Source organism: Podarcis filfolensis (assembly GCF_964270895.1).
Source record: "Podarcis filfolensis genome assembly, contig: HAP1_SCAFFOLD_81, whole genome shotgun sequence".
Lineage (NCBI taxonomy): Eukaryota > Metazoa > Chordata > Lepidosauria > Squamata > Lacertidae > Podarcis > Podarcis filfolensis.
The window spans coordinates 112540-181603 of NW_028149485.1; the positions used below are offsets into that span (position 1 = coordinate 112540).

The window sequence follows — 69064 nt, forward strand, 5'->3', positions numbered from 1 at the left end:
GGGTGCCCTGGCTCAAGATGTCTTGCCTCAAGAAAGGGGGTTGGATTTAGACGGCTTACGAAGCCCCCACCCCAACACCCCAAATTCTACGATTATATTTGCAAAATGTGCTCTGCCATAGAATTCTGACCTCTTAATTCTCCTCTCTCCTCATGTAAAGTAGAGCAGTATTTGTGGTGGCTGTAATTTGTCTTGGATATGTCACAAATATTTTGTTAGCAATGTTGTGTTTGCTTTGCTCGCTGTAATTTAACTTTGTCCCGCCCCGCCCCCCAAAGACGTTGCTGAAGTACATCTCCCCTCCCCACCCCAGTCACAGCATGCCCAGTGGCCAGGAGTATTGGCAGTGCAGCAGCAGGGATCATACAGTTTGCCACGTAAGGGTTAATTCTGCTAATGTTAGTACATTAGCTAAGAGGGGTGCTGCTGCTTAGAGACCAGATAGTATTGCATGATCTTCACTGAGGTAACACATTTTCTGATTGGTTGTGTAGTTAATTAATTTTTTGTATGAGTCAAATGCATTTATTAATTATGAACACCTTGGGAAACAGATATCAAGAATTACATTCATTTTCTGACCCTAGCTACAATTCTGCTGTATCTTATATCAAGTCAGATATAAAGACCTAAAAAAGACAAAACTTCCTTTGTTCCTTTCTCCTCAAATTATATGCTGTTTTTGTTCAGTTTGACTCAGTACAGTGTTAATCAGAATTCCTCTATGGGCTCTGTCTGCATTTTTAAAGTGACTGTGATAACAAAGGCTGAAGGCTGAAGGGAGTTGGGTGTGTCAATAACATCTTTATAGTCTTTGCCCGATGCACTCAGTTATTCCTCACCGTGGGCTAGATCACCTTCATACTTCTTTAAACAACAAAGAGTCCTGTGGCAATTCAAAGACTAACATGTTTATTACTGGTCGGCATCCGCCTGTCTTGGGAGACAATGGAGGAGTGTGCCGTTAGGAATGAAGTCGAGCTATTCAAAGGTCACAGCGCTTGTTGTGGCTGTAGAGACCGATAAGGGAGAGACATGTTTGGACTACTGCAATGCACTCTACCTTTGAAAGTGACTTGGAAACTACAACGAATCCAGAATGCGGCAGCTAGACTGGTGACTGGGATTGGACACCAAGACCATAAAACATCGGTCCTGAAAGACCTACATTGGCTCCCAGTAGCTTTCCGATCACAATTCAAAGTGTTGGTGCTGACCTTTAAAGCCCTAAATGGCCTTGGCCCAGTATAACTGAAGGAGCATCTCCACCCCCGTCGCTCAGCCCGGATACTAAGGTCCAGCTCCGAGGGCCTTCTGGCAGTTCCCTCACTGCAAGAAGCGAAGTTACAGGGAACCAGGCAGAGGGCCTTCTTGGAAGTGGTGCCTGCCCTATGGAAAACCCTCCCATCAGATGTCAAGGAGATAAACAACTATCTGACTTTTGAAAGACATCTGAAGGCAGTCCTGTTTAGGGAAGTTTTTAAGGATTGATGTTTTATTGTGTTTTTAGTATTCTGTGGAAGCTGCCCAGAGTGGCTGGGGGAATCCAGCCAGATGGGTGGGGTATAAATAGTAAATTCTTTTTATCGTGTTTTTAATATTCTGTTGGGAGCCACTAAACCACTGAGCCTAGGGCTTGCCAATCGGAAGGTCAGCAGTTCGAATCCCCGCAACGGGGTGAGCTTGTCAGGAGCTTCTCCTACACTCGAGTAGGACCCTGGTAGAGACACATGCTCGACTGGCATGTTCTCTCCTTCCTGGTTGTTCGGGAGCTTCAAAAGCTTTCTTCAGCCCAAACATCACAGCGACCAATGCCAACCAACACCGGCACACTTAGGGATCTGCAGAGAGTTCGCAGTTTGCGTAACAGACCTCAGCAACTCAGCATTTTGGCTAATCTACTTTATTTACATACACAGCACTGCAACATGGCTCCCTCTCTCTCCAGTATCAGACAGCAAAGAGAGAGAACAAAGGACAATAGTCCCACTTCACGGAACACAGTAACACAAACATCCTGTCTCCATCACTTCCCACTTTGTGGAGTCAAAACATACACCGTCATGTGAAAGACAACAATCCCATGACTGCAATCATGGAGCAAGAATTCTAACAGAGCTCCAGTTGCTTGGTCCCAGCTCCTGCCAACTAGCAGTTTGAAAGCATGTCAGAGTGCAAGTAGATAAATAGGTACCGCTCTGGCGGGAAGGTAATCAGCGTTTCTGGTGGGAAGGTAATCAGCCAGATGGGTGCGGTATAAATTATTATTACTGTATTGTTATTGGGTGTGGGTGGATGAGACATGAAACTAGTTGATCTTGCCTTCCATGGAGCAGAGGAGAGTCAGAAAACGTTCACAAAAGGGCAACCAAAATATCATGATGATAAAATTTGTACCCACCCCAACAGCCTGGGTTGCCCCAGCCACTCTGGGTGGCTTCCAACAAAAGCATAATAAAGGATCACACATTAAAAACTTCCCTCCACAGGGCTGCCTTCAGATGTCTTCTAAAAGTCAGATCCTTGTTTATTTCCTTGACATCTGATGGGCGAGGGGCACATCATGCCCCTTCTGGTCCCCCTCAGCTCTCACCAGGGATGTCAACTTGAATAAAAAATGGGGGGGGAACCCACGTGATTTCCCCCCCACACATAATTGATCACATGACACGGTGCGCACCATTTGAATGGCAAAGCCCATCAGCTTGGGAGGAGGGCTGGCCCCCTCAAATATTTCACTGAGGGGCTTCGGGAGTTGGCTCCTATGGCTCTCACTTTGTCTCCTACCGAAGGTCAGAAGCAGCCACATCTTGGGAAATGGGCTGGCTAAACCAGGTGAGGGTAGCCGATGGGTCTTAAACCCTCAGTGAGTTAGGGGCTTCCCCTGCATGAGAAGGCGGGCTCTGGCAACCCAGAAATCTTGCTTGTTTTTCTATGACCCCCTTCTGGATTTTGGGGGGTGGGAGTCCATGTTCCCAAATGGAACAGCACTCCAAGCACAGGAGCATTGAAGGCCATTTGCCATTTGCACCCACATTCCCCCTCTACGCGGCTCCCAGGAACATGTTGTTGTTTAGTCATGTTTGACCCTTCGTGACCCCCTGGACCAGAGCACTGCCTCCCGCAGTTTGGTCAAACTCATGCTGGTAGCTTCGAGAACACTATCCAACCATCTCGTCCTCTGTCGTCCCCTTCTCCTTGTGCCCTCAATCTTTCCCAACATCAGGGTCTTTTCCAGGGAGTCTTCTCTTCTCATGAGGTGGCCAAAGTATTGGAGCCTCAGCTTCAGGATCTGTCCTTCCAGTGAGCACCCAGGACTGATTTCCTTCAGAATGGATGTGTTTGATCTTCTTGCAGTCCTTGGGACTCTCAAGAGTCTCCTCCAGCACCAGAATTCAAAAACCCGGGAACATAACGGTGCGTAAAGGCGAAAACAACAACCCTGTGGAGCAGGCAGCCTGTCTTGAAGAGGGAGGGTTGCAATGCAATGCAAAGCCGCACCTTCCCCGAAACCTCGCCAATCCCCACGACGACTCCTGGTGGCCTTTAAAAAAAATGCAGAGAGACAGAGAGAGACTGGCTAGTTTTGCATTCCTAGAGAGGCCCCTGTCTGCGGGTCGGGGAGCCACTTCCTCCTGCAATTTTGGAATGGTGGAGAGAGGGGGTTTTTGCAGAGAGGTAAGGAGATGTGATGTGGGAGGGGGGGTCCATGCATGGGTGGGTGCACGCATGCAATTGCATGCATGCAATTGGGGTGGAGGCGAGCCACGGCTGCACAGAACGCAATAAGCTTCCCAGGATTCCCCTCCTGCTAAAAGTTTGGGGAGGGGGGCAAAACTCTAAGCAAAGGCCCAGCTATGTGCGGGGCAGGGGGAGAGCCGCTGCCAGTCGGGGGGGGGGAGGCGGGAGGACTGTCGTGGTCAGGAGCTAGCAGTTTGTCCTCCCCTCCCCGTGTAACTGGTATTTAAATATTTTTTATTTTATGGTTCTGGGGTTTTGCATGCAGCTGGTCCACAGAAGCCCCTGAAAGGCTCTTGATGCTCCCAGAGAACGGGGGGGGGGGGGGAGTGTGGAGAGGGCAGAGGGCAGGAGGATCCCACCACCATCCAAACTCCACTCCCCAGGTGTTGGTTTCCTAGGGAACGCAATTCCCCATCATTCTGTGGCTCCTCTGTGAATGCACAGAGTTCCTGAACCCTGCGTGCGTTTTGACATGGTCTGGTCTGACCTCAGGGACCAGGCTTTAAAACTGTTCTCAATATTGTGCTTTAATGTTGTAACCTGCCCCGAGACCTTAGAATGAAGAGATGATGATGATGATGATGATGATGATGATGATGATGATTTATTCATACCCTGCCCAACTGGCCAGGTTTCCCCAGCCACTCTGGGCAGCTCCCAACAGAATATTAAAAACACGATAAAGCATCAAACATTGAAAACTTCCCTAAACAGGGCTGCCTTCAGATGTCTTCTAAAAGACAGATAGTTGTTTATTTCCTTGACATCTGACGGGAGGGTGTTCCACAGGGCGGGCGCCACCACCGAGAAGGCCTCACTTCTTGCAGTGAGGGAACCGTCAGAAGGCCCTCGGTGCTGGACCTCAGTGTCTGGGCAGAACGATGGGTGTGGAGACGCTCCTTCAAGTATACTGGGCTGAGGCCGTTTAGGGCTTTAAAGGTCAGCACCAACATTTGTGCTCGGAAACGTTCAAGCATCCATCTGTCTCGAGTGCGCCTCTGGGGGTGACATTAGTGGCACCGAAGTGACCTCTCTGGGCACACAGATCAGAGTTCTGTGGCCAGAGTTCTCCGGCATCTGTGGCCAAAAAGGGTTGATGGGAAGCCCTCCTGTGTCAAGTTGCAGCTCAGTGCCTACAGCATCTGCTTTGCATGCAGGAGAAGGTTCCAGTCCAGGTTCAGTCCCCAGGCAAGGCTGGGAATATCCCTTGGAACCCTGAAGAGCTGTTGCTGCCAGCCAGTGTAGGCATTACTAAGCCGGATGTTGCAATGGTCTGACTCAGTAGAAGGCAGCTTCTTCTGTCCCTAAGTCAGTGGCAGGGGGGAAAATACAGTTATTGCACTCACTGAGGGTTCTTAGCGCACTGTGTCAGCTTCCGAGTTATTAAGGGTTCCTCATATGGATGAATATTTTTAAAATACCGTATTTTTTGCTCTATAAGACTCACTTTTTCCCTCCTAAAAAGTAAGGGAAAATATGTGTGCGTCTTATGGAGCGAATGCAGGCTGCGCAGCTATCCCAGAAGCCAGAACAGGAGGAGGGATTGCTGCTTTCGCTGTGCAGCAATCCCTCTTGCTGTTCTGGCTTCTGAGATTCAGAATATTTTTTTTCTTGTTTTGCTCCTCCAAAAACTAGGTCTGTCTTATGGTCTGGTGCATCTTACAGAGCGAAAAATATGGTATATGTATACACTGAAGAAAACACACCTGGTGAGAAGAGGTAAAGGTAAAGGGACCCCTGACCGTTAGGTCCAGTCGTGGATGACTCTGGGGTTGCGGCGCTCATCTCGCTCTATAGGCCAAGGGAGCCGGCATTTGTCTGCAGACAGCTTCCGGGTCATGTGGCCAGCATGACTAAGCCGCTTCTGGCAAACCATAGCAGCGCACGGAAACGCCGTTTACCTTCCTGCCGTAGCGGTACCTATTTATCTACTTGCACTTTGACGTGCTGTCAAACTGCTAGGTTGGCAGGAGCAGGGACCGAGCAACGGGAGCTCACTCTGTCACGGGGATTCGAACCACCGACCTTCTGATCGGCAAGTCCTAGGCTCAGTGGTTTACACCAGAGCGCCACCCGTGTCCCTGTGGTGAGAAGAGAGCGATAGGTAAATGCTTCTGGGGGAAGAGAACAGTGCAAAATCACCTGGCCAGTGGCCTTCCCTGATTCTTTGGGGGGTTTGCTTTCTTTCCTGCAGGAGAAGCACAGATTGGCAGCAGAAAATGCCCTTGTGGGACTGAGACATTGCCTCTTCCTTCAGTTCCACAATGGAAGTGCCAAGCCGGGCAGGAGAGCAAGCAGAAAAAGACCCTCACCCCATGCAGTCTGGATGCAGTGGGACATGCTGGGAAGGGACTGTGCAGAAGATCCCGGATAAGGCAGATACCAGCTCAGACCTTTGGCGCCAGCGGTTCAGGGAATTCTGCTACCAGGAGGCCAAGGGGCCCCGAGAGGTTTGCAGCCGACTCTACAGTCTTTGCCGCCAGTGGCTGAAGCCGGAAAGGCTCACCAAGGCCCAGATGCTGGACCTGGTGATCCTGGAGCAGTTCCTGGCTGTCCTCCCCCCGGAGATGGAGAACTGGGTCAGGGAGTGCGGAGCGGAGACCAGCTCCCAGGCGGTGGCCCTGGCAGAAGGCTTCCTCCTGAGCCAGGTGGAGGGGAAGAAGCAGGGAGAGGAGAAACAGGTGAGAGTATTTTCATCCAAATAGTTTAGAGAGTTAGAAAATGCATGCAAGAAGATTATATTCCAACATGCCCAGCTGAATGATGGGGATGGAGAGACTCCTTCATAGTTTAGCTTCATACTGTGTGACAAAGTCCTTCATTTCATCTGTCCTGAATCTTCCAACATTCAGTTTCCTGGGGTGTCCACGACTTCTAGTGTAATGAGAGAGGGAGAAATAAATGTTCCCTTCCCATTTTAAAGCCCTATACGGCCAAGGACCCTCGTACCTACGGGACCGCCTCTCCTGCTATGTCCCACGGAGGACCTTACAGTCTTCAAACAAAAACATCTTGGAGATCCTGGGCCACAGGGAGGTTAGGCTGGCCTCAACCAGAGCCAGGGCTTTTTCAGCCGTGGCCCCAATCTGGTGGAACGCTCAGTCCCAAGAGACTAGGGCCCTGCAGGACTTGACATCTTTCCGCAGGGCCTGCAAGACAGATGGAGATCAGCCTCCTTTCACAAGTGGGCTGATATTTATTTACTTTGGATGTGTAATAATATCTCCTAGGCATTAATGTATGTTTTGTGTCTTGCTAAGTCCTGACCACTTGCGAAAGGTCACTAGTCAACTTACTTGTTCCCTTGTGCCTTAATTCTCTGCTTAGTTTCTATTTTTCTTATCAAAACACAACAAATTTGGTGAAAACTACTGCTTTCTCTTCTCCCTCTCCAGGCGATGTGCCATTAAACATGTTTAGCTTATAGCAGGGGTAGGTGGCACTAATTCAGGACTGCATTGGCGGGTCTTTGGCTAGTCTCACATTGCAGATGGATTTTGCTCCAGTAGCCTTTAGAGCCGTGGCTCAAGAGTCAGTTTATCTGATGCTGCTTAGAACTTAAAGGTTATCCGTGTCTTACGTAACGAGACACCAGTGCAATCTTGAAATACCCAGCACTTGTAAAAGTTTCTTTCTCGTCCCTTTGCAAACCTCACATTCTTTGCCTAACTCCTCTTTCCCTTTTTCTGCCTGCTGTTTTAGGAGGTGGGAGAGTCCAAACTGGTCCCCAAGACCAAGAAGGCTCCCCTGGATCCCACACAGAGGCCGTGGCTCAGGTGGGTTGTGGAAGAGGGTGATGGAGACGCCTCCCCCCCAGGTAAGGATTAATAGGGATCAATTTCAGCCTGATCTGTCCCTTGATGGTGTTAGCCACTGCCGGGTCCTCCCTTTTTTCCAGCTTGTGATAGACATTCGGGATGGATAAATGAGAGCACCTCTTCATGTAGCACACATTTGTTGTTTTTTTGATAATAATTTTTACTAGTTCTCATTTACAACAATCCAATCCAATAACAGCCTCATTATAACAATGCCAAATTATAATACAATTAAAAATACCAATCATTGAGATGCCAAATTATACAATTTAGGTGGCCCTCTGCGTGCTAGAATTAATGGTTTGATGTTTCCCTTTCTGTCTGTGTTCCAAAGTCTTATAAATTTCATTCACGCTCCATTCCAGGTAAAGGTAAAGGGACCCCTGACCATTAGGTCCTGTCATGACTGACTCTGGGGTGGCGGCACTCATCTCGCTTTATTGGCCGAGGGAGCCGGCGTACAGCTTCCGGGTCATGTGGCCAGCATGACTAAGCTGCTTCTGGAGAACCAGAGCAGCGCACGGAAATGCCGTTTACCTTCCCGCCGGAGCGGTACCTGTTTATCTACTTGCACTTTGACGTGCTTTCGAACTGCTAGGTTGGCAGGAGCAGGGACCGAGCAAGGGGAGCTCACCCTGTCATTGCGGGGATTCGAACCGCCGACCTTATGATTGGCAAGTCCTAGGCTCTGTGGTTTAGACCACTGCGTACCAACCCCTTATATCGCACCTGCAGTTTTAACGACTTCCATTCGTACTGACGCATTGAATAATTTCTGCACCTACAGATGAAGCATTCAAACTCCCTCCTTCCTGTGTGCCTGTAATATTTCTTCCCATCCTTGTAATTTATTATGTGTATCTTTTGTCAATTGTTGTTGTTCTCCTGCATGCCTTGGGTAGTGCTGGTGTCCCATTGCTGTTTCAGAAAATCTCCATTGTTTTACAGCTACAAAAGTCACACTGTCCCAATAAGTTTCCACTTTTCCCCATCTTTCTCTCAGCCTGGGAGGGGGAGCAAGCTGTCGAACTTCAAATAACTCAGTAATGAGCCTTATCAACTTCTTGGCAACTTCTTGAATGAGCCCAGGCAGCTAACGGGATCAGATGTCTGCAGAACCTGTCTGCTTTTTTTTCTCCCTCTCAGGTGGTGAAATGATCTTGGAGCCTCATTCCGGTTCTTCCCCTCTTTGGGATAGAGCTGAAGCAGTTGATGTGCAGTCCATGGATCAGGTACGAGAAGAATTGCTTTCAGGGACAGAATCATAGAAAGTCCAAACCCATGGAATGCAGGAATCACAGCCAAATAATCCCTGACCGATGGCAGAGATTGGCCGAGCAAAGACTGGGCATCCTTTGTGATGCTTTCAGAGACTGTCTACTTGGAAGTTTTTTGAATGCACCTTAGATCTTACAGGGGAAATTTTAGGTACCTCCACCTTTTTTAACTTCATTGCTGGATTCTTAACATTGCCCATGGGAAGAAAATATTTTCCTTCTCTCCTTTCAGGGTGTGGTGACATTTGAAGAGGTGGCCGTGCATTTCACAGAGGAGGAGTGGGCTCTGCTGGATCCAGACCAAAAATGTCTGCATAGGGAGGTCATGGAGGAGAATTATTGGAATCTGGTCTCCTTGAGTAAGCAACCCTCTTTGCCTTCTGCACATCTTATGGCCTAGACTATAAGCTTAGTTGCTAATACAGTGGTACCTTGGTTCTCAAACTTAATCCGTTCTGGAAGTCTGTTCCAAAACCAAAGTGTTCCAAAACCAAGGCACGCTTTCCCATAGAAAGTAATGCAAAATGGATTAATCTGTTCCAGACTTTTTAAAACAACCCCTAAAACAGCAATTTAACATGGATTTTACTATCTAACGAGACCATTGTTCCATAAAATAAAAGCAATAAACAATGTATTGCAGTCACACAATCAGTCAATCAGTAGCTGAACTGGGTTCCACACAGTCAGAAAAACAAAAGAGCCACAAAAACGCAAAATAAATAGCAAAAACAGACAGACCTTAGCGTAACACTCAAAAAGGAGCACGTTCGGCTTCCGAAAAAAGTTTGCAAACAGGAACACTTATTTCTGGGTTTGCAGTGTTTGGGTTCCAAGTTGTTTGAGTACCAAGGTACCACTGTACGGAGTGAGGGCCCGTCTGCACTTTACACTACAAGCACTGGCGGAGGAAGAGGAGTGCGGGGGGAGCGCAGTGCCCCCGGCAGCGTGATCCTGGTGGGGTGCCATCACGGCTGCCTCCCCGCCCATGCTGGGTGCCACGCCCCGCAGGCGGCGCACCACGCCCCCAGGACATGCGCCACGCCCCGTGGGTGGCATGCCACATCCCCGGGACACGCATCAGCCCTGCTCCCACCTGCTTTCCGCCCCCCAGTGCTGGAGCATGAAGTATTGTACCACTTTAAACAGTAAATCTTCTTGAAAACCAACACCTTACTGTTTAATGAATAGCACAGTTAGTAGGGTTTCTTTCCTGATTTGAAAGATCCATTTCTTACCAGTTTTCTCTTTCTGTTCCTCCAGGGGGTGGGAGAGGAAACAGAGAAGCGTGTGAGCAGCAGAGCAGGAAAACTGAAACAAAGAGGAAGCTTGTTGATTTCCAGAGCTGTGACTGCTCAGAAATCCGAGTGCATGAAGAGCGTTGCCAAGCAAGCAAAGGGAATAATATTCCGCTACGTGAAGATGGCGCAACTGGCAAAGCGGGCATTAGAGCACATCAGAGAATCCACACAGGGGAGAAACTGTATAGATGTGCCGAGTGTGGAAAGAGTTTCACCGAGAGCACAAGCCTAGTGAGACACCACAGGATCCACACGGCGGAGAAACCATATGTGTGTGCGGAGTGTGGCAAGAGCTTCACTCTGAGCACAACCCTGAGAAGGCACTACAGGATCCACACCGGGGAGAAGCCGTACACGTGCTCGGAGTGCGGAAAGCACTTCAGCCAACGAACGAACCTGATCTCCCATCAGAGGACCCACACCGGCGAGAAGCCCTACCGATGCTCCGAGTGCGGCAAGAGCTTCAGTACGAACATAAGCTTGACGTCGCACCAGAGAATCCACACTGGGGAGAAGCCGTACACGTGCTTGGAGTGCGGAAGGAGCTTCACCGAGAGCACAACCCGCACAAGACACCAGAGAATCCACACGGGCGAGAAGCCGTATCGGTGCACCGAGTGCGGAAAGAGCTTCAGCGTTACTGCGAGCCTCGTGAGGCACTACCGGATCCATACCGGAGAAAAGCCGTACAAATGCTTGGTGTGCGGAACAAGATTCAGCCACATGAACACCCTTACCTCACACCAGCGAACTCACATCGGGAAATAAAAATCGTATTGGAATCATGGAATCTTATATTTGTGTGTTCTACTGATGGAAGGTACTCTAAGATAAAATTTAATTGGGCCACAAATCTCTTGCTGGAAGGAAAAGAATATGGCGGCTGTGATAAGAACGCTGCAGAGATTCTGTGATTTGGAATGGAGTACAGTCATACCTCGGGTTGAAGTAGCTTCGGGTTGAGCATTTTCAGGTTGTGCTCTGCGGCGTCCTGTTAGTAACAGAGCGCGTTACTTCTGGGTTTCGCCACTCGCGCATGCGCAGATGCTCAAAATGATGTCACTTGCACGCGCAGACACAGGTTGCATTCGCTTCAGGATGCGAACAGGGCTCTGGAACGGATCCCGTTCGCATCCAGAGGTACCACTGTATTAAATCTTCAGCACGTTTGAAAACTGTCCACCTTTTCCAAGGCTGAGGGGGCAATGGCGAAGATCTGCGACATGTTTTACCAGTGAGACAGAATGGTTTCTAGCAGACTGTCACCTGTTCTGAGACATCGAAGCAAGGGATGGAGAGATAAGACCTCTGAGAAACTTCGAGATTCAGTTCTGCCCAAAGCCACGATGGGAGAAAACAACATCTGGGAAGTGAAAGAGACAATATCATATATGGAGAGAAGGAATCTCCATGGACATAAGTTTTCACACGCATGGCAGAATAAAGATAATAGTTTGAGTTCCTCACTTGAAGCTTTATAAATTTATATAACATCATGAACGGAAATAATTAATTATGTAGCTGTTGACGGAGGGATTGTTATTATAACTGAAATGTAACTGACATTAACGAAGGTCATGGAACGCAGTGATATAAGATCGGAAATGCACCCAAACCACCATGCAGGGAGCCACTTTAATTAAAATGTATTAACTGGAAGTTGATTGGCACTTTGATAATTGGAAAACTAATTTTTAAAATATATATATATATATTTTAAAATGGATTGAGGTCCATTTGAAGACCAGCACATTTGGGTGGTTGGCAGAGTTCAGTGGGAAAGGATTTCCGAAGCTGTGGGGACCTCCGTAAAATGGCCCTATCCCTCAATTCCACTAATGTGATATTTCTTAACCCAAGCTAGTAGGGTAACAGCTTCAAGCAAATCCCAGTCCACCTCTTCAGGCCTTCGTCTTTCTCCTTGGCGAACACTCCCTAGCCCAGGGGTCAGCAAACTTACCGCGCCTTGGGCCGGTGTCTCCAGCGCTGATCGTGCAGCGGGCCAGAGGGTGGGGGAGCGTGTGCTCATATGCGTGCGCGCACCCTATCTCCGGTGCACTTCCGGGTTGGAGGAGCACCAGAAATAGCTTGTGCACACATGTACGGGCCTCCTCCAACCCGAATGTGCACTGGAAATAACACTTGTGCATGTGCAAATAACACTTGCGCATGTGCACAAGCTATTTTCGGTGCTCCTCCGACCCGGAAGTGGGCAGTGGCGCGACGCAGTGCTGGTAAGAGTGGGCGGTGGCAGCGGGTAGTGGTGGTCGCCGCGGGCCGGATAAACGGGTCCTTCGGGCCTTATCCGGCCCATGGACCTTATGCGAAAAGCACAAATCAACAGCATTTCAAAAACCATTGCCAAAACTTTCAGGAAGGATCCCAGCAGAAAGTAAGTAAACAGTCGCCAAAAGCGCAACCCCCAACACCGTGCAGTTGCCTGCATGACTCTAAGGGGGAAGAAAAGGCTAAGGCGTAAACCTTACACAAATCCAGACTGGAGCCCCTAAGACGGTCAGATGGTGCCTTGCATGTCTCCTTCCAGGCAACTCCTGACGCCAAGCTAGTGCCAAACGTCTTGCTCGGCTTTCCTTTGTTTGGGCAAAAATACAGGACAGGGTGGGATGGTTGGAGGGCATTTTATTTTATTACAATTTATTTCAGCCTAACAGAACAGGTGGCGCTGTGGGTTAAGCCACGGAGCCTAGGGCTTGCCAATCGGAAGGTCAGTGGTTCGAATCCTCACGATGGGGTGAGCTCCCGTTGCTCGGTCCCTGCTCCTGCCAGCCTAGCAGTTCGAAAGCACGTCCAAGTACAAGTAGATAAATAGGTACCACTCTGGTGGGAAGGTAAACGGTGTTTCCATGCATTGCTCTGGTTCGCCAGAAGCGGCTTAGTCATGCTGGCCACAGGAAGCTGTACGCCAGCTCCCTCGGCCAATAAAGCGAGATGAGTGCCACAACCCCAGAGTCGGCTGTGACTGGACCTAATGGTCAGGGGTCCCTTTAGCCTAATTCCACCATGCAGTTGGTGCTGTTGTTTAAGCTTGCTCTGCAACTGGACCTAACGGTCAGGGGTCCCTTTACTTTGCCTTTAGCCTAATTCCAGACATATGGCAACCCTAAGTCCTATGTTGGGCGAAAGATTCCTTTCCAAATCTACAATTCTCTGATTCTCTGATTATTGAATTGTAGAGTTGGAAGGGACCCCAAGAGCCATCTACTCTAAACCCCTTCAGTGCAGCAATAAGAGAGATTAACTGATCGATTGCAGTTTGCAATGTATTAAGCGAGCTAAGCGCAAGGAAGAGCTCATCTGTCACTCAGCTTCCAGCTGTGCAAAGAACTGGACTCTGTTTCCTAGAGAGGCAGGATGTTGTAACAAAAGTGGGGGGGGGGGGGTTGGAAGGGGTGGGCAGACAGACAGACAGACAGGCAGACAATGGTGAAAGGCAGGGAGGGGCAAATAGGCTTGATCAAACTCCCTCGGAGAGGAGGAGGGAGGCTGAAATGCGGAGCAGACAGCGGATTAAGAAAGAGGTGCGGGACGGTGCAAGAGGGAAGGGGCAAGGATTTGCTTTGGGTGCAGGGAGGGGAGAAGGGGTAGTCCCCCCTCTCCATATGCCCCTCCCGAAACCTATAGAAGGGAGGGGTGCTCTGATGCATTGCATGCAACCCGGGTTCAGAATCGCTCCCCCAACAGCTGCGTGGATTTTGCATCCCAGGAGCCTCGTCCCGCCCATCGCCAAGTAAAATTCATGGGGGGGGGGAGAGAAAGATGCATAGGTCTGTGTGCAAAGGAGACCCCCCCCAAGGTTTAGGGAGAAACACCCCCTGCATGATTTCTATTGCACGATCCTATTAGAAGCCCCACCCCCAAATACGGAGCTGGGAGTGGGTGGGGGGCTTGGTGCAGAGAAAGCAGCCTTGCTGGGACGGGGAGGGCAGAAGAGGAGGGGGCAAGGTGCTCTTTCACCCTGCCCGGCCCCCCCCCCCCCCAAGAAGGAAAGGACAGCATTACCATCCCAATGCCACCAAATTGCATCATCGGGTCCCTTTCCAACTCTACCATCCTGTGATTTGGGTGTTCCTTTTCTGAAGCTTTTCCAAATCTTTGATGACAGGGCAGCCCTGAGAGTCTCAGAGGTGGCCAAGTTTTCAGCAGCATGGAATCTGTGGGACCTTCTCTTGGTTCTCGGGATGAAGTGGGAGGAGACCCTCAGGTGCAGCCGCCTCAGGTAAGGGAAGGAGAACTGGGATGCAGGAGGGAAGAGACACATACCATTTTCAATAGTAGTCAAACATACTTTTACATCTTATTCAATTTTTTTTGACTTCTATCAGTCCTGTCTGAAAATTTTCCAGTCTAATCTCTTAGTATGCATTTCTTATTTTCCCTATTACATTCCAAACTCATAACCAATATCTCTATCTTTTTCTACTTGGTAACACTTCGTATATTTCTCCTTACAAAACGTCTTGTAGTCCTACTAGCGTACTTTGTTGATTACAGTTGCTCTTCAAATAATTCATAGACTTCTTCCAATCTTCTGTAAATCTCTGGTCCTGCAGGTTTCAAATCCTTCCTGTCATTTTGTCTAATTCTGTGTAGCCCATTAATTTCGTCTGCCATTCTTCTTTCGTCGGAATTTCTTCTTGCTTCCATTTCTGGGCTAACAATGCTCTTGCCACTGTTGTTGCATATAAGAACAGTTTGACATCTTGTCTGTTAATGTCTTGGCCTATAATACCAAGTAAAAATGCTTCTGGGTTGTTGTTTTTTAAAATGTATATTTCAACATCCTTTTCATTTCATTATATATCATTTCCCAGAAGTTCTTTACTTTCTTACATTCCCACGGCACATTTCATGTTTTAGGATCTAGGAGAAGCTCTGTTTTCTTCTTCTTCTTCTTCCAGGCCCTCTTGACCTTCGAGGAGGTGGCTGTGCGTTTCACAGAGGAGGAGTGGGCTCTGCTGGATCCGGACCAGAGAGCTCTGCACAGGGAAGTCATGGAGGAGAATCACAAGGCGGTGGCCTCTCTCGGTAAGAATTCTTTTCTGCCCCTTCTTGATAGATAGGTATCGTCGGTGTGAATATGCTATTTTTGCCACTTAAACCTGCAGTGCAGTGATGCTGTGATGAAAAGGGGTGTTTGGGCCATGTGTGCCAGATAAGAAAATAAGAGCCCTGCTTAATAATAATAATAATAATAATAATAATAATAATACTAGATGCCTGTAGGAAAGCCACAAGCAGAAGCAGATAAACACACTGGCTCTTTCCTGCGGTTTCCAACAACTGGTATTCAAACACACGCATTCTTTATTACAGTCCAAAGACTGGTATATAGGGTAAATCTCTGTCATAGGGAAAACATGTAATCTAGCTTTGGTATATTGTCTGTGATAACTGGGCACTGACAAATTCGTAAGATATGAAGGTAATTGAAAACCATGCCCATACTGAAACGGTCCGCAGGTTACATGTGATCGAGAGCGAAGATGGCTGCGTTCAATATTCCGCAGCCCATAGGTATTTGGAAGCAATAGGCAGGTGGGACTTTGGTTTGATCCAGCCCAGCTCTTGTTTTAAAGAGGAGAGGTGGCCTGCAGGTTGAACCTCCCCTTCCACCTGCCCAGCTGTTTCCCCAAAGTTAAATGTCCGGCTTGGCTTTCAAATAACAGCTGCCTGGAGGAGACCTGAAGAGTTTAGTAGTCAAAAGTAACAGCCTTCCCTGTTTTCCTTGAAAGAATCAGAGCTCAGTTCCAACTGGGGAAAAGGAGAATATCTGCTCATCCAAGACCTCAAAGAAGAGGAGGAAAGGACATTAGCAGGTTAGTCCTTAGGTGTGTCGTTGGGCCCTTTGTGGAACTGACTAATTTATCTCCTGTTCCCAATGATCCTAGAATCCTAGAATCCTAGAATCATAGAGTTGGAAGAGACCACAAGGGCCATCGAGTCCAACCCCCTGCCAAGCAGGAAACACCATCAGAGCACTCCTGATGATTTTGCCCCTGATGATTTTGCCCCTATTACTCTTTTTCACTTGGCACCCAATCATAGCTCAGTTGGCTAGAGCGCAGTGCTGATAATGCCAAGGTTGCAGGTTCGATCCTGGTACGGGACAGCTGCATATTCCTGCATTGCAGGGGTTGGGCTAGATGACCCTCGGGGTCCCCTTCCAACTCTACGATTCTGTGATTCTACGATCTCCAGCCTGGGTGCTTCAGTATGACAGCAGGCCAGGAAGAACGGCAGATTTCATGCTAGGGATCATTAGGAAAACAACCAAAAATAAAACTGGCAATATCCCAGTGCCATTATATAGACCCATGGGGCAGCTGCATTGGGAGCACTGTGCCCAGTTCTGGTCGCCTGACCTCAAAAAGGATATTGTAGAGTTGGAAAAGGTTCAGAAAAAGGGCAGCCAAAACAATCAAACAATGAAGACAGGGAAGGTCCTGTGTGAGTGTCTGGAGGTGGTTGGAGGATGGATGGCGGCTAACAGATTGAGGTTGAATCCTGACAAGACAGAAGTACTGTTTTTGGGAGACAGGGAGCGGGTGGGTATGGGGCATTCCCTGGTCCTGAATAGGGTAACTGTGCCCCTGAAGGACCAGGTGCTCAAGCTGGGAGCCATTTTGGACTCACAGCTGTCCATGGAGGCGCAGGTTAACTCTGTGTCCAGGGCAGCTGTCTACCAGCTCCACCTGGTACGCAGGCTAAAACCCTACCTGCCCGCAGACTGTCTCGCCAGAGTGGTGCATGCTCTAGTTATCTCCCGCTTGGACTACTGCAGCGCGCTCTACGTGGGGCTACCTTTGAAGGTGACCCGGAAACTGCAATTAATCCAGAATGCGGCAGCTAGACTGGTGACTGGGAGTGGCCGCCGGGACCACATAACACCGGTTCTGAGAGATCTGCATTGGCTCCCAGTATGTTTCCGAGCACGATTCAAAGTGTTGGTGCTGACCTTTAAAGCCCTAAACGGCCGTGGTCCTGTATACCTGAAGGAGCGTCTCCACCCCCATCGTTCTGCCCGGACACTGAGATCCGGCGCCGAGGGCCTTCTGGCGGTTCCCTCATTGCGAGAGGCCAAGTTACAGGGAACCAGGCAGAGGGCCTTCTCGGTAGTGGCGCCCGCCCTGTGGAACGCCATCCCATCAGATGTCAAAGAGATAAACAACTACCTGACATTCAGAAGACATCTGAAGGCAGCCCTGTTCAGGGAAGTTTTTAATATGTAACGCTGTACTGTTTTTAACACTCGATTGGGAGCTGCCCAGAGTGGCTGGGGAAACTCAGCCAGATGGGTGGGGTATAAATAATAAATATTATTATTATTATTATTATTATTATTATCATCATCATCATCATCATCATCATCAAGGGGAAGAAAAGTTGCTTTATTCCCTTCCCAGATGTTTGGCTGTTCTCTCACCCCACTCTCTGATATGGGATTTCTGAATACTCTGTGCTCAAAAGTAACAAATCATGTCATTTTTTAGAATGTATTTTACTGGTTTTCCACAATAGTGAACACAAGCAAAACAAAACTTGTAATGCAGGTTTCCACTTTGTCAGTGACATCAAATAAAATTAAAGTAGATATGAAGGCATTTCCACACCAGCCATGTCTTTTTCTCCCCCTGGAAGAACCGGACTTCATTTCCTGTTGGGAAGAAGGAGAAGATGAACTTATCCAGGACCCCAAAAAAGAGGTGGCAGAGGAGACATCATCAGGTAGCTGCTTAGTTGTGGAAATCGTTGTTAAAGATAGAAGAGCGAAGCACGTAGAAGGGCAAGCCTTGTGGAAGCAGGGCCAGCATGTCTTCTGCGAGGGAAAGTCCTGTCTCACAATCCTGTTCAAGTTCTTTGAGTATCAGAAAGCTTATAGATAGATAGCAGTGATCCCATTGACCTAGTGTACTTCGGCTTTCTCTTTGTAAACTGCTTTGAGAGTCCCCCCCCCCAAAAAAACAATCAAGCAGTGTATAAATTTAACAAAATAAGCAAGCTTTCAACAAATGGAAGTATCATGGAGATTTTCCTGGTGTAGCAAAGACACAGTGCAAAGATGAGCTTTTAATCACTGCATCTTGCTTGGGTTTAACTCGCACAATTTCAACCAGCCTTTCCCCAGCCACGTAGGGTTGAAATTGTGCAAGTTGTATTCACGTAAGATGCGACTGTATGGTACTTTATGGTACCCATTTGTCAAAGAAGTACCCTCCGAATTCTTCCAGCGCCTCGTTATTTCAAGCCTGGCTGCTAGCAAAAGTGGACATTATAGGGTTGTCCAATTATGGCTCTCATGTTGTAGGTCCTGATCCAGGGATCTCCTACCCACCAATCTCTGTTTTAGTGCTGCCACCCTCTCCAATGGCTCTGCAGCCTCTGTGTCTTGATGGCTACTGGACTCGGCGGGTCATGATAGGGATGTTGAAATAAAGGGAAGCAGCCAATTGCTTTTGATATGTTTTGAGACCCTTAGCTCCTGCCTTGCACTACTAACAGGATTTCTGCCCCTCTCCAAACAGGTGGACAGGACAAGGAGGATTCTGTACCTCCATCAGAAGCCATCAGGCCTGAAGTAAGAGGGAAGACCTTTGGAAGCAAAGGTCACAAGGAAAACCAGAGGAAGACATCCATTGCTTTTCAGGGTGCAGATGTCCACAAACTCCACATCCCCCAAGGAGATTGTAAAGGAAAGAGGAGGAGAACGTGCCCGGCATGTGGGAAAATATTCAAGTTTAAATCGGACTTAAATAAACACTTCAGAACCCACACAGGGGAAAAGCCGTATACATGTAAGGAGTGCGGAAAAGGCTTTAGCAATAGCGGGAACCTTAAAAAGCACAAGCTCCTCCACACAGGGGAGAAACCATATAAGTGCATGGAGTGTGGAAGGAGTTTTACTCAGAGTGGTAGCCTGACGATACACTACCGAACTCACACGGGGGAAAAGCCCTATCAGTGCGCCGAGTGTGGAAAGTGCTTCAGAGTGAGTTCGAAGCTGACTTCCCACTACAGAACTCACACAGGGGAGCCATATAAATGTGCGGACTGCAGGAAGAGCTTCAGCACAAAAGGAAACCTTTGTAAACATCAGAGAATCCACACTGGGGAGAAGCCGTATAAATGCACCGGCTGCGGGAAGAGCTTCAGCAATAAAGGAAACCTTTGTAAACATCAGAGAATCCACACAGGAGAGAAGCCATATATATGTACAGAATGCGGGAAGGACTTCAGTGACAGCACAAGCCTTACTTTCCATAAAAGAATCCACTCAGGGGAGAAGCCATTCAAATGCGTGGAGTGTGGGAAGAGCTTCAGGATGAGCTCCGGCCTTACCGCTCATCAGAGAACTCACACTGGAGAGAAACCGTATTCATGTGTGGAATGTGGAAAGAGCTTCCGTGAGAGACCAAGCCTCGCTTACCACAGAAGGACTCACACAGGAGAGAAGCCACATAAGTGCGCCGAGTGTGGAAAGAACTTTGCCGAAAGGTCAAGCCTGACTTTACACCAGAGGATCCACACAGGTGAGAAGCCGTACCCTTGTGTGGAGTGCGGAAAGAGCTTCCGAACCAAAGGAAACCTTTGTCAACATCAGAGAACGCACGTAGCTGAGAAGTCCTATAAGTGCCGGAAGTGCGGAGAGGCCTTCAACGACAGCGCAAGCCTCGCTTTTCACAAACGCATTCACTCGGGGGAGAAGCCGTTTCAGTGCGTTGAGTGCGGGAAGAGGTTCCGGGGCCACTCGAGACTTCTCTCCCATCAGAGAATCCACACAGGGGAGAAACCATATCCATGTGTGGAGTGCGGGAAGAGCTTCCGTTGGCTCGAGGTTCTCACTGCTCACAAAAGAACCCACACGGGAGAGAAGCCGTATAAATGCATGGCATGTGGGGAGAGCTTCAGAAACAGAGGGAGCCTTTATAAGCATGAAGGCATCCACGGGAGGGAGAAACCACGCGCATCATCCTTCCCTGACACAACTGCGGATGCCACGGCGCCTGCAGAGACTTTCCACTGCATGCCCACAAGGCTGTCCCCTCCCCAAGGCGCAATGTGCAACGTTTATATTCTCGTTTTCCCTTGACATTTCTAGGAGGGCTAGGAATCCGCCAGTGGCTGAGCCATTGAAGCTGAGGGGGCGGGGCGCAGAAGACAAGGGGCGGAGGGGGTCCCTCTGAAGGGAAGCCTGGGCCCCAAACTCCCCTACGTGGCAGGAAGAATATTCGACTGCCGGTTACGCCTGGGGCAGTCTTTTTAAAATCATTTTTATTGATTTTCCAATAAAAAACATCCATTTAATATATCCAATCATAATACTCCAATTAAAATAAAAAAACTAAAATAAAAAAGACCAAATTATAATCCAAATTATAATTATTAATTCTTCGGGGCTCCCCACAGTCTGCATCTCTAAAGCGTATCTCCACATCTCAGTCCTTCCTCTCCTCATCGTTCCATATTTTTCACGTCTTGGTTTTGATGCTTTGTAATTCCTGTCCACGATTCTCAATCGTGTCAAATATCATGTACTTTCATCCGTCGAATACAGCTTTGTTAGTATATATTTTTCCGACTGTCTTTTTATCAGCGCAGCTTCCTCTGACTCCGTTCCGATCCGGGATGTTGTCCAAATCTGTTATCTGAAGTTTAATGGCGCAGCAACTCCCAATCATTAATTGTCCAAACCTTCCTTTTGAGCTTTATTGAACCACTACCTTCCAAGTTAAATTGTTAAGCAGACCTGTTTGCAATATTACAATGTAGATAAATGTATTCCACAAATATCAGTCATTTGGTGATCGTTCAGCTTTTGGAGACCACACTCTCCCCCAAACGGCCCTGGGGCAGTCTTGAACTTGTCCCCATAATCTGTGGCATCCTGCCTGGATCTACTGTTTCCATGGGCCCAAGGAGTTGAAAGCAATTATTATTGTCATGATTGCAGTTATTGAAGGATTGGAAGGGACCTCCAAAGGCCATGTAGTCCAACCCTCTGCAATGCAGGAATCACAGCTGAAGATTCCCTGGCAGATTCCCAACTTCCATTTAAAAACCTTCAATGAAGGGCAGCCAAGGGAGCTTGTTCCCCTGTTGAATGACTCGTGCCATCAGAAAGTTATTCCTAATGTTTAGTCAGAATTTCCTTTCTTGCAGGGTGGATAAAAATCAATGATTTAATTTAAAAAAAATATAAGATTTTTTTATTTAAATCAGGGTTTTTAAAAAAAAAATCAGATTTTTTTAATATTTAAATTGGATTTTTAAAATAAAATGCTTTTGGACAAAAAAATATTTCTAAAGATAGTTTTCTATCTCAGTTACATTATAGTCCAAAGGCTAATCATCAGGAAATAAGGATTTGTTTGGTTTTCCCCCAAAAAAAATTTTTTGGTTTTCCAAATTTGTAACAAGCATAAACAACAAAAAAGAAAAAAACATTACACTATAACAAACAAACATACAAACATTTATCCTAGCTATTATAATCATACTTTTATTACCATTATTAAATGACTTCCTCAAATCCCTCTAGCTGAGTAGGAAATAAGGATTTGTTTCTAAGTTTTTCATGTGTGCTAAAACTCAGTCTAAGTTATTACAGAAATGACTTCCAATAAAGTACAGCAGGAAAGTTGTCCAAATATAAACAGTTCTCTTATTAAACCTCACAAGAATTTCATAATTATCTATGTGTTTCTAATAGTATAAACAAATCAGTAATTTTTGATAATAGCTGTAAAAAGTACTCTGAAAATTTATTATTCTGAAAACGAAACCGGCATCTGGTTGTAAATATTAAGATTATTACCAGCAAAAATGATTCTTTCTGTAAAAAAATGATTGAAATCCAATCCACCCTGCTGTCTGGTAATTTGAATCCATTGGTTCAGTGTGCAAAGGACTACCTTGGAAGGATGTTTATAAACTGGGGTTGTGTGGCCATGTGCCAGGGATTATTTAGCTGTGATTCCTGCATTGCCGGATGGTTGGACTAGGTGACTCTTAGGGTCTCCCCCCAAAAAAGAGGGGAATTAATGGGCAACCTTTTCCGGAAAACATTTGTACTTCGAGGAGATAAGTGATCTAACTTAGTCTTCTCTTCCTGCCTCTGTTTACTTTCCTTCTCGATCTCTTCGTAAAGTTCTTTGATGGCTGAGGGCAACTTTAGTGCAGGGGTAGGCAACCTAAGGCCCGTGGGACGGATGCGGCCCAATCGCCTTCTTAATCCGGCCCGCAGACGGTCCAGGAATCAGTGTGTTTTTCCATGAGTAGAATGTGTCCTTTTATTTAAAATGCATCTCTGGGTTATTTGTGGGGCATAGGAATTGGTTCATATTTTTCCCCAAAATATAGTCCGGCCCACCACATGGTCTGAGGGACTGTGGACCGCCCCCCCTGCTGAAAAAGGTTGCTGACCCCTGCTTTAATGTATAATCTGGTGGAAGGAAGAAGTGATAATGCAGGGTACCTTCTGACCTTCTCTGATGTTAGACATTGTTTGGAGGGATGTGCAGAGGGGGCTGGCTGGGGAATAATCTGCTGTGGGCAGTTGGGCAAACCATATAGGCTAGCTATCAATACAGTGGTACCTCAGGTTACAGACGCTTCAGGTTACAGACTCCGCTAACCCAGAAATAGTACCTCGGGTTAAGAATTTTGCTTCAGGATGAGAACAGAAATCGGGCAGCGCAGTGGCAGCGGGAGGCCCCATTAGCTAAAGTGGTGCTTCAGGTTAAGAACAGTTTCAGGTTAAGAACGGACCTCCAGAATGAATTAAGTTCTTAACCAGAGGTACCACTGTAATCTGTAAATCAGATGGTTTTGAGGAAGCTTGCGTACGAACTCATGGTCAGAAGCTTGTGCAACCTGAGACCACCTGGGGAGGTCACTTCACCACTTCTTGAGGGCTTCCCAGTGGCAGATCGAAGTGCTTGCTTGGTAAGGTATATAATGCTTGCTGTTTAGAATAAAATCTTTAATCTTCTCACTCACTTGTGTTTGTATTGCTTCTGAATCTCATTAAAAGAACCACCTTGCATTTGGTAATAATAATAATATTTATTTATTTATTCCCCGCCCATCTGGCTGGGTTTCCTCAGCCACTCTGGGCGGCTCCTAACCGAATATTAAAAACACAATACAGCATTAAACATTAAACAGGGCTGCCTTCAGATGTCTTTTAAAAGTAAGGTAGTTGCTTATTGCCTTGACATCTGATGGGAGGGCTTGTTTAACAGATTGTTGTATTTTAATATTTTGTTGGAAGCCGCCCAAAGTGGCTGGGGAAACCCAGCCAGATAGGCAGGGTATAAATAAATTATTATTATTATTATTATTATTATTATTAAGGAACTAAAGTATTTACCATTTACCAGGTTGAGCAATGATTGACCATTATCAGGTATCCTGACAGACAGATTTTCTGCTGTAGACTGCCCCCTGTGATGTATGTAAGAATTTTTTTGGGGGTGTGGCGGTCTTGAGCTACAGGGTGGGCAGTTTTAAAAGTCTCTATCATGGGTAGGCAAACTAAGGCCCGGGGGCAGGATCCAGCCCAATCACCTTCCAAATCCGGCGCACGGATGGTCTGGGAACCAGCGTGTTTTTACATGAGTAGAATGTGTCCTTTTATTTAAAATGCATCTCTGGGTTATTTGTGGGGCATAGGAATTCGTTCATTCCCCCCCCCTCAAAACATAGTCTGGTCCCCCACAAGGTCTGAGGGACAGTGGACTGGCCCCCTGCTGAAAAAGTTTGCTGACCCCTGGTCTACATAGGGGCTTGCACACCTTTGTTCTGGGTTCCTCTCCTCCCTCCCTGCGTGGGGGGGGAGTGGGGGACCCTGTTGCAAGTTTAATAAAGATCAGGCTTACTAGCTGCTTTGCTTCTGGGAGGGCATGCCACAGGGCGGGTGCCACCACCAAGAAGGCCCTCTGCCTGGTTCCCTGTAATAATAATTTATTAATAATGAATCTCTTACATATATTGGTAGTTTGCTCAGCTTAACAGATACTTGCCAGGCTGTATTTGCAAAGGGAGGTTTAAGCCTCTGCAGTCCAAAGACAAATAAAAAGCTTTTCCCGTTTCCTTCCCCCTTGCAGAGAAATATTTGAGGTCAATTTGGGAGAGTCAAAATAGCTTCAGGATTGCTTTCCCAGACTGTTTCAGACACTATACTTATGCATGTGTGTTTGCCTTGTACATTTATGAACAGCAGCAGTCCCATATGCTCAGAGACTTTTCACCTGTTCATTGGGGGAGATAGGAAGCTCAGAGCACTTGTTCTTTAGATGTCCCTTTTATGAAGAGGCACGTAGTGAGACCATTGATCCCCTGCTGGTGAGGCTTGCTGACCTCCTGGAAAAGCAAAAATCTGACCTTTTCCCGTTAGGCAAAGATCATAAGACGACCCGGACGGTCGCCAGATTCTGTGTACAGACCTGTAGGCGCAGACCACCCCCGACCCAAACTGGTTTAAGAAAACCCCCAAACTCGGTTCCATGGGTGACTCTGGGTCAGCTCTCTACCGTAGCTTATCTTAAAGTTTTAAGTGTCTATATGCTTATCGCATTTATACATTTTAAATTTCTTGTTGTACATGGTTTTAAATACAGTTACAGATAGGTAGCCGTGTTGGTCTGCCATAGTCAAAACAAAAAAAATTTTTTTTTTTCCTTCCAGTAGCACCTTAAAGACCAACTAAGTTAGTTCTTGGTATGAGCTTTTCGTGTGCATTTTTTTTTGTTTTGACTATGGTTTTAAATGTTTGTTTTCCTTCTGGGATTGTACCCCCAAGTGTGTTTTATAAGCTGGTCTCCGACCGTAATAAATTATCTGTCTAACAGCAGGAAGGAAATAAGGTCGGGAGGGGGCCATGGTCGGAAAAAGGCTGAGGGACACTGGGCTCCATGGGGGGGTCCCCTTCCCACTATATTTCTAGGTCTCTGCTTGCAGGGAGGGGGCAATCTCCTGCCCCACCCCGTCCCCCTCGGTCAATGAACTTTCTTCCTAGAGAGGCAGGAAGTGACGGAGCAGGGCGGGGGGGGGGGTAGAGGCAATGTTGGAGGGGTGGGGTCTCCATGCACATCCCCGGAAGAGAAGGAGGTCTGCAAAAGAGGAGGGAAAAGGTGCAACATTTCGGGGGGGGGGAGATTTGGGGTGCAGGGAGGGAGAAGAATTTGCATTTCCTCCCCATGAATCTACAAACAGGGCAGGAGGGAGGGCAGGAGGGGGGAAGGTGAGGGGGGGATGAAAGCAAGGAAGGGCTGCCCCCCCTTTCCCTCTGGGAATCAGGAGAGGCAATGTGCAATCGGCTGCAAAAGGGGGGGCAATTTGGAGGGGAGAGGGTCTCCATCCTCATTGGGGGGGGGTATTTGGGGATGGGGGTTGGTAGAAGGATTTGCTTTCCCTCCCCCTGAATCTACAAACAGGGCAGCTGGGAAAGGAGGCGGGAGGATTGGGGGGGGCGAGAAAGGAAAGCAAGGAGGGGTCTCGCTCTTTTCCTGTGGGAATCAGTGGGGGGGGGGAGGCGTGATAAAGGCCACCCTGTTGCAAAGTGCCTCCCCCTCCCGCAACAGGGTTTGCATTGCAATATCCTTTTTGAAGCGCAGAGATAAACCAGCCTCCTGGTGGGGAGGGGGGGGGAGACATTTTGCTGCCTCAGACGAACCAGAGAAGGGCACTCCCCCCCACCCCCACCCCTGCAACCTGACTGGGACACTGAACCAGTTGTGCCAGTTTCACCCCACGACTATGGGTCCCCATAGTGTGAGAGCCAGTGTGGTGTAGTGGTTAAGAGTGGTAGTCTCGTAATCTGGGGAACCGGGTTCGCGTCTCCGCTCCTCCACATGCAGCTGCTGGGTGACCTTGGGCCAGTCACACTTCTCTGAAGTCTCTCAGCCCCACTCACCCCACAGAGTGTTTGTTGTGGGGGAGGAAGGGAAAGGAGAATGTGAGCCGCTTTGAGACTCCTTCGGGTAGTGATAAAGCGGGATATCAAATCCAAACTCTTCTCCCCAGGGCTGTGGCTGCCATGCAGCATGCATGGCCCTGGCACCGAAATATGTGGGTGCCCGGCCCCTTCATGGTAGGGGTAGGTGCTCAGGGACCCAGGGAGCTGGCACCTATGCACTGAAAGTCACCAGGGGATATCCCCCCCCCATCTTAGACCCAGCCTCCTAACCCATTTTTGTGTATTTCTGCACACTGAGCCTGGAACACCCCCCTCCCTTGGCCTCCTGCATCAGGGAGCCGGTCTGGGCGGAAGGGGAGAGAGAGTCAGATACACAAATACTTACACCAAAAGTCAATAGTTTCTGTTTCTGTTGTCATAATCTTAAGTGTTCCAGAGCTCTTGTAATTAGAATTTGGGAGTATTAATTTATTATTATTGGTATTTGTACAGTATTTGTAAAACGTATGCTCTCTGTGTAAATGTCTCCCACTCTAAATAAATCCGCCTTTCTATGAACTGCTCTCAGACCTCCGGGTATAGGGTGGTATATAAATTCAATCAATAATAATAATAATTTCTGCATTTTTCTCCTAAAAGAGCTGCTCCCTGCATTGAAGTGCATCGTGGCAACAGCTGAGAGCATCCCAGAAGTGGCCCAGTTTACGCCTCCTCCTCCTCCATCCTTTCCACTGGCAACGCAATGGCCTCCGAGACCCCCTCTGAACAGTCTCTTCTCAAAGGTGGAGTGGAAATAGGAGCCAGGCAGCTTCCTCAGGTAGGGAAAGAGCAACGGGAGCAGGGAGGAGGGAAGAGGCACAGATGGGACCACCCAGCCTCCCTCTGTGTTGAGTGGGGTTGATGGGGATCTAAGATAAGCTCTGTTTTTTTCTCCTTCTTCTTCTTCTTCTTCTTCTTCTTCTTCTTCTTCTTCTTCTTCTTCTTCTTCCCCTTCTTCTTCTTCTTCTTCTTCTTCTTCTTCTTCTTCTTCTTCTTCTTCTTCTCCTCCTCCTCCTCCTCCTCCTCCTCCTCCTCTTCCTCCTCTTCTTCTTCCAGGCCCTCTTGACCTTTGAGGAGGTGGCTGTGTTTTTCACAGAGGAGGAGTGGGCTCTGCTGGATCCAGGCCAAAGAGCTCTGCACAAGGAAGTCATGGAGGAGAATTATGAGATGGTGGCCTCTCTAGGTAAGGGCACATTTTTATTCCTCTTGGCTGCTAGACGTTGGAGGTGTGAACCTGCTGTTTGAGCCATCTATTCATGCCATGTCTTCCTATTTGGCGACCCCTCGTAGCTGAGTAAGATGGTCTTCCATGAACATGGTCTTTAAGGTATGTGCATAAGTGACTGTAGATTCCAATTCTGGATCCACACATCCTTCCACAGTGGGGAGATAGGTTTCTGGGCGGGAGTTAATCACAGTGAGGGTTTACCAAACGTACTTTCCTCTTAACTTCTCCCTTTCATCCCGAGTTTCTGCTTCTTCAAAGCTAATGACGCCTTTGCTAAAGGCTATTCTCCAATTGGAGCACTCCCAGGCCAGTGTTTCCCAATTTTCTGTGCTTATACTGCATATTTTTAGATGTGCCTTGAGAGTGTCTTGAAGCCTCTTTTGTTGCCCACTGATATATCAATTTCCATTCTTAAGTTTGGAATAGAGTAGTTGCTTTTGAAGACAATAATCAGGTATCCAAACAACATGACCAGCCCAATGAAGTTGATATTGAAGATTGTAGTTTATAGCAACTCTGTACTTTTGTCAGTAAGCTGATATTGTGGTATGAATTGCAAAAAAAATCCTGTGTTTTACTTATTCCACAGGGTAAAAATGGTGGCATATGGTTTGCTGGTCAGTGTCATTTATAAACTTTTAATGGGCCACCAGATACTTTGCTGTCTTTGTTTCACAAGATTAATATTTTTGAATATTTTTATAGCCCCATATGACATAAACAGCACTTCTGTTTTACTTATTCCTCATAACAGAGACTCTGATACTCAAGTCTGAGCTCATCTTGTCGCTTGGAACAGAAAAATACAGGGATGTTGTCCTGGACCAATTCAGAGGTACATACTTCCACTTTGCTGTGAGACTATAACTTTCTATGTCTCCTTTCAGTGTGTAGGAATATAAAAAGAGCCTTTTTGGATCAGAACGAGGGCCCATCTTTTCCAGCATCCTGTTGCAGGTTTAGGTGATGTGAACAGCTGGTTGGAAAGTATCAGTGAGATATTACATATCAGGGAGGAAGGAGAAAACTGAATACAGAGGTGTAGCATTTTCACAGGAGGGGGAAGATGGGGAAAGTGTCCCCCTCCAGAGGTTGCTGCACTACAACTCCCATCATCCCTGGTCATTGGCCATGTTTACTTGGGTTGATGGTACTTAGAGTCCAACCACATCTGGAGGGCCATAGATGCCTCATCTCAGCATAGAAGGTTTCTCTTGGTGCTCAGTGTTACATGGGAATTGAAGGTAGAACTGGATACTAGGGGTTATTGAGGCTATTTTTTAGATTTCCTTTCCTAAAAATGTACATAGGAGAGGGAGGAATGCTGGAGGTGTTGAAATAATAGAAGGTGGTGATTGGTCTTGCTGTGTGTTAAGATCTCTTGTTCTCTTCCTTGAATACCTAACAATATTTTCTTATCTTCCACCCGCAACACTTTAAACCAGGTGATGGAGAAGACAATCAGAATTTTGAGGGGCCATCAGTGAAGTACTTCAGCATGAGTGAACACCTTAGCACACAACTACAAACTAACACAGAGGAGAAACCCTTTAAATGTATGGAGTGCGGAAAGAGCTTCAGTAAAAATAGAAATCTTAGCGCACATCAACGAATTCACACAGGAGAGAAACCATATAAATGTATGGATTGTGGGAAGGGCTTCATTGATAGTGGAGCTCTTACAAGACACCAACGAACTCACACAGGGGAGAAACCATTTCAATGTATGGAGTGTGGAAGCAGCTTCAGTGAAAATGGAAGTCTTGCCCGACATCAACGAACTCACACCGGGGAGAAACCATTTAAATGTATGGAGTGTGGGAAGAGCTTCAGGGATAGGGGAAAGCTTACTGTACATCAACGTATTCACACAGGGGAGAAACCATTTAGATGTATGGAGTGTGGGAAGAGCTTCAGTCAGTATTCACACATTACTATTCATCGGAGAACTCACACAGGGGAGAAACCATATAAATGTATGGAATGTGGGACAGGTTTCATTGAGAGTGGAGCTCTTTCAAAACATCAACGAACTCACACAGGGGAGAAACCATATAAATGTTTGGAGTGTGGAAAGAGTTACACTGAAAGTGGGTCACTTACAAAACATCAGCGAACTCACACAGGGGAGAAACCATATAAATGTTTAGAGTGTGGGAAGGGTTTCAGTCAAGGGGGGAAACTTACTGTACATCAACGGACTCACACAGGGGAGAAACCATATAAATGTTTGGAGTGTGGAGAGTCCTTCATTTGTAGTAGGAAACTCATTGTGCACCGACAAAGTCATACCGGGGAGAAACCATTTAAATGTAAGGATTGTGGGAAGGGCTTCAGTGAAGGTGGAAAACTTACAAGACACCTACAAACTCATACAGGGGAGAAACCATTTAGATGTATGGATTGTGGGAAGGGTTTCATTGAGAGAGGAGCTCTTGCAACACATCAACGATCTCACACAGGGGAGAAACCCTTTAAATGTATGGAGTGCGGAAAGAGCTTCAGTCAAAATGGAAGACTTACTGTACACCAACGAATTCACACAGGGGAGAAGCCATATAAGTGTATGGATTGTGGGAGGTGCTTCAGTGAGAGTGGAACTCTTACAAGACATCAGCGATCTCACAGAGAAGCAACAGTTTAAATGGAAAAAGTGTGGAAAGTGTTTCAATTATAATGGAGTTATTAACACCTATGGACTCTCACAGGGAAGAACTCATTTATATGTATGGAGTGTGCCAAGTTTTTCCCACAGAGTTCACTTTGTCTCTCATATCAACAAACTCATATAGGGAAAAATCATTTGTAAATGCATGGAGTGTGTTTGATGTTCTGGTGTTTGTATGGAAAGTTGTACATATATGTATTAAGACAATGAAGGTAAATGTCTCATAATAGTAAGTATAATGAAATACACAATCTACAGTTAGGGATGTGCAGAATGTGACCCTGGAGTGCTCATTGTGAGTGAAAATGGGCTGAGAGTCCGTTGATATTTGGTCTTTGGCAGAGAGAGTTGAGAATGGAGAGTTGGGAAAAGTAGAACACAACAGTGGTGTTTAGGAAGCAGGATTGGCTCTGGAATCCTAGAACTGTAGTCGAAACAAAATAATAAAATTCCTTCCAGTAGCACCTTAAGAGACTAACTAAGTTTGTTATTGGTATGAGCTTTCGTGTGCACGCACCAAGCTCATGCCAATAAACTTAGTTGGTCTCTAAGGTGCTAATGGAAGGAAATTTTTTATTTTGCTTTGACTACGGCAGACCAACCTGTAACTAGAACTGTAGAGTTGAAAGAGACTCCAAGGGTCTTCTAGTCCAACTCCTTGTTACAAGAACAACAGCATAAATCTTTTTTATAGTTGCAATAAAGGAACAATGAAAATGCAGAAAGACTGAAATGCATAGTCTTATGTGCACAAAGTAATCCTTAAACTATCCTACGTTGTTTATGTTTTATAAATTCATTGTTTTACAATACCTTCTCATTCATGGCTACATGTCATGTTCAGAAGTCCCCCCTCCCTTTTTGGTAGCTCACCAATGAGAATTAATGAGCAGTTGATAGATTTCTGCTCTTTTTATTACCGTATCGTGTTACTAGAACAAACAGGCAACTCCACACAAGGATAGCAGTTCTTATCCACGTCCAACGGGATGTCCCTTCCCCACTTCTTCTTCGTTCTCTGACAGGCTCATATCTCAGAGAGTGGGGGGGGTGAGGGAGTTCCCCCCACTCTGATTGATGTATTGCTCAGCTGCCTCTCTCCTTCCTGTTGCCTAGCTACTATCTCAAAGCTGGGTAGCTCCTGTCTCAACTGTGCAGCCCCTGAATCTGCCTGTCTCTCTGCATTGTGAAACTCTGGAAGGGCAGGGAGGACTTCCCTCTCCTCTTCTGTTAGAAGCTGATCTTCCTGAAATTGCATTCCCCAGTCCTCTGATTCACACCAGCCCCTGACACTAAACTGCAAAGTGGACAAAATCCCTGGTGGCAGCAGGAACAAAGGAGGTGCTGAAGGAAAGAACCAATATGGGGAGGGAAGGTGGCACAGGGAAATGTGGGCATTGTCAGTGGTTTCAGGAGAGTCATTTCCCTGTGGAGAGAGGAATCTCTGCCCCCATAACTGGCCCATCTTTCAGAAATCTGTAGAAAGAGCAGGCAGTATAGGAGGCTGAAAGTTCACCTGGAGCTGCTTCTCCCTTTGCCGGCATTGAGCATTTGTCCCTGACATGAAGCAGCCACAGCAGGTGCTGCAAGATGCCCACAGTTGGACTTCACCCCCAAAGGCCCCCTCCTCCATCGCCTCCCGAGACAGGCGGATGTCAGCAGGGTCTCTCTGCCTGCCAAGGATTTCACCTGGGACCCCCTTCTGCATGCAAAGCATTGAATTTGAGACCTTAAAAAAAATATGTTTAAAGGTATGGTGTGTGGAAAGTGCTTTAGTCAGAATGGAATCCTTAATGTACACCAACAAAGTCATATACGGGAGAAACCATTTAAATGTATGGAGTGTTGAAAGAGCTTCACTAAAGGTTTACAACTGAACATACATCTATGAACTCACACAGGGGAGAAACCCTTTAAATATTTGGAATGTGGGAAGTGCTTCAGAGAAAGGTGGAAACTTACTGTTCATGAACAAACTCACACACAGGAAAAACCATTTAAATGTATGGAGTGTGAGATGTGCTTCCATGAGAGTGGAGCACTTACAAAACACCAAGAAACTCAGAGAAGAAACCATTTAAATGGAAGAAGTGTGGATAGTGCTTCAGTTAAGTTCATCTATGTACAGTAACACCTCTGGTTATGTACCGTCCTCCTTGTGAATGCTTCGGGTAACGAGCTCCACTAACCCGGAAGTAGGTCTCCTGGAAGCAAACTTTGCCCCAAGATGCGAGCACACGCAGCAGGAGGCTCCATTAGCAAAAGCACGCCTCAGGTTAAGAACGGTTTCATGTTAAGAACAAACCTCCGGAACGAATTAAGTTCATAACCAGAGGTACCACTGTGTTCTCATGGGAAAACCCATTTAGATGTATGGAGTGTGTCTAGTGTTCACTTCGTTCTTCACATCAACAAACTCCTATCAACTGTCTTGTAAACAAAAACTGCTCCCTTTCCCTTATGGAGTACACAAGAGCCCTTATAGAGTCCTTTGTGGTTCTCCATTGGTAGGAGAAAATAACACAGGCCAACCAGAGAATATTGAGAACCAAAACAGCTAGTAAGCCTGATTTTTATTAAAGCTGTTGCAACAGGGTGCTCGCCCCACACTCAGAAGAGAGGAGGACGACCCAGGACAAAGGTGTGCCAGCCCTTATATAGACTTTTGAACTGCCCACCCTGTATCTCAAAACCACCCCTCCATACATCATACATACATCACAGAAGGGGTGTAGCCCAGGACCACCCCCTAATTACATCATATGTACATCAGACAAGGGGTGGACTACAACAGAAATCTGAGCGAGTTGTTTTTATCCTGTCTGCCAGGTTACCTGATTGGATTACCTGGGCATCCTGGCCACTCCTTTGTTATGATAACTACTCAGTCCCTGAATCCAGGCCACAGGCTCACCCTATTTATATCTTAAACGTGCCACTGAGACAGGATTTGTGAGCAAAGAAGCAATGGGGAGACTCCCCATTTCCTTCGACTTTGCTGACACAAAAACCTTGCACATAGGCTGTGTAAAAGAACCAGTTTACTACACCCTCTCTCCCCTTATTTCTTTCCCTCCAACTTTTAACTGTATTAAAAAATAACACCAATATCTGAGATAGGATAGATCAGTTCTGGCCTCTTATTGAGGGGATACCCAACACAGATGAGCCGCCAGAATCCCAGGAGGAAGCCCCAAAATCTGCCTTCTAGTTCGGATTTCACACTAATTCCCCAGAACTCAGCCCTGTAAAGCATTTGGGCAATGATCTTTGGCACATAAATCTTAATGTCTGGATTGATTAACTGCCCCCCTTCAAATGGAAAATACCTGTATAGCAGCCCAGTCAAGTGGGCAGGTAAGAACTTGACTGAATTCAGATGGGATCTGCATATTTCAGGTATTGTTGAAGGTACAGACTCAAAAGGTACAAAACATCACTGAATTAGGTTCCAAAATATGAATTAATTCCCCTCAATAAGAGCCAGGTTAATTTGGTCAGTTATTTTTTCCTTGAGTTACAGTCCCTCTCAAACCAACTCCATGTGTTTATGTTAGCTATTTTTTTAGTTCTTTAGAGTGATGTAGCAGTTTCACCTTCAAGCCTGAGTGATGAAGTAGACTCCACATACAAGACCTGAAAATTAACATTTACTTGTCATGGTGACAACAACTGAGCAATTTGTATTATTCATATATATTAAGCCCAAAGCAATGTGTTTCTTTCCCTTGAGCCCAAGAGAGGGTTTAGTCTTTTTACTTTTGAAAACAGTGTATTTCGTAGCAGTGCATTAATCCAGAGGTTTTCAGCCTTTTTGAGTCCTGGCTCCCTTGACCAATTTCCTTCTTTCTGTGGCTCCCCTGTGGGGCTGAGGAGCCCTGTTATGTCCCCCCTTGCCTGCAGAGCTGGTAGCTTCTCACCCCTTTTCAAACACCCTTGTGCAGCGTTCCCTCAGCTTCCTCTCCTCTCTCCTTGGGAATCCTCTGGGCAGCTGCTGCTGTATTCTATGGTCTGCCCCTGCCCCCAAAAGAGGTGCCTCCTCACACTGCCCCACAGGGGCCTGGGAAGAAGATGCTCCCAGTCTTAGTGGCCCAACAGAGACTGGCCAAAGATGAATGTGAGGCCAGCATCTTACCTTGGGAGGCAGCAATGGGTTTTTCCTCTCTGGAAAGCATCCAGCCTCTCAGTCCAAGGTCATGGAGATTCGATCCAGTATACCTGAAGGAGCATCTCCACCCCCATCATTCTACACGGACACTAAGGTCCAGCGTCGAGGGCCTTCTGGCGGTTCCCTCGCTGCAAGAAACTAAGTTACAGGGAACCAGGCAGAGGGCCTTCTCGATAGTGGCACCCACGCTGTGGAACGTCCTCCCACCAGATGTCAAAGAGAAAACCAACTACCAGACTTTTAGAAGACATCTGAAAGCAGCCCTGTTTAGGGAAGCTTTTAATGTTTGATAGACTGTTGTATTTTAATATTCTGTTGGAAGCCACCCAGAGTGGCTGGGGAAACCCAGCCAGATGGGCGGGGTATAAATAAATTATTATATCCCCACATCCCTGAAGCCTGACATGAATCTAGATTGTGCATTCTTTTGTGGGAAGTAAGTTTGCTGCTCCCACGGCAGCTCTTTTCATATTTCATTCGCTTATCAAGTTAGTTATCTGGTGTGAGTATTCAGTTGCAAAGTCAGGCCATCGATCCCACTGAAACTCATTCCACACTCCATACGTTCTAATGGTTTCTCCTTGGAGTGGGTTCTTTGATGCAAGGGTTCCGCTCTGGTTGAAGCTCTTTCCCCACTCCATACAATTAAATGGCTTATTCCCAGCATGGGTTTTTTGATGCAAAGTAAGGACACCCCCAGTACGGATGTGCTTTCCACAATCTATGCAATCATATAGTTTCTCCCCTGTGTGGATTCTTTCTTGCCCAGTAAGTGAAGCTCTTTCCACACTCCACGCATTTACACAATTTCTCCCCTGTGCGGTATTTTTGAGATACAGTAAGATGGTGATAAGAGACTAAAACTCTTTCTAGACACCATACATTTAAACAGTTTTTCGCCTGTGCAGGTTCTTCTTCTTCTACTTGAAATATTTTAAATTGGTTTTTACAATAGCAAATTTAAAATAATGAAGAGAAAAAACTTTAAACATATCCATATATGAGATTCTCTGAATCTTGTGACTAGCCCCGTCCCTGCATGGGTCCTTAAAATATTTTTTTCTAAAACTACATAACATTACGTTCTCCACAGTTTTCATCTCTCTAAATCATCCATGTCTTTTGTCTCATTACAAGCTATTTTTAAAGTCCAGCTAACGTTTTTGTGTTTACAATGGTCTCCCAGGTAAGTTATAATTTTTTCCCATTCTTTTTAAAAGTCATTATCTTCTTGATTCCTGAATCTCCCAGTCAGTTTTGCCATTTCAGCATTGCCATTCTTCCCTTGTTGGAACTGTTGATTCTTTCCATATTTGGGCTAGTAGCATCCTTGCAGCTGTTGTCACATACATAAATAATAATAATAATAATAATAAATTTTATTTATATCCCGCCCTCCCCAGCCGAAGCTGGGCTCAGGGCGGCTAACAACAATAAAACAATACAAAAGTACAACACAAACAACGCTCTAAAATCATTCATTATAAAATTAATTAAGTTCAAGCCACTGGCCACTATTGGGCCAGAGCTCCGCGAAGATTGCCGAGGGAGGGAGTCAGGCTGTGCCCTGGCCAAAGGCCTGGCGGAACAGCTCTGTCTTGCAGGCCCTGCGGAAAGATGTCAAGTCCTGCAGGGCCCTAGTCTCTTGTGACAGAGTGTTCCACCAGGTCGGAGCCACAGCCGAAAAAGCCCTGGCTCTAGTTGAGGCCAGCCTAACTTCTCTGTGGCCTGGGACCTTCAAGATATTTTTATTTGAAGACCGTAAGTTTCTCTGTGGGGCATACCAGGAGAGGCGGTCCCGTAGGTACGAGGGTCCAAGGCCGTATAGGGCTTTAAAGGTTAAAACCAGCACCTTAAACCTGATCCTGTACTCCACCGGGAGCCAGTGCAGTTGATATAGCACCGGATGAATGTGATCTCGTAGCGAAGACCCCGTAAGGAGTCTCGCTGCAGCATTCTGCACCCGCTGGAGTTTCTGGGTCAGTCTTAAGGGCAGCCCCACGTAGAGCGAGTTACAATAATCCAGTCTGGAGGTGACCGTCGCGTGGATCACAGTGGCTAGGTCAGGGCGAGAGAGGTAAGGAGCCAACTGCTTAGCTTGGCGGAGATGGAAAAATGCCGCCTTTGTTATAGCTGCAATCTGCGCCTCCATGGAAAGGGAGGTGTCGAAGATTACACCCAAACTCTTAACGGACGGTGCTGGCACTAACTGCGCCCCCGCAAGAGATGGGAGTTGCCCCCCCAATCCCATATCGTCCCGTCCCAGCCACAGGACCTCTGTCTTCGAAGGATTTAGCTTCAACCGGCTCCCACGTAACCATCCAGCCACAGCTTCCAGACATCTGGTCAGTGTGTCTGGGGCCGAGTCAGGATGGCCATCCATCAACAGATAGAGTTGGGTGTCATCGGCATACTGATGGCAACCCAGCCCAAAACTCCGGACAAGCTGGGCGAGGGGGCGCATAAAGATGTTGAAAAGCATTGGGGAGAGTATCGCACCCTGAGGTACTCCACACACCAAGGAGTGGCGCGATGACAATTCCCCCCCAAGCGCCACCCTCTGTCCCCGACCAGAGAGAAACGAGCGCAGCCATTGAAGGACTGTGCCCTGGATCCCCACGTCGGCAAGGCGGTGGTCCAGAAGTTCATGATCGACCATGTCGAAAGCTGCTGACAGATCTAGAAGAATCAGCAGCCCCGACCCGCCTCGATCCAGCTGTCTACGAAGATCATCTGTTAGGGCAACCAGAGCTGTCTCGGTCCCATGACCAGCGCGGAAGCCAGACTGGAATGGATCCAGAGCCGATGTTTCATCCAGAAACCCACCAAGCTGTTCAGCAACCGCTCTCTCAATCACCTTACCCAGGAACGGAAGATTCGAAACCGGGCGGTAATTGGATAGATCTAAAGGATCTAATGATGTTTTCTTTAAGAGCGGGCGCACCACTGCCTCCTTCAGTTCCCCTGGGAATGTCCCCGTGCCAAGGGACAAATTGATGATATCCCCCAGGAGGGCCCGCACCTCGTCTGGACACGCTCTAATCAGCCAAGACGGGCACGGGTCGAGAGGACAGGTGGTGGGCTTTCCAGCTCGGAGGAGTCTGTCTACATCGGCTGGGGATATCCGGTCAAAGTGGTCCAATACTGGACCCGAGGACAGTCGAGGGGCCTCCAGTTCCTTTATTGTATCCAAATTGGCAGGGAGGTCATGGCGGAGCAACAAGACCTTCTCCGCAAAAAAGCTCGCAAATGCCTCACAGCCGTGTGTCAAATTGTTATTTAAATTTGGCTGTCCTTCAAGGGACGTTAAAGACCTGATTATACTAAATAATTGCGCCGGGCGAGAGCTAGCGGATGCAATGGAGGCCGAGAAGTAAGACTTCTTAGCAGCCTTCACCGCCATCTCATAGGTTTTCATAAAAGCCCTATAAGATGTTCTTGAGGCTCCGTCACGGGCACCCCGCCATACTCGCTCTAGCCGTCTGAGGTCCCGCTTCATTTTCCGGAGCTCCTCGGTAAACCAGGGAGCCCGGTTTCTGCGGGGTCGCAGAGGGCGCTTCGGTGCGATCTCATCGATGGCTGCCAGGAGCTGGATATTCCAGCCCTCAACAAGCTCAGTCAATGAGTCGCCACGGGGAGCAAGGTCCCGCAAGGCTTGGCGGAATCTATCGGGGTCCATCAGCCTCTGCGGGCGAGCCCAAATCGGCTCGGCACCTAAGCAGGGTGGGGGTGGAAAGTCAATCCTGGCTTTCAGAGCGTAGTGATCAGACCATGGCACCTTCATCGAAGGAGACATGATCACATCTATACCTGCACCAAAGATCAAATCCAGCGTGTGGCCTGCTTGATGTGTGGGGCCCGAAACAAACTGGGAGAGCCCTAGTGTCGCCATGGAAGACACCAGGTCCAGAGCCTGTGAGGAGGGAGTGGCATCAGCATGGATGTTGAAGTCCCCCAATACCAATAGGTTAGGGAACTCCAAGGCCCAGCCAGCCACCGCCTCCAATAGGCCTGACAGGGTGGCTGCTGGTGCGCTAGGTGGCCGGTACACCAGCCAGACAGCCAAGCTCTCCTCGGAGCCCCACACTAGGCCAACACATTCAATGCCGGGGATCGATGGTGATGGTAGAGCCCTGAAAGAACAATCTTCCCGGATTAATAATGCCACCCCTCCCCCCCGGCCCACAGTCCGTGACTGGTGGAGGACGGAGAAACCCGGGGGCGCCATCTCTCTTAAGGTAACTGTTGCCCCTTCGCGCACCCAGGTCTCCATCACACAAGCCAGGTCAACCCCCTGCGAGATAAAGAAATCTCGCAGGGTGGCGGTTTTGTTGCCTATAGACCTGGCATTGCACAGCACCAGTGACGGAGGTGAGTAGTCCTTGCTCGCCCTACCCTCGTCCCTCGGGATGAGGCGCAGATTGGAAGGGGTACGAGCATATCCATATCTCGATCCCCTTCGCCTATAACATCTGCCCCCACCGCCATACCTCCCTCGCCCCTCCACGGTAGCAATCCCAAGCCTCATAGTAGCCTCCATTGATGGCAATTAATGTTATTCTTTCGCAGCCTAAGACAATAAAACCTTAAAACAATAAAAACAAAAAACAAAACAACCCAGAAAACAATAAAACAATACAAATAAAAGCTACAAAATTACAAATTCATCAAAATCTAACGAATTCCCAAGCCCACCCAAACATCCCTCCCACCCCCCATATATAAAAATCTAAAGGGAAAGGAACATTTTAAAACATGTTAAAAAGAACAAAAAAATAAACAGTCTTTTCTGGTCTTTTGGGATATCGGAATCTGTAATTCCTAATAGAAAGGCTTTTGTTTTTTTGACAAATGTTATTTTAAACATTTTTTTTCAATTCATTGTACATCAATTCCCAAAAAGAATTTGTTAACTTACATGAACACCACAAATGATAAAAGGTACCCTCCTTTTCTTTACACTTCCAACAAATATTGGAGCTTGTTCTATACAATTTAGATAACTTAGTAGGAGTCAAAACAAAATAAAAAAAATCCAGTAGCACCTTACAGACCAAGTTTGTTATTGGTATGAGCTTTCGTGTGCATGGACACTTCTTCAGATACACTGAAACAGAAGTCACCAGACCCTTATGTATAGTGAGAGGGTGGGGAGGGGTATTACTCAGAAGGGTGGTGGGAATGGGTGATTGGCTGATAGGTGTGGAGTCAGATACCACCGATACATCATTTTCATATAATTTTCTTTCAGCGTAGGTGCTGTGAATTTCAAAGCCGTTCTCTATAATATTTCCAATTAAAAACAATATTTGAGAAGGATAATAAATTTAAGGGGTTTGATAAAAAAATCTTGGTATGGGAAAAGGAAATATTATACAACAACCAACAGACTCTCTCAAAATATATAAATTGTTACAAAATAGGAAAATAGAAAAGGAGGGAAAAGGTGACGCTATTAAAAAATGGGAACAACATCTGGGCCATTCACAGTTGAATATAAAGAATGGGAAAGACTGTGGACAAAAAAATATAAATTTCACAGCATGTTACCTAATAAGAGAAAACTATATGAAAAAGCATCCCAGGTGGTATCTGGCACCAGAAAGGCTGGCAAAAATGAATAAAACATATAATTATAAGTGCTGGAGATGTAAGAAACAAAAAGGAACTTTCTGCCTTATGTGGTGGACATGCCCCAAAATTGGGAAATTTTGGAGCATGATCCATGAAGAAACAAAGAAAATACTAAGAATATCATATAGTAAAAGGCCAGAGGCATTCCTTTTAGGAATATTAAATGATGATATCCCAAAAGATCAAACTGAATTATAAGTGATGTCTGCAGCAAGAATTCTGGTGGCTAAGTATTGGAAAGGGAATCAATTACCCACTAGGGGAGAATGGTTATGTAAGCTTTCAGAATACTTAGAGTTAGCCAAACTGACAGATATAATAAGAGAAAACCCAAAAAGTGTAGTGGAATGGGAATGCCTAAACGAATACCTTAAAAGACAAGGTTCGTGGACAGAAATCTGGCTGAGTCTGGAATAACCTTGTGAAGTGAAAGGTTAAGAAAGAGGGATATATATTTGGATGCTAGGATCGAGATGATAAAGAAAACAGGAAGATACAATGAGAGGTAAAGGAGGTGCTGTGGGATTGGTGGAAGTCAACGTTTGTTTTCCTTTTTAGTGTTTATATTATTAATTTGTAAGATTTGGATTTGTTTTTGTGTATTGTGTATTGTTATTTTTCATTTTTTGTTGTGTGGAAAATACTAATAAAATTTACTATTTAAAAAAAAAATTCCAATCTGTTCTCCATAGCCTCTTCCAATCTGCCATTTCTATATTATGTCCTAAGTCCTTTGCCCAGTTTATCATAGACAATTTAACCTGTTTATCTTTTGTATGCCATTCTAGGAGCAAGTTATACATTTTTGACAGTTTTAATATTATTTTCTAGAAGTTCTTTTTGGAATCTTGATATCCCATAACTAAAACCTCTCTTTTTGTCTATCTTGAAGTTATCATTCAATTGAAAATACTGTAACCAGGGGGGCCGCTAGGGGCGCCTTGAAAGATGGCTGCCAATAACATCTTGTCCAGCTTGCACGAGGTAATTAGAGGCTGATTATGGGGAGTATATCAGTCTCCCTTCGTCTTTTCAGGGAATTGAAAAGACACTGCCTCACCTGCGGTTGCCATAAATCACCCCCGAGTTCGGATGAAGGAGGGGGTGAGAGGCACTAGGCGGAAAGCCCTCAGGCAGGCTTGGAGCTCCCTGCCAGCTACTTTCAGGAGCAAGCCTGGTTGCGATGTTTAAAAAGAAGAAAAGAATTGGATAAATAAATGCACATGCTTCAAGAGAAGTCAGGAATGCTTTTATCTGCTAATAATTTTACCACTGAGAGAAGAAGATCGGGACAGAAGGAACAGAGATAACATCAGAGAACAGCCGACATGTTGGTATGTGGAACGGTACGAAAGGGGGGGAAAGACTTTTTTATTTTATTTTTATGTGAGTATTTAATAACCCTCCGCCTTAAAAAACCATCTCGATGACCAATTTGCAAGTGGGAGAGAAAATGAACTGTGTGGAAAAAATAATATGTTTGTGAAAGATTTGGAAAGAAGTGAGTCTCTCTCGGTGACGCAGCAAGAAATGTTTCGATGCGTAGGCAGACTTTGGCTGCAAGATGGATGGTCTAGGGAGGAAGAGCCACTTGGATATCAGGCTGGAATCGTAAATCTGAAAGGGCTGTTATCCTCCCGGAAGACTAATTATGAGGCAGCGGGTCTGGAAAGTAAACGAGTGGACATTTAGATTGTATTTCATCGGAATGACAAGATGGCGTGTCTGCTCGAAAACTTGATTGTTGGATTTCTGTGAGAGACATACGAGAGAGCATTACAAAACCCACACAGAGACAAAATAAGACTGTTCCTTTCAATCCACTTGTGGAGAAAACTCGGAGGTGACAGAAAAGGAAAATGAATAATGACAAAGATGAGAAGATGTGACTGGAAATATCATTGCAGTGAGGAAAAGCAGCATGAATTTGGATGTTTGGATTCCTGACGATCGAGAAGCATGGGTACCCCCCACAAAAAAAATTTTAATTTGGAAAACATTTGGACTTTATGATCTGTATTGATATAATTTGGACTAATTGGTATGATATGTTTAATCTGGCAAATGGAAACTTAATAAAAATTATTGGGGGGGGGGGAGAAAATACTGTAACCAATCTGTTACTAGTTCCCTTATCTCTTCAAAATATTTTAATTTTAACTGATTTTCCACTTCGGTTAGCAGCTCTCTATAAGTCGGCCAGTTACTTCTCATGTTCACTTTGCCTGTAAGTGTTATTTGATGTGCAGTGGGTTCTTCGATGTAAAGTAAGGTGGTGATTGAGACTGAAACTCTTTCCACATTCCATACATTTAAATGGTTTCTCCCTGGTGTGAGTTCTTTGATGTAAAGTAAGGTTTCCACTCTGACTGAAGTTCTTTCCACACTCCATACATTTAAATGGTTTATCCCCAGTATGAATTCTTTGATGTGCAGTAAGGCTTCCGCTCTGACTGAAGCTCTTTCCACACTCCATACATTTAAATGGTTTCTCCCCAGTGTGAATTCTTTGATGTGCAGTAAGGGTTCCGCTCTGGTTGAAGCTCTTTCCACACTCCATACAATTAAATGGCTTATTCCCAGCATGGGTTTTTTGATGTAAAGTAAGGACACTCCCAATACGGAAGCGCTTTCCACAATCTATGCATTCATATGGTTTCTCTCCTGTGTGGATTCGTAGATGTTCTGTAAGTGCACTCCTACAAGTGAAGCTCTTTCCACACTCCATGCATTTATGCAGTTTCACCCCTGTGCAGTTTCTCTGATGTAAAGTAAGATGGGTATTGAGATTGAAACTCTTTCCACACTCCATAGTTTTTAATGGTTTCTCCCCTGTGTGGGTTTTTTGATGTGCAATAAGGTTTCCGCTCTGGCTGAAGCTCTTTCCACACTCTATACATTTAAATGGTTTTTCTCCGGTGTGGCTTCTTTGATGTAAAGTAAGATGGTGATTGAGACTGAAACTCTTCCTGCATATCATACATTCATATGGTTTCTCCCCTGTGTGGGTTCTTTGATGTGCAATAAGGTTTCCACTCTGGCTGAAGCTCTTTCCACAGTCCATGCATTTGAATGGTTTCTCCCCTTTGTGGGTTTTTGTATGCTTGACAAGGTTACCAGCACTACTGAGGCTCTTTCCACATTCCATGCATTGAAACGCTTTCTCCCCTGTTTGGGTTCCTTGATGTAAACTAATGCTTCCACTCTGACTGAAGCTCTTTCCACACTCCACACTGCTACTTCCTGTGAATTCTTCCTGTGGACTCAGTGATACACGGACATCAGTGTCCTGAGTAGTAAGGGATTTGGTTTTCCAGTTCTTCAACACATTTCCTACATGCTTTTCAGGTGATCGTTGATTTACAAAGGTCTCTTTCTGTGCTTCATGCCCCACATTTTCTACAGACACCACAGATGGCTCACCATAATTCTTACTCTTCTGCCCATTACCTGTTTTGAGTCAGAAAAAGAAAATGCAATTCAAATTACAACTCAGAAGCAGAGACTCTCATCATGGATTGAGCCCTGTTCTCCACTTCTCTGAGTTTACCATTTTCAAGAATGTCCCCCTCCTTCCTTCCCTGCCCAGCTGAATCTGAAGTTAGCTTCTGAAGATGCTTCTGAATATGAACATGTTGTCTCAAGACAACAACACAAGTCCCTTCCTGCTCCTCCTCAAACTTGCTGAGCTGTGTCTGCTCATCTCTCCCCTTCATCAGAGCCCCACCCAAGTAGATCTTATCCTTCAACCCAAATGACGAAATACAAAATAGCCAGACACTCCTAGTGCTACTACTGCCATGGCTCTCTTCCCTAAAGCAGGGAAAGGCAAGATCTTAGCTCTCCTGCTGAGGGATAGCAGAGGGGATACGTGGACCCAACAGAATCCCCCTGGTGCCGTGAAGAGGATCTCAGCTCAGTGGCACTACAGAGGATATTTTAATTTGGGGTGCATCTCAACACATGGAAGGGAAACCTCAGCCTGGAGGCCGTTTCTGCTCTTTAGAAGAAGACCCTGTGTGGGCAACATTATGCGGCTTGAGAGTGGCTTGCCTGTACACTGTGGGGCCAGAGGCATTTACAATGACTAGGTGACGCATCGGAAGATGGCTGACAATAACATCTCTCCGACCCACACGAGGTAATTTGGAGGCTATGATGGGGGTAATTAGCCTCCTTAATCCCCCCAGGATTGTGGGGGGGGACGGCCCTTGCCTGCTGTGCCCTATACCACCCCCGAATTTGTGGGGGTGGGGGCACTAGGCACAAAGCCCTCCTGTGGGATTCCGGCACTCCTGGACGCCGTCCCTGATTCGCGCCGCTAGTTGCAAGGATCTTCAAAAGAAACAATTTGGACGAGATAAATTGCACATGCTTCAAGGAAAAAGGGGAGTAAAGACTGCTGACAGAAGAGATCTCTGATAACAAGACAAGAATAAAATATGAGAAGATACGTCAAGATACGGTACGACAAATGACTGAGGGGGGAGGGGGGGAAAAACCTGCCTTCCCTTTTTTATGTGATTTAACAAGAATCCCCTCCCCTAATGAGTCAGAAATTAAGGACTTAAGCTATGGATTTAAGGCTGTGTGGAGATAAACTTTCGATCCAAAGCAATGTTTCAAGATGAAGCTGGAAAGCTAAGAGTTTTGGAATGACGCAGTTAAAAATGCCGTCGCCATTTTGGGAGGCATTGTTGGAGCTCTTGGGTCTGGGAGGAGAAAGAGAGAAATAGAGTTGTTTATCAACTCCTCGGTGGGACTTAAGAGTGACAAATGCCAAAATTTATGATGGAAAGAGTAATGTTATCTATGAAGGAGATATATGGAAACCATCTGGACTTAGTGGAGGAACGGGAAATCCACACAGGATTATTATACTTGCTATCGGCTTAAGGAGACTAACAGAAGAGATCGTAAAGGAAAAAGAGAAATTATATGAACAAGATATGATGTGGAAACACCAAGATAAGACTGGATAGAATTATGAACTTTGTCTGGACTGATTGGGACTGATTTGGACATTAACGCAGTAATAAGAAGATGATCTGAATCCCCCTTTGGATCTTGAAGTATGGGTTCCCCCAACAAAATTTAAAAATTTGGCTTTGTAATTTGGAATTTATGCGATGTGATTTAATTTGATGTGATTGGCCAGTTAATAAAAATTATTTTAAAAAAAATACAATGAATGTAAATGCGACCTTTGGACAGGAGCAGAGCTTCCACACACCCTTCTCTGTCCTCCATCCAGGCTGGCAAGAAGCCCCAACAGATTTCAAGGAAACAACCCAGCCAGACCAAAAACACTCAAGGAAGATGGGAAGCAGGTCAGGGTCTGGGGAGAAGAGAGTGCCAAGGGCCAGCTGGAGAGGTTTGAAGGCTGCATTTGTCCATCTGGTCCATTTAATCCAAGAGCCCCACAGGGGCCAACTAAATACTGATAGGAAGCCCAGAAGCAGGACTTATCTTCCTTGGCCCAGTATACTTGAAAGAACATCTCCACCCCCATCGTTCAGCCCAGACACTGAGGTCCAGTGCCGAGGACCTTCTGGCGGTTCCCTCCCTACGAGAAGTGAGGGTACAGGGAACCAGGCAGAGGGCCTTCTCGGTGGTGGCGCCCGCCCTGTGGAACGCCCTTCCATTCAGATGTCAAGGAGATAAACAACTACCAGACTTTTAGGAGAAATCTGAAGGCAGCCCTGTTTAGGGAAACCCAGCCAGATGGGTGGGGTATAAATTATTTATATTTATAGTTATATTTCTGGAGCAAAAAGGGCCCCATGACACAACTAAGACTAAGCGCATACCTGCTGAGGTCTCCCCTTCTTTGGGGTCCTGGAGGAATGGATCTTGTTCTTCTTCCCAACAGGAACTGAGGTCTGATTCTGCCAAGGAAAGAGTTACTATTAGCTATTTTGGGCCACTAAACAATCCAGCCCTTTCAAACCAATCTGTATTTTTGACCGCAAAGGCAAAAAAGGAGGAATTGCCATATCCAGATCCTAGAAAGACACTGTGATTAACTCCCGCCAAGAAACCTATGTCCCCACTGTGGAAAGATGTGTGCATCCAGAATTGGACTCCACAGTCACTTACGGACACACCGTTAAGACCATGTTCAATAAATGGAACAAAGAGCAGATTGGCTCTTTCAATGTCTAGCAGCCAAGAGGGATACAAATCTGCCCTTACCTAAAGAGGCCACCATCTCATAATTCTCCTCCATGACTTCCTTGTGCAGAGCTCTTTGGCCACGATCCAGCAGAGCCCACTCCTCCTCTGTGAAAAACACAGCCACTTCCTCAAAGGTCAAGAGGGCCTGGATGGTAACCAGATTCTGGAAGAAGAAGAAGAAAATATACCGTATTTTTCGCACCATAGGACGCACTTTTTCCCTCCTAAAAAGCAAGGGAAAATGTGTGTGCGTCCTATGGAGCGAATGCAGGCTTTCGCTGAAGCCTGGAGAGCGAGAGGGGTCGGTGCGCACCGACCCCTCTCGCTCTCCAGGCTTCAGGAAGCTATCCGCTAGCCGTGGGAGACCCAGCTCTCCCACGGCTAGCGGAGTGCTGCATTAATCCCGAAGCTTGGGGCGCGCTGAGCTCCGCACGCCCCAAGCTTCGGGATTAGCGCAGCGCTCCGCTAGCCGTGTCTAGGCTGCGGATAGTAGCCTGCTTCCCGGAGCGTCGGGCGCCCTGAAAGCAGAGCGCCTGGCGCTTCGGGAACACATCCGCAGCTTAGGCAGCCATGCGGGAGGTCCCGCAGGGCTGTCTAGGCTGCGGATAGCAGCCTGCTTCCCGGAGCGTCGGGCGCCCTGAAAGCAGAGCGCCTGGCGCTTCGGGAACACATCCGCAGCGTGGGGAGCCTTGCAGGAGTTCCCCGCAGGGCTCTCCACGCTGCAGATAGCAGCCTGCTGCCCGGCGCGAGGGGCGCCCTGAAGCAGAGCGCCCCTCACGCCAGGCAGACATCCGCAGTGTGGGGAGCCCTACAGGAGGTCCCTGCAGGGCTCCCCACGCTGCGGATAGCAGCCTGCTGCCCGGCGCGAGGGGCGCCCTGAAGCAGAGCGCCCCTCGCGCCGGGCAGACATCCGCAGTGTGGGGAGCCCTACAGGAGGTCCCCGCAGGGCTCCCCACGCTGCGGATAGCAGCCTGCCGCCCGGCGGGTGGGGCGCCCTGAAGCAGAGCGCCCCTCGCGCCGGGCAGACATCCGCAGCGTGCGGAGCCCTGTAGGAGTTCCCCACAGGGCTCCCCACGCTGCGGATAGCAGCCTGCTGCCCGGCGTGAGGGGCGCCCTGAAGCAGAGCGCCCCTCGCACCAGGCAGACATCTGCAGCGTGCGGAGCCCTGTAGGAGTTCCCCACAGGGCTCCCCACACTGCGGATAGCAGCCTGCTGCCTGGCGGGTGGGGCCCGCTGAAGCAGAGCGCCCCGCGCGCCAGGCAGACATCAGCCAGCCCCACAAGCTCGGGGGACAGCAGGGAGGCGCAGCGCCACCATCCCGCTGTTCCTCGACCTGGTTCGGTTTCCCTGACCTGCTTTTGGGGGGGAAATAAAGGGAATTTTTTTTTTCCTTTATTTCCCCCCCCAAAAAACTAGGTGCGTCCTATGGGACGGAGCGTCCTATGGTGCGAAAAATACGGTAACTTTTTTTTAAGGTCCCTTCCCTACTTGACACACAAGCAAGGGTAAAGTGGGCCACTTCTGGGACTCTCTCACCTGTTGCCACGATGCACTTCAAAGCAGAGAGCAGCTCTTTGATGTGAACAATGGAGAAACAGATTTATTTAGGGTCGGAGACATTTACACAGATGGCATACCTTTGACTGGCGAACAAATATTAAGCAAAGCTAGACAACATCTGGAACTGGCTAAATGTGCCTCAAATTACACATTTTCTAACAAACCAAACAGTTACTGCACATGCCTCTAGACCCTAGACCAGGGGTAGGCAAACTAAGGCCCGGGGGCAGGATGCGGCCCAATCGCCTTCTCAATCTGGCCAGCGGACGGTCCGGGAATCAGCGTGTTTTTACATGAGTAGAATGTATCCTTTTATTTAAAATGCATCTCTGGGTTATTTGTGGGGCACAGGAATTCATCCATTCCCCCCCCACAAAAAATATAGCCCAGCCCCACACAAGGTCTGAGGGACAGTGGACCGGCCCACGGCTGAAAAAGTTTGTTGACCGCTGCTCTACACCCTTACTTCAAAGTTGAAATTCTAATTACAGATACTAATCCAAAATCCAAACACATATTATCAAAAAACTAAAAAAATGGTGAAAACAAAACATCCTATGTACCCCAACTTTGGTATTGTTAAAAAATATTTTTTTTAAAGAGATAACAATGCCAATTTTGAGGTTTAAAGAACTCGTCACCTTTGTTTTAGTAGCTGCTCGACAAGTCTTTGATCAAAATTGGAGATCTCTGGAACACTTGCAATGGAAACAGAAAATCTGGACGATTGCACTTTCAGAAAAACTGACCAAGGGAGCTCAAGCATTAGTTGGAAAAAGCTATGAGGGTGACTTTGTCGTGACATGTACACTATGTTTTCCCACAGAGACACACACTGGGGGGGACGCTTTGACAGAGAGTTGTTTTGATATGTTTGTTATGTTCAACATTCTGAAAAAACAAAACTTATACAATACATATATATTTAAGGGGGGGGGAGAAGCAGGGACCAGTCCAGGGACTGCAAGGGAGAGACAGGGAACAGGAAGAATGTCAAACTTTACATAGAAGCTTTAGAAAACCATGTCTTGGTCTTTAGGGGACGTTTAGCCTGGGTTTGCCCAGTCACTCAGCTTTGTGAAGTTTTAGGATCATATCCAAAATCTCTTAATGAGGTTTCATGAAAAACCTGCCTTCTAGGAAGCAGGAGGGGGGGGTTGGCAGGCGATTCCCCCTCCCCTCCCTGCAAACATAAATTCCCTTGCTCCCCCCCCCAAAAAGCTCTATTTCCCCATTTGCTTTGTGAGAAGGTCCCAGGTCCAATCCCTGGCAGAGGCAAGGAAAGAGACCCCCCCTCCCAAAAAACCTCATCATGTGAATGAAGGTTGCACAGTGTTACACCCCCCCCTTTAACCCCATGGGAGAAAAGATCCCTCATTATTACACCTGTTTACAAAGGGGGGCAGGGCTGTGTCTGAGGGTGCCCCCCCCGTTATAACAGCCCCTCAGAGCAGCCTGGTGTCGTTAGGCCCGTTTTGCTAGAGGGGTTTTGAGCAGTACCATACGACAACCCTCAAGGGTAGTCCAGTGTCATTATCATGGATAGCTTTTATTTTAAGGCAGGGTCCTGGATGTTGGGCTATGCTATTAGGGGAGGGGGCGTAGCTCAATGGCAGAGCAGCTGCTTTGCATGCAGAAGGAGGTGCCCGGTTCAATTCTTCGATTCCTCAGGGGCAGCCTTACCATTGGGCAGCCTCAGGTGGTTTCCTCGGAGGGAAGGATCCCGGGAAGATGCAGACTGGAGGCGAAGCCTGTCTCTCCCCTGCAGAGGAGCAGCAGCAGCCGGGGCGGAAGAAGCTGAATGACCAAGATGCAACGCCTTCAATGGGCTTCCGGCTCCCCTGATTGGTTCGCCGCCGCCTCTGGGTTCTCTTCTGATTGGTTCTCTTTTACCCGGGCCTCCATTCATACTGTATTCCCTTTCCGCAGCAGAATTACTTGCACTTCTTGGCATTCTTCTGGTTATGAATATCCTTTTCCATGATTATTTTATTCCAAATAATAACGTATTCCAAACTGTGTCAGAAGTATTTCATTTTGTTTTAGTTGAGATCCCTGCATTGCAGGGGGTCGGACTAGATGACACTTGGGGCCCCTTCCGGTTCTATGGTTCTAATTCCTCCAGTTAATTGGGGCGGGGGAGGGGCAGTTTCCCAAGGAAGCCCCAATAGAGGGAGGGCAAGGGGCAGCTCGTCACGTCTGATTCCCATCCGACCACAGGCTGCTCTGTAGCTCTATGGTTAGGCAGTCTCCTGGGGGGTGGGGGTCAGTGGATGGGAAATCCAGAAGGGGAGGGCTGATTGCCAGAGAGGACAAAGAGGTAAAGACGCAGAGTGGTGGAAGGGCAAATATATAAAACTGCAAAATCAAGGCAGGTGTCAGTCAACACTGATGGCATTCTCCAATGACTGCTAGTAATGTTTTGGTCTAACGTTGCCTGCTGTTTTGTTCCTTCTGCTTCCAGAATTCCATGCGCTTAAATTTAGCAAGCACTAGTAAAAAACAAAACAGGGGCATCCCCATGCCGAAAAGGGATGGGGGCGGAATGGGGTGGGGGCAGAACGGGAGAATGCCCAATGAGTCCATGGGGCTAGCCGAGGGGGGGGAGCAGGGAGAGGCAGGTGCCCACCCTTAAATCAATAACAATACATAGCTAATCGAGGTTCTGCCCCCCCAAAAAGGCCTGTCTCCACAAACACCCCCCACAAAAATCCTGGCTACCCCCATGCCACTGATGTGCATCCCAGTGGCCCTGAATGTAAGTGGGGATTTCTGCCCCCATTATCCCACAGGGGAGCTGCAGAAAGACTGTTCTTGGTCAAGGGAGCCGTGGACTCAGAAAGATTGAAAACCACCGGCATAAGTAAACAAACAAACTGCAAAGCTCTTTTACGTGGTATCAGCCCACCCACCTGCACCTCTCCCCCTGCCTTTTCTCTGCTTTTGGGGGTGGATTCTACCACCACCCCCTGTTTCAGAAAAGATGGGGTGTGCATGGGGTGCTTCTAAGCGAAATGAGCATTGTTCTGGAAGAGAAGTGAGAGAAGGTGATATAAGTAAAAAAAACCTGTTCCTTTTCCCTTATGGGGTACCCAAGAGCCCATATAGAGACCTTTTGTAGGTTCGCTGTCGGTGGGAGAAAATAACAGAGGCCAATCAGAGAATATTGAGAAGCAAAGCAGCTAGTAAGCCTGATCTTTATTAACTGTTGCAACAGGGTGCTCACAACCCCACGCAGGAGGCAGGAGGGACCCTGAACAATGGCGCACAAGCCCTTATATAAACCACTTATAAATGCCATCTCCAACTCCTCGAAAGATTCCATCAACGGTGTCTCCGAAAAATTTTAACACATCACTTGGGAAGACAGCGAACTAATATCAGTGTACTGGAAGAAGCAAATATCACCAGTGTTGAAGCAATGATTCTTCAACATCAACTTCGTTGGACTGGTCATGTTGTGTGGATGCCTGATGATCCTCTTCCAAAGCAACTACCCTATTCCAAACTTAAAAATGGAAAGCGTAATGCTGGTGGTCCACAAAAGAGGTTTAAAGACTGTCTCAAGGCAAATCTAAAAAATGTAGTATAAACACTGACAACTGGGAAACACTGGCCTGCGAGCGCTCCAATTGGAGAACAGCCTTTACCAAACGTGTCATGCGCTTTGAAGACACTCGAACTCAGGATGCAAGGGAGAAACGTGCTAAGAGGAAGGCATGTTTGGCAAATCCATACCATGATCAACTCCCGCCCTGAAACCAATGTCCCCACTGTGGAATGACATGTGGATCCAGAATTGGCCTCCACAGTCACTTACGGACTCATTGTTAAAACCGTGTTTATGGAAGGCAATCTTACTCAGCTATGAGGGATCGCCAAAGAAGAAGATAGACATTTGAAATTGCCCATCCTGGAGCCCAAGACACCCCCCCAATACATCATACATACATCAGAGAAGGGGTGGTCTACAGCAGAAATCTGAGTGTGTTGTTTTTCTCCTGTCTGCCAGGATATTGGATCACTGATTGCATTACCTGGGCCATTTGGCCACTCTTTTGTGATGTTAACTACTTAATTCCTGAATCCAGCTCACAGGCTCACCCTATTAATACACAGACAGGATTTGTGAATAAAGAGACAGTGGGGAGGCTTTTCCATTTCCTTCCTCTTTGCAGAGAAATATTTGAGGTGCTTGAAAGAGTCAAAATGACTTTAGGACTGTTTTCCTGTACTTTTTCCAGACGTGTGGTTTATATATTTATGTATGTGTTTGCCTTGTACAGTTATGAACATTTTATATATGTATATGAACATTTTATATATGTAAGACATTAAAATTCCTATAGCACCCCTCTTTATTTCTTTGTTTTTATTATTCAAATGTTCTCCATTTAGAGAGAGAGAGAGAGAGAGAGAGAGAGAGTGTGTGTGTGTGTGTGTGTGTGGTGGTGGTGGTGGTGGTGGTTGAACATGGAGCCAGGCCTGTTGGCCCTCATAATAACTTCGCTTTATTCATATCCGTGGGTCTCTCTTCGGAGTCAAATTCTGCTGGGGGATTCCCCTAGGCTTTGCGGGGCCCTGGCACGCGGCATAGTGATTTTCAATCACCTTAAACCCTAAGAGTTTAAAATAGACAGTTACTGAAAGACGGGATGTCCCCCTTGTTTGAGTCTGTGATGGACAGCAGAGCCAGGCCAGTCAGGGTGCGTAGCCTCTCAGAAATACCACCATGGGGCTGGAGCCTCGCTCTGATTGGCTCGCAAGACAGTGAGGGGCGGAGCCAGCCCTTTTGGAGGGAAAATAAAAGGAGCCATTTCTGAGGGAGTTTTCTGAGAGGGAGAAAGCGGGGACTGGGAGAGGGATGGACTGAGGGCGGAAGGTGAGGAGAATCTCCACTGGGAGAGGAGGGTCTGGGGAGAGGAGTCAGGCGGAAATTCAACGGGAGAAGCTATGGGGAGGCGGAGGAAAGCGGAGTGTCCTTCCAGTGAGGAGGGGAAAAGGAGACCCCCCCAAGCCAGGGCTGAGGGGATCCCTTGGGTCCCCGAGACTGACTGGAAATCCCTCCGGAGTGGCTGAGAGGGAGGAGAGCAGAGGAAAAGGGCCCCTTGCTCAAGGGACCCCCCCAGGTCTGAATCTGTGAGGGAAGCAGGGCTGCGTCCCAAGGATTGAACGGGGACAAAACTCAGGGAAGGAGCGAGAGGGAAGGAGCAGAAACCCAGGGGAACATTTGGCCCCCGTTTCTAGAAAGCGGAACATCCGCCTTAATTATTAATATTATTATTATTTTATTTCTACCCCACCCATCTGGGGGCAGGGCACAAAGCTGCTGCCTTCAGGGCCTCTGAGCCGAGAATCACAGAGAACTCTGCACATGCCCTGGACCCCCGGATTCTGGGAGGGAAGGAGGACAGCCAGCCAGGGGGCTGTGCTCAGCTTGCGAAGGGTTAAATCGACCAGAGCCGGAGTCCTAGAGAGGACAGGAAGTAGAGAGGCGGGGCGGGCCCTCCAGAGCAGGATCCCCTCCCTCCGTTCCCAGTCCCTTGCGGGCGGCATCTTTTGTGTCTTGTCTCCTCTATTCGCTGCCTCGGTTTCCCTCCTGGGAAGAATCCGGTGAGTCTCCTCTCTCTTCCCCCTTGGGGTGCCCATGGGAGAAGGGGGTCCCGGGGCTGCAGGGAGAGACCCCCAAGTCTGGGAGCAGAGGGTCCTGCCCCCCATTCCTCTCTGCCGAGCCTGGGAGGGGGCGAGTTTCCAGGGGGTCTCCAGCTCTGCTCTTCCTTGGCATCCTCTTTGGGGAAGGAGGGAGGGGTCGGGGGGGAGGGCATGCCCAGAATGCCCCTTCCAGTGGAGGAGCCCCTGCCAGGCCGTCCTTTCCCCCTGCCAGATCCTTCTCCAGATCAGCTCAGGTCTCCAGCCCAGAGCCTCAAGGGAAGTCTCTCTGGGCAGGGGCCACGCCTGGGGCTCCTCCGTGGAGAAAAGGGGAGAGTCAGAGGGCTAAGCTGGCTGCGCTGGGCTTGCCAGGGTTCAAGGGAACGGAGCTGCCATCCTTGAGAGGAGAGGATGGAAAGCTGCCTTAAGGACCCCAAGATCTTGTCCTGAAGGGGGTGAGGCAATGCAGGGAGGAGAAGGAGGGGGCTCTGGGTGGCAGGTCTGCCAACTTTTCTCTCTCTGATCCCAGAGGGAGGTTTCAAGGATGTTCCCCATTTGTAGTTTCTCTGCAGCTGCTGCTGTTGCAGAATGTTTTATTTACATTAAACTTATAACTTCCACAGTGCGTAGGTAAAACTGGAACTCCAACCCGCAGGAGCCAGGGATTGGACAGACTTTTCTAAAGGGAACTAAGACAATCTATACGGAATATATGGCAAGCATGATGGTGAATAATACTCTCTTAGAAAAATGTAAGATACAGTAGGGGACATTTATTTATGTATTATCAAGAAGAATAAAGCAAGGATAAAAGACACCTACTCCCCACCTTCTGGGACAAAAGAGGGATTATCAGTCACTGTGTGGCTCCTACTACTAACAGGGGACATTGGTGCTTTCTCAAAATAGACTAGTTCTATCAAGCTACCCTAAGCCTTTGGGAATCTTGTCACAAGAGGAGCGTAAAGCTCACCTCTGGAGTTTTTGGAGGATATACATGCCTGGTGTTCTTAAGAACACTGCAGATTTAGGTCATGTGGAAGATCTATACTTTGATTGCTTCCGTGCCAGGGTGGGGGCCACATTTTGGGATTGTAGTCTTGCGAAGATGGTGTATAAGCACAGACGATATCTAAGGAGGAGAGGTGTATTAGTTTCCTGGTATTTCAAAAATGTGGCATCACCAGCTCCTCTACTTCCACATACAGATTTGGACCCCATGCAACTCCTGACAGAGGTGGATACGGCCACAACATCTGTCTGGCTTGTGATGAGAGAGCTCAAAGATTGTGAACAGGGCTCTCCATACAAAGCACCTAGCATGGGGGCACCTACATGTAATATCTACTCTGCTCTTTTCTGCCCATGCTCTGGGGTTTCAGTTTTCAGGCTTGGGGACAGGACGGTGACTGGTTTTGGTACCAAGTTCTGTCAATTACCCCCACTGAGTTCAATGGGATCTAATCTCGGGTCACTACTGTGCAGACCATGCCAGGCTTGCAAGTGGGGTGAGGAGCATACAGAAGAAACTGGAATCACTGGAGATCTTTAGAAATGGGGCTTCTCTTGGGAAGGGGCTGCCCCAGGGGCAGGAGAATATCTAGGGCAAGAGAATCCCTGCAGGGCCTCTGAGGCTCCCTTTGCTTCTTCATCTCTCAAAGGACCCTGCAGCTTGTTTTGACTGCTCAGGAAGGATGAAAGAGACGGATCCTGCAAAGCTCGTAAGGATGGAAGGGGGAAGATGGACGGTTGACCTGGTCAGGTTGTCTCCTGCATCCCTTCGCACAACCTCTGAGCGTTCCCTCCCAGGGACCTCCGAGAGATCTGGTGAGTTCCAGGGGAGGGGAGATGGGGACATGGATGGATGGAGCCAGAGAGGTATTGGGGCTTGCCCAGGGGGGCACCATTTCGGGCTCCTCCACCTGCCTGCCTGCGCCTTTGTCATCTGCAGGCAATTTGAGCTAGGAATACATCACTGCTCCCCGACCACCGCGATGTATTGGCAGCTCAAAATGTCTAAAACCAGCACCGTGATTGAATGCTCTACCCATGTCATAAAACTTACCAATCCATTGGGCAGCACTGGAAGTCATGACTCTTGAAAGTAACCTGATCCTGGGCTTCCGATTTGTCTGCGAAGGGAAATGGCAAGGGGGTGTGAGTCGTCCGTTTAAAAGACGACCGTTACTGGGGCTTTTGAGCAGTGGGGGTGAGTGCCAGGGTTAGACCCCCCCCCCCAAAAAAGTGCCCTACAGGTAGTGGGGTGTCGAGGGGACCAGCCGGGCGTGAAGAGGAGCGATTGCCGGAGCCCCGGCGCTGCTTCGGCAGTGAGTGTGTGTGTGTGTGTGAGAGAGAGAGAGGGAGACGGTGGCTTGAGCCTGCCCGTGGCTCCAGCGCAGCTCAGAAACTCGAAACCAGAAGATACAGGAAGCGATTGGAGTACTCTGTTTTTTTGAATGGGGATGCAGATTTTATGAATGAAAGCACTGAAAGGCTTGAAAACATTGCAAATTCTTTTTTTAAAAACCTCTAAAAAGGACCCTGGATCTTGGCAAGTCCTACCAAAGCTTGGCAGGAGGACACTTTTCCATAACTGGGAGGTAATCCCAGGGAGGAGAAGTCCCTGGTAAGAGCCTTAGTAGGAGAAAGCGGGGGGGGGAGGGGCCTGTATTGGAATAAAAACTGAGAGAAATAGCATATATACCATAGATTCCGGCGTATTAGGCGACTGGGCTTATTGGACAACCCCCCAAATTGGCAGCTGCAATTTGGGGTTTCGTCTTATAAGCCCAGTTGCCTAATACGCTGGGCAGTAGCAGGCGGCGGGCTCTGCTCCGCACCACCCATACCTGGCGGATTCCCTCTGATTCAGAGGGAGACAGCTCCGCAGAAATTGGGTCCCACCGCTGCAGCGAAGCGGGGACCCTTTAAAAACCGCAGGTGGAAGAAGCTTGCAGCCGTGGGACTCGGCGGGCACCGTTTGCGCCCCCCCCCCGTTCGGCAAAGGAACCCTACAAAAGGCTCCGGAGTGAGACGGGGGTTGGCGCGGTGCTGAGAGTCAATCGCTACTTCTGCGGAGCGAAGCTGCACAGCTGTTGTCGGAGAGCGCTGTCCTTCTTCCTGTGACAATTCGGATTTTAAACAACAACCCGTGAGTAGGACAATTGAAAATTTTGGATTAAAATATAGCCTTGAATTTGACCTGAAATGGGAAGGTGTAAAAAGGAAGTCCGCCTCCCGTCCTTTGTATAAAGATCAAAGCAAAGATTTTACAAGCTAAAAGCCGGGAAAACTGATAGTCTGAAGTTTCCTGCACTTTTAACCATCAAACCCCCCTAGACAGCAGGAGGAAAGGGGGAGAAAATTTGATTTTCTAATCCTGCAGAGAGAGAGTTAAGAAAATAAGTTTCCACTGTCCCTAACCTGGGGACGGAATGACAGGAAAGAAACTGTCGGTGATATCTACAATTTGAAAATAGAAAAATCGACATATAGAACTGGAAAAGGGGAAAAATAATTCCAATGCTGCTTTCTGCCTGTTTTATATTGAAAGGAAACAAAATTTCTGAAAATCGAAAGTAATTTTTTCCTTGTTGGATACAATTTAAAAATGGATGCCAAAAAGTAACTACACCCCCTAGAGGAAGCCAGCCAGCGTGTTTGTTCTAAAATATAAAGAGAACATTGCAACTGGGAAAATTCGACCGTGGGACCAGCTCCCTGACCTTGACAGAAATGATTAGAGAGGAAGTTTTATCTGCCCTGAGCAAAGTATATGATGTGCTGCGACAGCTGGAGGAGAAGGTGTCTTTGATGAATCAAAAGATGGACTATACAGCAGCTGCAGTCAGCAAAGAGGTGCCAATGGAAAATGCAGTTACAGAAACTGCACAACAATCTATTCAGGAAACTGGTTCAATAGGGCAAGTGCAAGGGCAGAGAAAGATGGAAGAGATTGTGAATGTACCTCAAAAGACACAGAGAGTTAAAGTCTCACATGACCAAAAGCTGCAACACTGGAAGATGGAATTTGGAGGACACTGGCTAAACATTGGATGTAAGAAAATTTCTATTTCTGGTGGGACTGTGAAACAAGTGGAAGATCTTTTTTGGAACAATTACTCTTTGGATTACAAACTAAACACTGGGGAGTGCAACACCAGGGAATGGGACAATTGGATAAAAGGAAATGAAGAATATTACTGTACGGAATTACCCGGAGATTGGCCCCCCCAAGGAGAAAGAGAAGGAAAGGCGAAAGAACTCAACAGGGAACAAGGATGTATGCAATTACAAACAGGAACAAGAAAACTCGCAGAAGGGGCTTGGAAGTGACTTGAGAGCCTCAGACATTAGGACACCTGATTGACAAGGATATAATGATATATGGACTGACATTGCCGTGAACCAGGAAAAGGGACGCTGGATTAACTTAGAATGAGAAGTGCTTTTTGTAATAAACTTATATTTATGGAATTAGTTTAATACTAATGAAACATTAAAAGATGTTGGAAAGGATGTAATTGGCTTTAGTTTAATGATTTGAGGATAAGAAAATTAATGAAATTATTGTAAAAATGAAGTGGCTTGAGTAATAAGGTAAAATAAGAATTTGTAAGAATGGTTTGATTATAAATGAAAAAATGAGGATATTATATGGGGATATATAATTAAGGGTAAGGTAAGAAGTATGAATTTGCTGACTTCCGGTCGGCGCCAGCGCTAATGGCCGCCTCCTGCTGAGCTCTGCTCAGGGAGGCTTCTTCACGAGTTCAGGTCTGATCGCTACGGCGAAGCGGGGACCCCTAAAATCTCAGGCGCGGAAGCCTGAGAGCAAGGAGGCTCGGTGGGCACCTTAAGCGCCCCCCCTTACTGCAAAGGAGTCTTTTTAAAGGCTCCGGAGCGGCATCGGGGAGCGCGGTGCTGAGAGCTGCTACCCAGCCCGTGGAGTGAAGCCGCGTCGCCATTGACGGAGAGCGCCGATTCCTTCCTGACATTTGGAACTTAAATTGGACTACCGTGAGTAAGATGGAACAACAAATCTAAAAGGAAACAATTTGAAATTGGCTGAAAACGGAGAAGGCAAAAAGTAAGGAAGTCTGCCTTCCTCGGACTGCATGTAAATAAAGCAACGGACAGGAAGCTGCAATTTGACAGAAAGCAGCCTTTAAATTGACGGACTCTGACATTGGACTTAAATCCACCCCTTAGCAGGGGGGGAAGATTGGTGATTTGTTTTACCTGCATGAAAGAAGCTTAGAAGGGGAAAGTTCTGCCGTTTTAAACCCTTGGGGAGGACTGCTTGGAAAGCGAGCCACCGGGACTGAGAACTGTCATTTGATTTGCTACAAAGTAGGCGCTTTGCCTTGGATAAATTAAAGACACTATTTGTTACAAGTCTGGCACTTTGGAAAGATACAATTTGATATTTTGGAAATTATTGGACAATTGGTTGCTACTTTTGTTTACCTCTGAAGGGAACTTTCGTTTCTTTGTATTTGGAACTTTGTGTTGCTCCATCTAGAGGCTGTAGGAATATAGCCACTATTTTTTTACTGTAAGGAACAGGCTTGTGGAATTTCCCAGCTGAAAGTGATTCTCGTGGGAAAGACCTTGGGATATGAGTGGCCCAACAGAGGAGAGATTAACTAGGGCCAAGAGCAAAGTTGAACAAAAGAGAAGAGGCTCAATCATAAACCCAACTGCACCTGCTTCAACTCCCTCCATGGATACAGTAACAATAACAAAGGCATTGGTTAAAATAAATGAAACTCTGGAAGTCTTAACAAAGCAGAGCACTGAAAACTCCAAACAGTTGAATGAATTATCAACAAAATTGGACCTGAACACAGAGACTATAAATAAATTAGTTCAAGAAAATGAGATAACTAGAAAGATCGCAGAGGAGGCAAAAACTTCGGCAGAGGAGGCAAAAATTTCTGCAGGAAACACACAGGAAAAGATAGTACCAGTCTGTAAAAAGCTGGAAGAACATGATGCTGCCCTGTCTTTAATGGAACTACAGAGGAAAAGTAAAAATTTGAGATTGAGATTTATTCCAGAAAATGAAAAGGACAATTTGATAGACTATCTTACAAAAGAATTTCTGGACTTTTGGCAGGACAGCTTAAAAGAGGAGGAATTCAAGATAACAACTGCTTTCAGACTGGGAAGGAGACAGAACAGAAAGAGCCCAAGAGATTGCCTGATAACCTTGAGATCTCAGGAGGAGAGAGACAAGATATTGAATTTACACTTCCAAACAGCTCTTGGGATTGAAGATTCTCGTGTGCAGATCTTTAAAGATATCCCTAAATATATTTTGGAAGCGAGGACCTTTTACAAGGATTTGGTCACTCTATTGAGAAAGAACAACATACTATTCAGATGGGAGTTCCCACAAGGCCTGTCTTTTAACTACAAAGGAAAGAAAATTAAGATTAAAACAGTGCAAGACAAAGAACAGTTTCTGACAAGGAATGAGGAGGACCTTCTGAAGGGAACGGCGGAACCTACGGACCTAGAGGATTTACCAGATATTTCCAATTTATCTTTTGGAGCTAAAAAATCAACAGAAGACGATCTTCTTGGAGCTGTTGGAGGGGTAACCAAATAAAGAACAAGATGTCTCTGCAATTTCTAAGTTGGAATTGTAATGGCCTCAATCTTCCTAGAAAGAGACGAGAGGTTTTTCATATCTTAAAAAAAGAACAATTGGACTTGATTTGTTTACAAGAAACCCATGTGACTAGAGTACATCGAAAATTACTTATTAACAAAAGATTAGGACAAGAATTCATTTCATCGGACAAAGTGAAGAAAAGAGGAGTGGTGATTTATGCAAAGGAAAAGTTGGCCCCTAAATTAATATTTAAAGATGAACAAGGAAGGTATTTGGCAATTGAAATTCAAGTTCAAGGAGAAAAATTATTGATAATAGGAGTTTATGCACCAAATGAAGGGAAGTCAGAATTTTTTAAGAAATTGCATGAGACATTAATAGACTTTTTGGATTATAATGTAATTTTAATGGGAGACATGAATGGAGTGGTTTCTACAAATATGGACAAAGCACAAAAACAGGTGATCTCCAAGGATGGGAGATTACCTAAGACCTTTTTTGAAATGACTGACAATATGAATCTGATTGACATCTGGAGAACAAGGAACCCTCTTGAAAGAGAGGGAACTTTCTTCTCTGAAGCAAAAATGACATGGACTAGAATCGACCAAATATGGATAACTAGTGGGATGGCATCAAAGATTAAGAAAGTGGAAATCTGCCCAAAGACTTGCTCCGGCCATAATGCTGTAAAGATGGAGATGAACCCAACAACAGCTGGCTCCTTTAGATGGAGGATGAATGACTCCCTATTTAGAGACGAAGAGGTCTATAAAAAGGCCCAGAAAGTGGTAAAGGACTACTTTGAGATAAATCTGAGAACAGAAGTGGAAAAAAGAGTAATTTGGGACGCAAGTAAAGCCATCATGCGAGGATTTTTAATACAACAGAACGCCATAAAAAGAAAGAGACAGAATGAGAAGAAGGATAAGATCCTGGAAAAGATAAAAGAAGGAGAAAAAAGATTGAGATCTAAACCAAAGTCACATGAAATCTTGAGAGAAATCAAGTTCTATCAGAGACAATATATGGAACAATATATGGACAATATATCAGAGACAATAAAACAAATGAGACAAAAGACATTTGAATCGGCAGACAAATGTGGGAAATTTTTGGCATGGCAACTGAAGAAGAGACAAAAACAAAATACGATTACAAATTTAGAAGTGGAAGGAAAAAATATTTATAAACCAAATGAGATCAGAAACTGCTTTCAGAGTTATTTCAGGAGACTTTATGCACAAGGGCCGGTGAATGAAAAAGAAATAGAAGAATTTCTTAAAAAATATGGACTACAAAAAATTTCTGAACAAAGTAAAGTGACTTTGAATCAGAAGATAACTGATCAAGAAATTGAGGGAGCCATTCAAAATATGCAATTGGGAAAATCTCCAGGACCTGATGGACTGACCTCCAGATATTATAAAGCTTTGAAAGAATGGCTTATACAACCATTGAAGGAGGTCTGTAACGAAATCTTAGAGGGGAAGAAGGCACCTGAATCGTGGAAAGAAGCATATATTACACTTATACCAAAGTCAGAGACTGAGAAGAACCAGGTTAAGAACTACCGCCCTATATCATTACTTAATGTGGATTACAAAATTTTTGCAGACATTTTGGCAAAAAGACTGAAAAAAGTTTTGGTGGGGGAGATTCATAAAGACCAAGCGGGCTTTCTCCCGGGAAGACACTTGTCAGACAATGTGAGAAACATAATAGACATTATGGAGTTACTGGAAGTTAATATTAATACCAAGGCAGTTTTAATATTTGTGGATGCGGAGAAAGCCTTTGACAATATTTCTTGGAATTTTATGAAAAAGAATCTCCAAGGGATGGGGGTAGGCCAAGGTTTTGAAAATGGTATAAGTGCAATTTATTCTGAACAAAAAGCAAAATTAATTGTAAATAATGTGGTTACTGAAGAATTTGCTATTGAAAAAGGGACAGGACAGGGGTGCCCAATATCCCCACTACTTTTTATATCGGTCCTGGAGGTCTTATTAAACATGATTAGAGAGGACCAGCTGGTTAAAGGGATTCAGGTCGGAGCTAAACAGTACAAACTGAGAGCATTTGCAGATGATCTAGTTTTAACTTTACAAGAGCCAGACACTAGTACGAAAAGAGTTTTAGAACTAATACAAGTATTTGGTCAAGTAGCAGGATTTAAGTTGAACAAACAGAAAACGAAAGTATTGGATAAAAATCTAACAGTGGTTGAAAGAGAGAGGTTTCAGAGTGAAACTGGTTTAACGGTAGCAAAGAAGGTGAAATACGTGGGGATTAATTTGACATCTAAGAATGTGAACCTATTTAAAGATAACTATGAGAAATGTTGGTCAGAAGTTAAGAAAGATTTAGAAGTATGGTCAAATTTGAGACTTTCCTTGTTAGGCCGAATTGCTGTTATTAAGATGAATGTCTTGCCGAGAATGTTGTTTTTGTTTCAAACATTACAGATTTTGGACAAAATGGATTGTTTCAAGAGGTGGCAAAAGGATATATCTAGATTTGTCTGGCAGGGCAAAAAGCCCAGAATAAAATTTAAGATACTAACTGATGCAAAAGAAAGAGGGGGGTTTGCCCTGCCGGACTTAAAGTTGTATTATGAATCAGCGGCTTTCTGCTGGCTGAAAAGTTGGCTGCTTCTTGAAAACACAGACATTTTGGATTTGGAAGGGTTCAATAACAGATTTGGCTGGCATGCATATATATGGTATGACAAGGTTAAAACTCATCAAGGTTTTAAAAACCATATTGTTAGGAAAGCATTATATAATGTTTGGATTCGGTACAAAGATTTGTTGGAAAATAAAACCCCCAGGTGGTTGTCACCAATGGAAGCTAAGGAAGTGAAAAAACTTAATATGGAAGCCAAATGGCCAAAATATTGGGAAATTATAGAACATGAGGAGGGAAAAGTGAAACTGCAGAGCTATGAGAAATTGAAGTCAAAAGTAAGAGATTGGCTTCATTACTATCAGATAAATGAAGTTTTCAAACAGGACAGGAAAATCGGCTTCCAGGTGGAGAGGTCAAAATTAGAAACAGAGTTATTGGAACCCAATACTAAGAATCTGTCAAGAATGTACAACTTGCTGTTGAAATGGAATACACAGGATGAGACGGTTAAATCAGCTATGATTAAATGGGCACAAGACATTGGTCATAACATTATGTTTGCTGACTGGGAACAGTTATGGACCACCGGTATAAAGTTCACGGCATGTAATGCCTTAAGAGAGAACATTATGAAAATGATATATAGGTGGTACATGACCCCAGTCAAGCTTGCAAAAATTTATCATACGCCCAATAATAAATGTTGGAAATGTAAGGAAACTGAAGGTACTTTCTACCACCTTTGGTGGACGTGCCCAAGGATCAAGGTCTTCTGGGAAATGATTTATAATGAAATGAAAAAGGTGCTTAAATGCACATTTGTGAAGAAACCAGAAGCCTTCCTCCTGGGCATGGTAGGCCAATTGGTGTCAAGGAAAGATAGGACGTTTTTTATGTATGCTACAACAGCAGCAAGAGTACTTTTAGCAAAGTATTGGAAGACACAAGAACTACCCACACTGGAAGAATGGCAGACCAAGGTGATCGACTACATGGGACTGGCGGAGATGACTGGCAGAATCCGTGACCAAGGGAAAGAGACGGTGGAAGAAGACTGGAAGAAATTTAAAGTTTATCTTAAGAATTGTTGTAAAATTAATGAATGTTAAAATGTCTTGGGTAATGCAAAATAGAATTGCAGTGACAAACATTTGGATATGAGAAAAAAGATTCAAAGAAAGTGCTATAAGAAATTGAAATTAGGGGTTGCTGGAATGATTTAAAACAGGGATGCAGAAAGGGGAGGTATGGGGAAGTCGCTGAAAGAAGGTTTTAGGAAAGAAAGGTCAAGAAATTATACGTGTTTATATGTTTGTTTGTCTATGTATTGTGTTGTATTGTCTTTAATATTTGTTGAAAAACCAATAAAAAATTTATAAAAAAAAAGAAGTATGAATTTGCTGAACAAACTTTTAAATGGAATACAAAGAGGGAGGTGGGAGGAAGTCAGGAAAATAAGTAAAAGAATGGTGAGAAATTGAAAAGAGGGATTTTTTTTCTCTCTTTTTCTTTTTTCTTCTTTCTTTTTTTTTCTTCTCTCTTCTTTTTCTGGTGTTTATCTTGTTGTTGTTTATGGTTTTGTAACCTTTTTTCTTGTTAAAAATCTAATAAAATATTATAAAAAAAGAAAAATGTAAGATACAGTAGGGGACATTTATTTATGTATTATCAAGAAGAATAAAGCAAGGATAAAAGACACCTACTCCCCACCTTCTGGGACAAAAGAGGGATTATCAGTCACTGTGTGGCTCCTACTACTAACAGGGGACATTGGTGCTTTCTCAAAATAGACTAGTTCTATCAAGCTACCCTAAGCCTTTGGGAATCTTGTCACAAGAGGAGCGTAAAGCTCACCTCTGGAGTTTTTGGAGGATATACATGCCTGGTGTTCTTAAGAACACTGCAGATTTAGGTCATGTGGAAGATCTATACTTTGATTGCTTCCGTGCCAGGGTGGGGGCCACATTTTGGGATTGTAGTCTTGCGAAGATGGTGTATAAGCACAGACGATATCTAAGGAGGAGAGGTGTATTAGTTTCCTGGTATTTCAAAAATGTGGCATCACCAGCTCCTCTACTTCCACATACAGATTTGGACCCCATGCAACTCCTGACAGAGGTGGATACGGCCACAACATCTGTCTGGCTTGTGATGAGAGAGCTCAAAGATTGTGAACAGGGCTCTCCATACAAAGCACCTAGCATGGGGGCACCTACATGTAATATCTACTCTGCTCTTTTCTGCCCATGCTCTGGGGTTTCAGTTTTCAGGCTTGGGGACAGGACGGTGACTGGTTTTGGTACCAAGTTCTGTCAATTACCCCCACTGAGTTCAATGGGATCTAATCTCGGGTCACTACTGTGCAGACCATGCCAGGCTTGCAAGTGGGGTGAGGAGCATACAGAAGAAACTGGAATCACTGGAGATCTTTAGAAATGGGGCTTCTCTTGGGAAGGGGCTGCCCCAGGGGCAGGAGAATATCTAGGGCAAGAGAATCCCTGCAGGGCCTCTGAGGCTCCCTTTGCTTCTTCATCTCTCAAAGGACCCTGCAGCTTGTTTTGACTGCTCAGGAAGGATGAAAGAGACGGATCCTGCAAAGCTCGTAAGGATGGAAGGGGGAAGATGGACGGTTGACCTGGTCAGGTTGTCTCCTGCATCCCTTCGCACAACCTCTGAGCGTTCCCTCCCAGGGACCTCCGAGAGATCTGGTGAGTTCCAGGGGAGGGGAGATGGGGACATGGATGGATGGAGCCAGAGAGGTATTGGGGCTTGCCCAGGGGGGCACCATTTCGGGCTCCTCCACCTGCCTGCCTGCGCCTTTGTCATCTGCAGGCAATTTGAGCTAGGAATACATCACTGCTCCCCGACCACCGCGATGTATTGGCAGCTCAAAATGTCTAAAACCAGCACCGTGATTGAATGCTCTACCCATGTCATAAAACTTACCAATCCATTGGGCAGCACTGGAAGTCATGACTCTTGAAAGTAACCTGATCCTGGGCTTCCGATTTGTCTGCGAAGGGAAATGGCAAGGGGGTGTGAGTCGTCCGTTTAAAAGACGACCGTTACTGGGGCTTTTGAGCAGTGGGGGTGAGTGCCAGGGTTAGACACCCCCCCCCAAAAAAGTGCCCTACAGGTAGTGGGGTGTCGAGGGGACCAGCCGGGCGTGAAGAGGAGCGATTGCCGGAGCCCCGGCGCTGCTTCGGCAGTGAGTGTGTGTGTGTGTGTGAGAGAGAGAGAGGGAGACGGTGGCTTGAGCCTGCCCGTGGCTCCAGCGCAGCTCAGAAACTCGAAACCAGAAGATACAGGAAGCGATTGGAGTACTCTGTTTTTTTGAATGGGGATGCAGATTTTATGAATGAAAGCACTGAAAGGCTTGAAAACATTGCAAATTCTTTTTTTAAAAACCTCTAAAAAGGACCCTGGATCTTGGCAAGTCCTACCAAAGCTTGGCAGGAGGACACTTTTCCATAACTGGGAGGTAATCCCAGGGAGGAGAAGTCCCTGGTAAGAGCCTTAGTAGGAGAAAGCGGGGGGGGGGAGGGGCCTGTATTGGAATAAAAACTGAGAGAAATAGCATATATACCATAGATTCCGGCGTATTAGGCGACTGGGCTTATTGGACAACCCCCCAAATTGGCAGCTGCAATTTGGGGTTTCGTCTTATAAGCCCAGTTGCCTAATACGCTGGGCAGTAGCAGGCGGCGGGCTCTGCTCCGCACCACCCATACCTGGCGGATTCCCTCTGATTCAGAGGGAGACAGCTCCGCAGAAATTGGGTCCCACCGCTGCAGCGAAGCGGGGACCCTTTAAAAACCGCAGGTGGAAGAAGCTTGCAGCCGTGGGACTCGGCGGGCACCGTTTGCGCCCCCCCCCCGTTCGGCAAAGGAACCCTACAAAAGGCTCCGGAGTGAGACGGGGGTTGGCGCGGTGCTGAGAGTCAATCGCTACTTCTGCGGAGCGAAGCTGCACAGCTGTTGTCGGAGAGCGCTGTCCTTCTTCCTGTGACAATTCGGATTTTAAACAACAACCCGTGAGTAGGACAATTGAAAATTTTGGATTAAAATATAGCCTTGAATTTGACCTGAAATGGGAAGGTGTAAAAAGGAAGTCCGCCTCCCGTCCTTTGTATAAAGATCAAAGCAAAGATTTTACAAGCTAAAAGCCGGGAAAACTGATAGTCTGAAGTTTCCTGCACTTTTAACCATCAAACCCCCCTAGACAGCAGGAGGAAAGGGGGAGAAAATTTGATTTTCTAATCCTGCAGAGAGAGAGTTAAGAAAATAAGTTTCCACTGTCCCTAACCTGGGGACGGAATGACAGGAAAGAAACTGTCGGTGATATCTACAATTTGAAAATAGAAAAATCGACATATAGAACTGGAAAAGGGGAAAAATAATTCCAATGCTGCTTTCTGCCTGTTTTATATTGAAAGGAAACAAAATTTCTGAAAATCGAAAGTAATTTTTTCCTTGTTGGATACAATTTAAAAATGGATGCCAAAAAGTAACTACACCCCCTAGAGGAAGCCAGCCAGCGTGTTTGTTCTAAAATATAAAGAGAACATTGCAACTGGGAAAATTCGACCGTGGGACCAGCTCCCTGACCTTGACAGAAATGATTAGAGAGGAAGTTTTATCTGCCCTGAGCAAAGTATATGATGTGCTGCGACAGCTGGAGGAGAAGGTGTCTTTGATGAATCAAAAGATGGACTATACAGCAGCTGCAGTCAGCAAAGAGGTGCCAATGGAAAATGCAGTTACAGAAACTGCACAACAATCTATTCAGGAAACTGGTTCAATAGGGCAAGTGCAAGGGCAGAGAAAGATGGAAGAGATTGTGAATGTACCTCAAAAGACACAGAGAGTTAAAGTCTCACATGACCAAAAGCTGCAACACTGGAAGATGGAATTTGGAGGACACTGGCTAAACATTGGATTTAAGAAAATTTCTATTTCTGGTGGGACTGTGAAACAAGTGGAAGATCTTTTTTGGAACAATTACTCTTTGGATTACAAACTAAACACTGGGGAGTGCAACACCAGGGAATGGGACAATTGGATAAAAGGAAATGAAGAATATTACTGTACGGAATTACCCGGAGATTGGCCCCCCCAAGGAGAAAGAGAAGGAAAGGCGAAAGAACTCAACAGGGAACAAGGATGTATGCAATTACAAACAGGAACAAGAAAACTCGCAGAAGGGGCTTGGAAGTGACTTGAGAGCCTCAGACATTAGGACACCTGATTGACAAGGATATAATGATATATGGACTGACATTGCCGTGAACCAGGAAAAGGGACGCTGGATTAACTTAGAATGAGAAGTGCTTTTTGTAATAAACTTATATTTATGGAATTAGTTTAATACTAATGAAACATTAAAAGATGTTGGAAAGGATGTAATTGGCTTTAGTTTAATGATTTGAGGATAAGAAAATTAATGAAATTATTGTAAAAATGAAGTGGCTTGAGTAATAAGGTAAAATAAGAATTTGTAAGAATGGTTTGATTATAAATGAAAAAATGAGGATATTATATGGGGATATATAATTAAGGGTAAGGTAAGAAGTATGAATTTGCTGACTTCCGGTCGGCGCCAGCGCTAATGGCCGCCTCCTGCTGAGCTCTGCTCAGGGAGGCTTCTTCACGAGTTCAGGTCTGATCGCTACGGCGAAGCGGGGACCCCTAAAATCTCAGGCGCGGAAGCCTGAGAGCAAGGAGGCTCGGTGGGCACCTTAAGCGCCCCCCCTTACTGCAAAGGAGTCTTTTTAAAGGCTCCGGAGCGGCATCGGGGAGCGCGGTGCTGAGAGCTGCTACCCAGCCCGTGGAGTGAAGCCGCGTCGCCATTGACGGAGAGCGCCGATTCCTTCCTGACATTTGGAACTTAAATTGGACTACCGTGAGTAAGATGGAACAACAAATCTAAAAGGAAACAATTTGAAATTGGCTGAAAACGGAGAAGGCAAAAAGTAAGGAAGTCTGCCTTCCTCGGACTGCATGTAAATAAAGCAACGGACAGGAAGCTGCAATTTGACAGAAAGCAGCCTTTAAATTGACGGACTCTGACATTGGACTTAAATCCACCCCTTAGCAGGGGGGGAAGATTGGTGATTTGTTTTACCTGCATGAAAGAAGCTTAGAAGGGGAAAGTTCTGCCGTTTTAAACCCTTGGGGAGGACTGCTTGGAAAGCGAGCCACCGGGACTGAGAACTGTCATTTGATTTGCTACAAAGTAGGCGCTTTGCCTTGGATAAATTAAAGACACTATTTGTTACAAGTCTGGCACTTTGGAAAGATACAATTTGATGTTTTGGAAATTATTGGACAATTGGTTGCTACTTTTGTTTACCTCTGAAGGGAACTTTCGTTTCTTTGTATTTGGAACTTTGTGTTGCTCCATCTAGAGGCTGTAGGAATATAGCCACTATTTTTTTACTGTAAGGAACAGGCTTGTGGAATTTCCCAGCTGAAAGTGATTCTCGTGGGAAAGACCTTGGGATATGAGTGGCCCAACAGAGGAGAGATTAACTAGGGCCAAGAGCAAAGTTGAACAAAAGAGAAGAGGCTCAATCATAAACCCAACTGCACCTGCTTCAACTCCCTCCATGGATA

The 69064-nt window shown here is 46.3% G+C and overlaps 4 protein-coding genes and 1 long non-coding RNA gene across 13 annotated transcripts; 4 read left to right on the plus strand and 1 right to left on the minus strand.

The window, feature by feature from the left end:
• The first annotated feature begins 3553 nt into the window (after nt 1–3553).
• Nucleotides 3554–11796, plus strand: LOC310755018 (zinc finger protein 213-like). Of its 3 annotated transcripts, none has more exons than XM_083631694.1 (6): nt 3554–3678; nt 5936–6428; nt 7447–7558; nt 8706–8791; nt 9069–9195; nt 10100–11796. In XM_083631694.1, the coding sequence occupies exons 2-6, from the start codon at nt 6006–6008 to the stop codon at nt 10903–10905; spliced, it is 1554 nt and encodes a 517-aa protein (XP_083487820.1). In that variant the 5' UTR covers nt 3554–3678; nt 5936–6005; the 3' UTR covers nt 10906–11796. The 3 variants fall into 3 exon arrangements, with proteins under 3 accessions (XP_083487820.1, XP_083487819.1, XP_083487818.1); XM_083631693.1 differs by lacking the exon at nt 3554–3678 and adding an exon at nt 5697–5845; XM_083631692.1 differs by lacking the exon at nt 3554–3678 and having other exon boundaries at nt 5853–6428.
• A 1613-nt stretch (nt 11797–13409) lies between these two features.
• On the plus strand, nt 13410–20943 carry LOC310755009 (uncharacterized protein). 3 transcript variants are annotated; one of them, XM_083631682.1, is made up of 6 exons: nt 13411–13676; nt 14261–14374; nt 15057–15183; nt 15891–15974; nt 17797–17883; nt 18681–20943. In XM_083631682.1, the coding sequence occupies exons 1-6, from the start codon at nt 13647–13649 to the stop codon at nt 20243–20245; spliced, it is 2007 nt and encodes a 668-aa protein (XP_083487808.1). In that variant the 5' UTR covers nt 13411–13646; the 3' UTR covers nt 20246–20943. The 3 variants fall into 3 exon arrangements, with proteins under 3 accessions (XP_083487809.1, XP_083487810.1, XP_083487808.1); XM_083631683.1 differs by lacking the exon at nt 17797–17883 and having other exon boundaries at nt 13410–13676; XM_083631684.1 differs by lacking the exons at nt 15891–15974; nt 17797–17883 and having other exon boundaries at nt 13410–13676.
• Nucleotides 20944–25200: 4257 nt separating this feature from the next.
• Nucleotides 25201–30734, plus strand: LOC310755019 (uncharacterized protein). 3 transcript variants are annotated; one of them, XM_083631695.1, is made up of 7 exons: nt 25201–25489; nt 25719–25929; nt 26182–26517; nt 26714–26891; nt 27170–27296; nt 28096–28176; nt 28787–30734. In XM_083631695.1, the coding sequence occupies exons 4-7, from the start codon at nt 26817–26819 to the stop codon at nt 29983–29985; spliced, it is 1482 nt and encodes a 493-aa protein (XP_083487821.1). In that variant the 5' UTR covers nt 25201–25489; nt 25719–25929; nt 26182–26517; nt 26714–26816; the 3' UTR covers nt 29986–30734. The 3 variants fall into 3 exon arrangements, with proteins under 3 accessions (XP_083487821.1, XP_083487822.1, XP_083487823.1); XM_083631696.1 differs by lacking the exons at nt 25719–25929; nt 26182–26517 and having other exon boundaries at nt 25217–25289; XM_083631697.1 differs by lacking the exons at nt 25201–25489; nt 25719–25929; nt 26182–26517; nt 28096–28176 and having other exon boundaries at nt 26579–26891.
• Nucleotides 30735–34366: 3632 nt separating this feature from the next.
• LOC310755022 lies at nt 34367–40212 on the plus strand. Its single transcript, XR_014544128.1, has 3 exons — nt 34367–34783; nt 34863–35518; nt 38944–40212. It is a non-coding gene; the product is annotated as an uncharacterized lncRNA (long non-coding RNA).
• A 140-nt stretch (nt 40213–40352) lies between these two features.
• Nucleotides 40353–49653, minus strand: LOC310755021 (uncharacterized protein). Of its 3 annotated transcripts, none has more exons than XR_014544126.1 (5): nt 49232–49653; nt 46007–46151; nt 45622–45699; nt 41919–43261; nt 40353–40723 (listed from the first exon to the last, which is right to left on the minus strand). XR_014544126.1 is itself a non-coding variant. In XM_083631698.1 (4 exons), exons 1-4 carry the CDS (start codon nt 49232–49234, stop codon nt 42015–42017), a joined length of 1473 nt encoding a protein of 490 aa, XP_083487824.1. In that variant the 5' UTR covers nt 49235–49653; the 3' UTR covers nt 40427–42014. The 3 variants fall into 3 exon arrangements, 1 of the variants encoding a protein (XP_083487824.1); XR_014544127.1 differs by having other exon boundaries at nt 40427–41037; nt 41082–43261; XM_083631698.1 differs by having other exon boundaries at nt 40427–43261.
• Between the last annotated feature and the right edge of the window lie 19411 nt (nt 49654–69064).

What these genes read in the sequence shown, in the direction of transcription:
- LOC310755018 (XM_083631694.1), top strand. Translation starts at nt 6,006, where the DNA reads ATGGAAGTGCCAAGCCGGGCAGGAGAGCAAGCAGAAAAAGACCCTCAC. An exon ending in GAGAGGAGAAACAGGTGAGA is followed by an intron (nt 6,429 to 7,446) that starts GTATTTTCATCC and finishes CTGTTTTAGGAG; the next exon opens with GTGGGAGAGTCCAAACTGGT. An exon ending in TTGGAATCTGGTCTCCTTGA is followed by an intron (nt 9,196 to 10,099) that starts GTAAGCAACCCT and finishes CTGTTCCTCCAG; the next exon opens with GGGGTGGGAGAGGAAACAGA.
- LOC310755021 (XM_083631698.1), bottom strand. An exon ending in TGAGATGGTGGCCTCTTTAG is followed by an intron (nt 45,700 to 46,006) that starts GTAAGGGCAGAT and finishes TTTCCTTGGCAG; the next exon opens with AATCAGACCTCAGTTCCTGT. An exon ending in AGAAGGGGAGACCTCAGCAG is followed by an intron (nt 43,262 to 45,621) that starts GTATGCGCTTAG and finishes GACTCAAAACAG; the next exon opens with GTAATGGGCAGAAGAGTAAG.
- LOC310755019 (XM_083631695.1), top strand. Translation starts at nt 26,817, where the DNA reads ATGGCCTCCGAGACCCCCTCTGAACAGTCTCTTCTCAAAGGTGGAGTG. An exon ending in GAGCCAGGCAGCTTCCTCAG is followed by an intron (nt 26,892 to 27,169) that starts GTAGGGAAAGAG and finishes TTCTTCTTCCAG; the next exon opens with GCCCTCTTGACCTTTGAGGA. An exon ending in TGTCCTGGACCAATTCAGAG is followed by an intron (nt 28,177 to 28,786) that starts GTACATACTTCC and finishes ACTTTAAACCAG; the next exon opens with GTGATGGAGAAGACAATCAG.
- LOC310755009 (XM_083631682.1), top strand. Translation starts at nt 13,647, where the DNA reads ATGCGGAGCAGACAGCGGATTAAGAAAGAG. An exon ending in GACAGCGGATTAAGAAAGAG is followed by an intron (nt 13,677 to 14,260) that starts GTGCGGGACGGT and finishes CTTTGATGACAG; the next exon opens with GGCAGCCCTGAGAGTCTCAG. An exon ending in CTCAGGTGCAGCCGCCTCAG is followed by an intron (nt 14,375 to 15,056) that starts GTAAGGGAAGGA and finishes TTCTTCTTCCAG; the next exon opens with GCCCTCTTGACCTTCGAGGA.